The sequence below is a fragment of the Schistocerca piceifrons genome, chromosome X, assembly GCF_021461385.2.
Source record: "Schistocerca piceifrons isolate TAMUIC-IGC-003096 chromosome X, iqSchPice1.1, whole genome shotgun sequence".
Classification (NCBI taxonomy): domain Eukaryota; kingdom Metazoa; phylum Arthropoda; class Insecta; order Orthoptera; family Acrididae; genus Schistocerca; species Schistocerca piceifrons.
In genome coordinates this window covers 970370993-970443081 of record NC_060149.1, presented here as the reverse complement: position 1 = coordinate 970443081, position 72089 = coordinate 970370993, and the positions used below count along the sequence as shown (strand labels likewise).

Genomic DNA, 72089 nt, shown 5'->3' with positions numbered 1-72089 from the left:
ATTTATTAATAGTGCATAACAATGTTTGAGTCTGACAGCGTATCAATTCTGAAAATATTAGCTGTTCCAGTTTGTATTGTATTCACCTAGTTTGACAATCTCCTGACAAACGATCAGGGTATTCAAATGTTTTATATTTTTTATGTTATACTTTCTGGCATGTTACTCACCCATGAGAATCATCTCATGTTTTGGGTCTTGGAACAAAAGCTGAATCTAATCTAATCTAACCTACAAAATAATGTTTCTACAAGTCTGTTGTTATATTTGTATACCTCACTGATTCTGTTAAATTAATCTTTTTCTCTTTTTTTAGAGAATGTCTGAATTTATCTTAGCATGCCAAGCTGTTAACCTTCTTAACAATTTACAAAAATTAAACTGCATACATCTCCAATCTTTTTCCCCACTCCAACGCACACATCTTTTGCTGAAGGTATTATTTTAACTATTACATTAAATTAAGAAGCTTTCTTGAAACTGTGCTGCCATTTGTGAAACAACTTTAAAAGTGTTCTCAAGATAAAAGGTCTTCACAAAAAGAGCATTCAGTATCTGTGCAGGTGGTAACACTGACAGCCTTCATATAAACAAGCCCAAATGGTAGAACATCCTTATTTACACACACACACACAATGGTACAAAAAAGGAAAAGAGCACACCTTTCATTCAAGCATTGAATATATAAACTGATGAGACAAAACACTATGACCTCCTGTTTGATAATGTGTTTGTCCACTGTTGGAACACAATACAGCAGTGATTTTGTGTGGGACAAGTTCAACAAATTTCAGGTATGTTCCCAGCATTATGTGAGGTATGTTCCCAGCATTATGCAGCACCGCATGTCTAAGCACAGGTCATGTAATTCCCATAAATTGGAGATCAGTGGTTTCTGGGTGCAGAACTGGTATCTGATAGCATCGCAGATGTATTCCATCAGATTCAGAAGGGGTGAATTTGATTCTGGCCTCGTGACACTGAAAGTCATATTGTTGAAACATGTCACCTTCATTAGGGACAGGGTGCGGACAGTGCACAATAATGTTCACACAGAACAAAGCTGTTATGGAGCCTTCAGTTACTACCACAGGACCCACAGAAGACCAGGTGAATGTCCTCCATAGCATAATATTGCTCCCACTGGCCTACGTCTGTAGCAAAGTGCACCTTTCAAGCACCAATTCACTCTGTTGACAGTGTATCTGCACAAAACCGCCAAGCAGGTGTAATGCGAAACATGAATGATTCAACCAGATGACACATTTCTATTGATTCACTGCCCAATCTCAATGCTCCTGAGCCACAGAAATTGTAATTCAACAGTGTTGTCAACATGGGAACATACAGGGGTTGTCTGCAGCAGAGCCCTATGTTTAACAATGTGCAATGAATGGTGTGCTCTGAAATACTCGTGCTTCCACCAGCACTGTGTCATCAGACCTGCCACAGAAATTAGCTTTCTCAGCCGAATGTCATCTTTTTTAAAGGAACCATCCCAGAATTTGTCTTAAATCATTTAGGGAAATCGAGGAAAAGCCAAATTTTGGTGGCCCGATGGGACTCGGGTCCGTTGTCCTCTCAAAGGCAAGTCCACTGTCTGACCACTGTGGTGGCATGACCTAGTCTTAATTAAGCCAGAAAATCCTGGGAAATGCTGACATACTTATTGATTTAAGATATAACAATTTAAAACAATCCTTTCATGAATTTCACTACAATTTTCTGCTCTTTTGAAAAAAAATTTCTTTTGACTGTTTTGCTATTGTTTAGTATGTTTAAATAATGATGGCAGTCTCTATAAAAGGGCAGTTTGACTTTTAAGTTTAGTTATACTGTTTTAAACTACATCCTTCATCTATTTGTCCACACAGAAGTGCTATAGGATATAACTTGAAGACTATGGTGAGGTGGTGGGGGACAGTCATGTGTTGAGAAGGTGGTGCTGCCAGAAATGAAGTGTGACACTGCATACAGGAAGAATAAAAATACTCTATTCCATATTCATTTACAATCTAATTCTGGCCCCCATATGGTTTTACTTTTCTCCAATAAGAAAAAAGAAATTGTCAGTAACTGTCTTTATAAGGTCTTAAAAGGAAACAAACAATAGAAAATCTAGGCTGGAATAATGACCATATTATAAAAAAGATACATTGCTATTCACAGTATACAGGAGATGTTAGGTCACAGACAAGCACAACAAAAAGACTACTAAACACGTAAGCTTTCGATCAGAAAGTCTTCTTCCAAACTGGACAAAACACACACACACACACACACACACACACACACACACACACACACACACACACACATGACCGTTGTTTCTCCCATGATGCGCAGTTGCTCCCAGTCTGGCCCTAGCAGCCAGAGACAGTGGTCATGTATGTGTGATTTGCATTTGCGCGCATGTGTGTGTGAGTGTGTGTGTGTGTGTGTGTGTGTGTGTGTGTGTGTGTGTGTGTGTGTGTATGTGCATTACTTCTGCAAACCTTTCAGAAAGGACACGGTATGCATTTCATTCAGCAAGATGAGTAATAAACAATATTAGCAATAGTGCATCAAACTTGTTCACTTTCATCTTTGGATTAAACATTCGATTTCAGAGAGTACAGAATTTGGCAGAATCAAATTTTGGGGATATGTGGAACTGGGACAGTGGCATATTTTTCGCCCATTCAACAAACTAAGCACTGCTGATTGCTACTTTTATTGTGTCTGCTGCTGCAATGCATATATGAAACTGTAAGTGCAGCATCTATGATGGAATAAAATGTTATACAAATGAAACAAACTCTCGTTCAGAACATGTTCTCTCATACACAGTCTATTATTTGGTTCTTGTTGATCATTATCAAAGAAAGCAGCAGTGTAAGTAACAAGAAATAGTAGTCTCTTGCCATTGTTTCGCTAATGAGACGATTTCTGTCTCTTTTCTTCTTTCACAAAGAAAAAGGAGCCACAATTGCACTTTGTGTGCCAGTTACTTTCCAATACATTGGCACCAGCTGATCTTATTTAAGAATACTCAACTTTCGTAGCCATACAGCGCATCCTTTGCTTCCTGGCCTAAATCCAAGTTAACTCCCAGCCCCCCTGCCTCCCCCCCCCCCCCACACACACACACGCCACTCCCCCCCCCTCTCCCCCCCCCCCCCAAATCAGCTAGTTGTGTGCTGTTATCTCACGTCACACCCTAGTCTATGAGTGCCCAGCTGTCTGTTGCCTGACCCCTCTACCTGCACCCCTAGCTAGCCCACAGATGGCTCCCCACTCTCCCACGAGCCACTAAATGCTTCCCTCCAAACCCCTCCCATCTCTCTCCATCTCTCACATTGCCTCAACCCACCCCATCCTACCCCACTCTAAGGCCATACCTCACTCCAGAACACTCACCGTGGGCCAGTAAAGAGCTGGCAGTTGAGCGACCACAGCATAAGGAGACATGCATGCGCATGTGAGAACGTGTGTGTGTGTGTGTGTGTGTGTGTGTGAGTGTGCGCGCACGCGTGGGCGCGCGCGCATGTTTTCCCTACAGCTAAAAAAAGAAAGTGCATTCTGGAAGCTCGCCAAGCAATGTACCTTTGTTTGGAAGGTAGAAGGCGAGGTACTGGCGGAAGTAAAGCTGTGAGGACGGGTCGTGAGTCGTGCATGGATAGCTCAGATGGTAGAGCACTTGCCCACGAACGGCAAAGGTCCCAAGTTCGACTCTTGGTCCGGCACACGGTGTTTATCTGCCAGGAAGTTTCATATCAGTGCACACTCCACTGCACAGTGAAAATCTCATTCTACATATCTTTTGTTCGTGTGCCTATCGATGAGACAGTGCTTCTGCCTTTTGGTGAGCCATCTCCTTTATTCCTAAATAATTTGTAATTTTCAACAGAAACCTTCCATACGTTATTATTGCATCCTACATTACAGTATGCAATTTCCACAATATGTGGTCATCTGTGAATATAATGGGGGTAACAACTGTAGGAGACCAAAAACTGACTGCAGTAAGCAAGTTCAAGTTACTGTACGCTGCAGTAGTTATGCAGAGGTGAAGAGGGTCACACAGGATAGGCTAGCATGGGCAACTCCATGAAACCAATCTTCAGATGGAAGATCACAACAATAAAAACATTTGATTCAGCATACACCAGACTCCAAACAGCGTACACAACCTGTATGCTCAGAAACACAGAAAATCATATTGGTTCCATCAGCAGAAAACTTCAGCCAGTAATTGATATGGAACACTGTGTCGATTTTGTTCATTAATAAAACCCAAAACTGGGGAGTAATAAGAGAGTATTGTTGTAACTTCTTATCAACCTGGTTACCAAAATACATATTAAGAAGACTGATAAAGTGTTATTTTAAAGGGGTCACTCCAAAGCACCACGAAAGTATTTGAGCAATGTATAACATTAGAGAATCAGTGCGCAATATTGAAAGCCTATCTACATTATCTATATCTGCATGACTAGTCTGTAATTCACAATTAAATGCTGGCAGAGGGTTCAGAGAACCACCCTCAACCTATTTATCTACCATTCCACTCCCCTACAGCATTTGAGGAAAACCAAACACTTCAATATTTCCGTACAAGCTCTGATTTCTCTTATTTTATTACAAGATCATTTCTCTCTATATAAGAGGGCTCTAACAAAATATTTTCACATTCGGAGGAGAAAGTTGATGATTGAAATTTTAAGAACCTGCTCCAGCAAAATGATTTTGCTTTAATGACTGCCACCCCAATTCACATGCGATATCTGTGGCATGCACTTTCCTGTTTCCCAATAATACAAAATGAGCTGCCCTTCTTTGAACTTTTAAATGATGTCCTCTGTCAGTCCTATCTGGTAAGGATCCCACACCATGCAGAATGCTGCAAAAGAGGACAGACAAGTATAGTTGTAGATAGTCTCTTTAGTAATCCTAATCTTCTAAATGTTTTACTATTAAATCACAGTCTTTTGTTTGCTTTCCCACCGCATTATCTATATGAGCATTCCAATTTAAGTTATTTGTAAATGTAATTCCTAAGTATTCAGTAGACTTCACAGCCTTTAGATCTGCGTGAATTATCATGTAACCAAAATTTAGTAGATGCCTTTTACTACTCATGCGGATGACATAACAATTTTTATTATTTAAGGTCAGTTACCACTTTTTGCATCATATGGATAGATAGCCTAAATCATTTTGCAGTTCATTTTGATCATCTGATCACTTTACAAGACAGTAAATGATTTGCAGGACTGTAAATGATAGCATCATCTAAGAGGACTGCTCAGATTCTCTCTTAAATTGTTAATGTAGATCAGCAACAGCAGGTGGTCTATAACACTTCCTTGAGGAATGTCAGATATCACTTCTGTTTTACTTGACGATTTTCCATCAATTACTATGAACTGTGACCTTTCTGACAGGAAACCACACATCCAGTTGCACAACTGAGCCAATACGCCATATGATTAGAAAATGCTTGTGAGGAACTGTTTCAAAAAGTCTTCTGGAAATCTACAAATATGGAATCAATTTGAGATCCCAAGTCGACAGCACTTATTACTTTGTGTGACTAAAGAGCTAGCTGTGTTTTAAAAGGTCGATATTTCTGAATCTATCTTGGCTATTTATCAATGAATCATTATCTTTGAGATAATTCATAATATTCAAACACAATATATGTTCCAAAATCCTAATGCAAATCAACACTAGTGATATGAATCTGTTATTTAGTAGATTACTCCTCTTTTCTTTCTTGAGCATTGGTGTGACTTGAGCAACTTTTCAGTCTCTAGGTATGGATCTTTATCAAATGAGTGGCTATATATGATTTCTAATGGAGCTATTGTATCAGCATTCTCTGAAAGAAACATAACTGCTTTATGACACTGAGGAGAGCTACTACTAAGTTACTCACAGTTGCAGTTGTTCTTGATTTGAATACTGCAATATTTACTTTGTTGTCTTTGGTGAAGAAATTTCAGAAATCCGTGTTTAGTAACCCTGCTTTAGTAGCACTGTCATCAGTAACATTACCACAGCTATTGCGCAGTGAAGGTATTGGTTGCGTCTTGCCATTGGTGTACTACACATGCAACCAGAACCTCTTTGGATTTTCTTCCAGATTTCAAAACGAAGTTTCACTATGGGAACTATTAAACACATCTTGCACTGAAACCCACCCTAAGTTTCGAGCTTCAGTAAAACATCGCTAATCTTGGAGATTTTGCATTCTTTTAAACTTTTACATGCTTTTTTTCATTGCTTCTGCAGCTGAGTTTTGACATATTTTGTGCACCATCCTTTTAATTTATTTTGTATCCTTTCAATTTATTTGGTATATCTCTCTTAATTGATGTCGATACTATTTCTCTGAATTTAAACCATGTCTGGTCTACACTTACATAGTCAGACTTGAAGGAGTAGAGACTTAGTAGAGACCGTCTCCTTGGAAGGCATCAAGTTAATTTTTATCTGCTTTCTCATTAAATGCCCTATTGTGTAGGGCTGAAAATTAATAGAGATAAGGCAAACAGAATGTGCAAAGTAAGTGGAAATTACTCATCTCTTCCCCGATTACAGTGCAATAGAAGATACTACAAGATGTTGACAGATTTCCATATCTCGGTAGCTTTATATGTAATAATGAGGTCACAGATGCAGAAATCACCAGCAGAACTGGAAAATCAGTCCATATGGCAATTAGGTCTGTAATATGTCAACAAAGCTTTGACTGTACTCCTTTATCGTTTATATGTGTGAGACTTGGAAAATGACAGTAAAATCAGCACACAGTCTCCATATTTTTCACCAACAATGCTAGAGATGAATTCTGAAGATGTTAACCCAACCAAGTTACAAACGATGAAGTGCTGAGAATACAACGTCTAGACAGCCTGCACAAAATTATTGTTGAAAGAAGACTGAAGATTGCAGGTTATGTTCTACGCATGTAAGGTGGAAGAATCCCAAAATCAACACTGTTGTGGAAATCAATGGACAGATACAGATGTACAGGAAGTCCTTCTAACACCTGGAACTTTTGCAATGAATCTTCAATGCATGGACTTGGAGGAAGGTGAGAACTTGGCAGCTGATCGAGTGAACTAGTGGAAACCAGTTCCTTGTATGGTACACAGCAAATCTGAGTAGGTTAGTAAGTAAGTAATTAAGTAAAGTAAGTACAACTGGGGATTTTGCAAAATTGTTGGATGATCGATATTATTGTCTAGATTTGACACTGTTGGACTTCTACCTTTTCCTTGATGTGTATTCTTCAAATTGTGAGTTTTATGAGAAAGCTGATAGGTACTTACCAATCAACATTCCCTCACACGAACTGACATTGTCTCTTTGTAAATTCTACTGTGCTAACAATTATCTACTGAGAATCCTCGACTAGGTCTCCGCAGCTCAAATGAGCCAGTTTCTTCTAAATTTCTGTCTTTGGCTATAATTGTCTTCCAAGTATGGTGACACAACATCCTGTCATGAAACTTTTGCCTTTACACTTGTTTACTTTTCTGGAAACTGCCTCTTTCTACACTGTGCACTAAATACATTATGTGAGTAACGCCCAATCTCCAACAACCAATCGTGAACTGTAAACAGTTGTAAACTCTATCAGGGCACATAACAAACAATTAACATTTGTGTTTTAGTGTTCTAAGCTGTGAGGTCATCAGTGGACAAATAATTTTAGTACCTATTCCTGGACAGCCGGAGTGGCCGTGCGGTGATAGGTGCTACAGTCTGGAACCGAGTGACCGCTACGTTCACAGGTTCAAATCCTGCCTCCGGCATGGATGTGTGTGATGTCCTTAGGTTAGTTAGGTTTAATTAGTTCTAAGTTCTAGGCGACTGATGACCTCAGAAGTTAAGTCGCATAGTGCTCAGAGCCATTTGAACCTATTCCTGATGTGCTGTTGTTTGGAACAACAACTGACATGATCCAAAATATTACTTTCTTTTATTATAGCTTCACTTTTATTTTGTCTAATGATTACTACTTTCAGTATCAAATTCCATCATCAAGCCACTATATGATCAGAAAGCATAGTGTTTCGTTAAAATATTGTTTAATAAACAGATTACCATTATATCATCATTCCTTAAAGTAATGTCCAAAGTGGAAGGACAGATGATTAATTTTGAGTGTATACAAAAGTCAGAGTGCTGAACTGGATATGATAGAAGGAAAACCAGAAGGGCAGTGAGAGACGGGTGCCTTCTATCACCTTACTTCCATAATATGTTCATCAAGGAAGTAATAACAACAACAAAGAAAAGATGACAAGAATCAAAAGGTAATTTCTGGAATACTCCAAGGAAATGTGATAAGACCATTACATTTACAATGTATATAAATGATCCAGTAGAAAGTGTCAGAGGCTCCTTAATATTGTTCACAGATACTACACTTGTCCATCAGAAAGTAGCAACAACAGAAGACAGTATCAATTTGCACAATGACCTGCAGAGGATTGGTGAATGATGCAGGCTCTGGCAGTTGACCCCGCACATAAATAAATGTAACATATCACACACACACACACACACACACACACACACACACACACACAGGAAAAGAAATCCAATACTGTCAATACTGTACAACTACACTATTAATGACAAATTGCTGGAAACAGAATCTACCATAAAATATCTAGAAGTAACTATCCAGAGCAACCTTAAAGAGGAATGACCACATAAAACAGCAATAGAAAAGCAGATGCCAGACTAAGATTCACAGGAAGAATCTTAAGTGAATGTAAATTACCCCTGTGTCCTTACCCAGTAGGACTGACAGAAGAGAGAAAGAAGATCCAACGAAGTCTGGAGTGTTTTGTCACAGGATCATTTAGTCACTGTGAGATCATTACAGAGATGCTCAGCAACTCCAGTGGTAGATGCCATAAGAGAGCAGTTGTGCATCACGGAAAGATTTACTACCCAAATTTCGAGAGAGTAGTTTCCGAGAAGAGTCTGACAACATAATAGTTTCTCTCATATACAATTCACGAAATGATCACGAGAAGAAAATTTGAGAAGTTAAGAGCTAATACAGAAGCGTACTGACAGTCATTCTTCCCAAGCACTGTTCACAAGTGGAACAAGGCAGAGGGGATCAGTTGGTGGCATGAGACGTACCCCCTGCCACACACAGTTAAGTGGTTTTTGGAGTATGATGTCGATATGGAAACTTAATTGCATGCATATACACTGCAGATTGACAACATCGCAATAGTAAATCAGAGTAGGAACTAAATAAAATGTTTCAGGCCTTAAATCAAGAAGTGGTAAAACTAAAGCTAAAAATGAATACAAAGAAGACAAAAGTTATGGCTACAGACAAGAAAGGAGGTGGAGGTAGGACTGACACAAGAACAGGCAATGAGCAACTCAAGAAAGGGACTGAAATTCACTATCTCAGTAGCATTTTGCAAGAAAACAATCAATATTTCAAGGCATTCAAGAAAAGAAAAGCACAGGTGAAGAGTTCCTTCCAAAATAAGAAGAAGCTGCAACTGAATAAACATATCAGCTTCCACATTAAGAAAATATTTGTAAAGACTTTTGTGTGGAGTGTTCTGACACACAGATGCAAAATCTGTACATTAGAAAAGCCAAAGAAAGCTCGCCTCAAACCTGCTGAAATGTGGTTCTGGAGGAGAAGTACAAGAACTAGCTGCATTGACAGAAAAGTTAAAGGAAATAGGAGACAAGAAAGAACCACTGAAAGTTATAGGCCAGGGCAAAGCAAAATACACTGGACACTTAACTGGAGACGATAATCTTTTAAAAAACATTTCTGAAGGCAAGATCGTAGGTAAGAAAACAAGGGGATGACTGAGAACATCCTACTTAAACAATATGATCAATGAATGGGATTTTCTTCACACATGGAGATGAAGACAACTGCTGAAGAGAGAAAGCTGTGGCTGCAGAGACAAGGTTTAACCTTTTGGAAGAGTAAGGACAAACTAATACAAAATATGAGTCTGCATGGTAGCTACATATGGAATAAATGACAACTTCTTGTGTGCAGTCATCAAGTCACTTACCCCTGTAGGTGTCTTATCTACTAAAAGTAAAGGTCACTGTTGTGCTTTCAATAGATGTGAACTGCACCCTGAAAATGGTATGTCTAGTTTGCAGTTGTACAGAAGCTTTTTATTTTGCAAAATGGTTCAAATGGCTCTAAGCAGTATGGGACTTAACGTCTGAGATCATCAGTCCCCCAGACTTAGAACTACTTAAACCTAACTAACCTAAGGACATCCCTGCCTGAGACAGGATTCGAACCCGCGACCGTAGCAGCAGCACGGTTCCGGACTGAAGTGCCTAGAACCGCTTGGCCACAGTGGTCAGCTTTTATTCTGCAAAGAAATTTTTGATAATAAGATGAACTGATGCTGGTACTTGCTACTGAAACCAGTAGTACTTAGACACAACAAAAGTGTGACTACAGAATTAAGAATAATTTTTCCAAACAATCGAGTATTTTTTCAAAACAACACCACAATAGAGGAAACTTATTTTAAACTAAAGACACAAAAGAAAAAAAGAGAAACTGTAAAGATCTTGAGTCTCATAAGACTCTCTTGGGAGGAAAATATAAGATATTTAATTGGTAAACTTGCAAGGCATACTTTTTTATGTTGTATAAACTATGAAACTGTTAGCATCGTCAGCTAAAATTTACTTCTTCTGTCTTAATATACCTTCCTTCACTTACAGCTGCAGTGTGGAGACAGGGGTGAGGGTGGGAGCGGGGATGGGGGCGAGGGTGAGGGCGTACTGCTTTAAAATGGTGATTCTTGTATTGATATTCTTAACAACAGATTTATATCTTTTGCTTATGAAAGTCTGCATGCGATGACAGCTGCACTAGTAATACCTTCACAGGGTCGTATTCAAGTTGCAAGGCTAGATCTATGCCAGCCATGACACGCTCCCAGCCTTTCCTCCTCGTGATCTGGTTGTAGCGTTGGGACTGCAGGGTGTCTAAGCTGATGTTCAGACCGTCAAGCCCTGCCCTCTGCAAGGCAACCAGCTGTCTTGTCAACATGAGGCCATCGGTTGTCATTAAGACACTTTCGAGATCTTTTATTTTCTTCAAGGCACCTGTGAAACAGCAAATTATTCTAAAGAAACTGAAACAAATAATTTGTAACATTGCTGCTGCATATGAAACAAACCTCCAGTTGATAAATTGAAAATACAAATTCCTTAAAAGTTAACTGTACTTTTGCCCTAATACAAAGAGATAAGAAGGGTTAATAAACTGAATTGAAGAATGCAAGTTAAGATAGCAATGAAAAAATAATTAGAGGCATGAGATCACCTACTGCAACAGGGAAATGGGAATCAATATGAACCATTACCCAGCTACTGTCAACTGATTCCATGTCTCCATGCACACTGTATAAACCACTGTGGGTTGTACGACAAAGTACATTGTTGTACCACACATTATGGTTTTTCCCCATTCAATGCTCATGTGGAGTGTGGGAAGAATGATTCTTTAAATGGTTCTGTGCATGCTGTAATTAATCCTGCCTTCATGGTCCCTATAGGAGTGATACATATGTGGTTACTGTATAATCCCTAAATACCTCACTTAATACAGGTTCCTGAAATTTCATAAGTTGGGTTTTGTCATATATTTGGCGTCTATCTTCACTTGTCTGGCATTTCCAATTTTTAGTAGCTTCTTGATGCTCTCCCATGCATCAAATTAATCTATGATCAATCATGCTACACTATTTTGTATACATTCAATGTCTGCCATTAGCCTTATTTGTTATGGGTCATACTTAAGCAATATTCTAGAATGGGCCACACAAGTATTTTGTAAGCAATGTCCTCTATAGACTGATTACATTTTCCAGTATCTTACCAATGAATTGAAGTCTGCATTCTGCTTTGCCTACAAGTGAGTCTATGTCACCATTTCATTTCATCCAGATATTTGTATGAGTTGACCAATTAAAACTGTGATTATTTGATAATGTAGTCATACAATACTGTCTTTTATTTGTTTTGTGATGTGCTCCAATTTACATTTCTGAAAACTTAAACTCAGTTGCCTATCTTTGGACCAATTTGAAATGTTATGATCTGACTCAAATTTGTGCAGATTTTTTTCAGGCAATAATTCATTATAGACAACTCTATCATCCAGGAAAAGTATGAGGCTCCTTATAATATCGTCTTCCAGAACATTAAGGTACAACATTAATATAATGGTATAAATTGCTATAAATGTATAAATAAGTTTATAAGTGTGTAAAATACATTGAACTATTTGTTACAACAAAACATTGTACTGGTATACTCAGCAAGATGTTAAATCAGCAGATAGCTACATTTTATGTTCAACATTTTGTGTACAGCATATATGCTGGAAAGGATTTATACCCAAATTAAAGAAATCTGAAGAAATGGTAGGGTGTCTCTGGAAAAAAAATCCATAAAAACTCATACAGTCCAATTTGCTATTATGTCACTGTTACTGAAATATAATACAAAGTAACTGAATTCGATGAACATTCTCAGAGTGCAATATGCCTCAGAGTGAATGCACAGTAATGTCAACATTATTTTTCAAGGCTATGTTTGTGAAAATGGATGAAAGCAAACCACACATTTTGTTCTCAATCTGCGGAAGCATTATGCACTGTGAAACACTGTACTGCTGTTCTACATAAAAGCTGTCTCATTGCCAACATCTTTCCCCTGCTGGCTGTTCTACACTTCTCATCACTGATTTAACATGTTGTAAGATATTTTATGCTGTATGACACCACAGTCCAATCTGGTTAGGATAGCATAAAAATAATATATGAATTTCAGTATTGAAACTGGAACAGCAGAACAGCTCTCATCACACTGGATATCAAATCGAGGTTGGATTACAGCCATGGGTACATCATTTCATGCTACTCAACTGTATGACATATGTCAGAGTTCATCAACTGTAGTGGCTGGCGACTGGTGGCTGGCGACTGGTGGCATAGCCATCTCTTGGCATCCAGTGAACAGACGTTCTACACAGGTGACAGATTTGAAGAAAATGCTGGATACGGCAACAGTGGAACACTCTCTGTATCGAGGTAGCTCAGTACAGCTCAGGTGATGTGTAGTCTTGCATTATCTTGTTAAAAGATAACATCATGGAGCCCTTGAGAATAGGGCACAGCGATAGGCCTTAACAAAACACAAATGCAATGGCTGCTGTCCAAATTACTGGCTATGTGAACCAGAGGTTGTGACATGTATCCAGTTGCACCCCATACCATAACATCACATGCTGGACCCGCATGAGAATGACAGGTACAATGTGGCCAGGTCTGTTGGCATCAGAGCCTCCACACACAAGTACATCAATTGTGACGATGTTGCAGAACCGAGACTCATCTGATATGATGACACAGTGCCATTCCTGTGTCTGGCATTGTTGTCAGTTGCACCGCTGTCAGTTCACCTCTCTCTAGAGCTGCATTAAGGGCTAGACAGTCTGTGCTGCTCCAGATGCCATCACATTGTCTGTGTGGATACTTGTCTCACTGTATACAAGCCCACTTCCTGACTAAATGTACACAACTTCACTGCAGGATCACGTACGCATGAGTGAACACTTGTCTGCCCTCTCAGGTGCTAGTTGGGTGGCACTACTGAGGCCCTGCAAGGCATTTAGCATGGTCCTCCTGAACCTACCAATTCTATGTTCGCACAAAATGAGATTCTGAGCAATGCAAGCAGCAATATAGTGAAACAATAAACCAGAGCCTCAGCAGACCATGAGCCTGCCACTGCCAAATCTGGAATGCTGATAAACATTTCTCCTTCTTCCATTATGCTTAACACGGACTTCGTGTAAACAACCGACACTGAAATAGAATTTCTGAATGAGAAACCTGCTCCATAAGCTTTTTCTTGCATACAGAATATGCATGGGAGTGCTGAAAAGTAATGCCTCTGAATTTTTTATTCTGTTCTCAATATCGGTCGAGGTATGACACGTCACGCATATTACTTGGTCAACTTTCCCACTTCACTGACTCGTGGCACACCCCCCTCCCGCAAACAGATGGAGTCGCAATAGGCAGCCCACTCTGACCAGAGATTGTGAATATGTTTACGGTGCACTTCGAGGAAGAGGCGCTGATGTCATCCAAATGGAAATCCATCTTCTTCTTCTTCTTCTTCTTCTTCTTCTTCTTCTGTTATGTGGATAACACACTTGTCATCTGGCCTCATGGAAGAGACAAACTTCTTGACTTCTTTGTACATCTGAACTCCACACGCCACAAAATCAAATTCACTATGGAGACCAAAGAAGAAGGAAGACTACCATTCCTGCACATCATAGTCAGGAGAATAATGGACAGCACCCTGTGCCACAGCGTGTATCTGACTCTATAAAACACATAAACTCAGTTCTCCCTATGGCACTGTGAATAATTTCAATAACTTAAAGTGAGATGAATGTTGCAGCGTACATTTAATTTCCACTTTGGCTTTGCATTCAAGATCAGTCTTACCTGAGAGTGCAACATTACATCTTTGGTTAATTTAATTATATGTTCATTAGATTTTGGTTATAAGGCACGTTTTGCTGCCTAATGTTTCATCTCCAAATACTGGAAACAATCCATGGAGGAAGAGGAGTATGTAAGACATTGGTGGACCAGGTTGGAAGAATCTGAGAATTTCAATACTCTGTAGAAGACCTCAATCATTTGAAAATAACTTTCAGACCTTGTGGCTATTCTAACAGATGTACATAAGGCACTACATTCTAAAATATTTGCATCTTTCACTGAAAAACAAGCAACTAGAGGAAAAGTTCTCTTGCCATTTGTAAAAACAGTCACAGATCGCGACCTCCAAGTGCTATGAAGAGAAGGTATTGACGCAGTGCTTAAACCAAACTGAAGACCACAACAGCAGCCATACTCAAGTAAATTGCTATGCAGTAGTTTCAGTGAATTTGACAATGATGTGGCTGCTTTCATGGTGGCCCAGTCATATTGTGGGGTAGGGAATGCCAGTGACAGGGCTGGAATTGTAGGTGACAGATGGATTTTTGGCAAAGCCTTGTATCAATACCTCCTTAAATATTGAGCTGAAAAACTGTAAAAAACATTCATACAGCAAAATCACACAAAAAAATTTCCTATTTCTGCAGGTATTGTGCCTTCTGTTTCTTTTTCATTACAAAAACATATTGATTCAAGTTTATAAAGTCACAACTATGTCACTGTGATTTGTGTAACACACATTCTGGAACATGTTCCAGGAATGTCATGAAACAGACAGCTTTAAATACTTACTCTAGCTCATCTTTCAAGACTTGCATGCCAACAACAACACCATCTATCCAATCTGTTTTTATTTCACTTTCATGTAAAGATTTCTCCACAAAGGATATCGTCTGCCATGTAGGCAGTGCAAGAGGAAATTCCACACTCACATTTGGGTAATCAAGTGGATTCTGTGTCTTGTCAGAACCAAGTACAATCAACCCAATTTCATCTTTACCACTGGTAAATATCTGGAAACATATTAAATGGTAAAAATAAGTTTTGTTTATAACAAGTTGTATACCAATAAAAACATCACACACAGATATTCTTTATAAAATTATTTAATTGGATAGATAAAAAATCTACTCACCAAGCAGTGGCAGAACACACACATAAAAGACTGTTGTGATAGGCAAGCGTTTGGAGCCAGTGACTCCTTCTTCAGGCTGAAGGGTTGCAGGGGAAGCAAGAAGGGTGAAGGAAAAGGACTGGAGAGGTCTAAGAAAAGGGGTAGATTTTGAGAAAGTTACCCACAACCGTGGGTCATGGGTGACTTACCGTACAGGATGAGAAGGAAAGACTAATTGTTGGGGACTGCATCCGGCAAGATTCGGAAACCTGAGAGCTTAAAGGTGGAAGACAGGGTAATATGCAAGACAGAGATTACTACTAAAACTGTACATGAGTTAATAAGAGTGAGAAGCTAAGAGTATTGTATGCAGCAGCTGTGGGAGGGGGCAGTGAAAATAGACGGAAAAGACAATGAAAGATGTAGAAAGCTAAATCGGAGTGAAGCAAAGAGTAATTACAGTGAAGAAAAGCTGAGACAGGAGAAATTAACGTAAATTAAGGCAAGGTGGGTGGTGAGAACCATGGACACGTTGTAGTGCTAGTTCCCACCTGCGGAGTTCTGAGAAACTGGTGTCTGGCGGAAGAATCCAGGTGGCATGTGTGGTGAAACAAGTGCCGAGGTCACGTATGCCATGTTGTAGAGCATGCTCTGCAACAGGATATTGCGAGTTTCCAGTATATACACTATGCCTGTGCCCATTTATCCTAACTGATAATTTGGTGGTAGTCATGCAGATGTAGAAAGCTGAACAGTGTTTACATAATAGCTGGTATATGACATGTGTCGTTTCTATTTTTCGCCTGATCCGCAGTTCTGGGTGACTTTCTCAAAATCTACACCTTTTCCTGGAACTCTCCAGGCCTTTTCCTTTACCCTTCTTCCTTCCCCTTCAACACTTCTGTCTGGAGGAGCCACAGGCTCCGAAAGCTTGCCAATCACAACAGTCTTTTATGTGTATGTTCTGCTGCCGCTTGGTGAGTAGATTTTTTATCTATTCAATTAAATAATTTTATCAATAATTTATTGTTTATGTTGTTATAGTTACTCTTTATAACCTACTTAAAATACATCACGTACCCTCCTCTCCACAATTCTTCGAACACATAGTTTTGCCTTTTGTAAAAAATCACTGCATTTCTGTATAACATACTTGGAGTCAAAGTGTCCAACATCTATTACAATTATAAACAGAAGAAAGAAAGTCATTGTATTTATTGGCAGTATTACGCAATCAAATATTTTGAAAGAGTTCCAGTGGTATAAATTTACAATATCTTACAAATAAATATATACGTTTATTCTTTAAATCAATTCTTAGCAATAACATAATAGTATAAATTGCAGAATCAATATAGCCAATTTTAATGTAATGACTGCAATACAAATACAAAATAACAGCGGTAAGTTATAACAAATGAGAGAGAGAGAGAGAGAGAGAGAGAGAGAGAGGCATTTAGACAATGTTTCATTACAGTGTGAAACTTATTAGAATTAAAATGAAGCCATAGTGAATTATTACATTCCAAAAATAATAATTATTGTGTTCTTTCACCCCAAAATAATACTTTCATTAGCTAATATACACTTTTAATTTCAGAAATTTTTACAACAGCTCTGGACTTCACTGCCTCGATGAATTTATTACATGTGTCAATGAATGAGGGTTGATAACACTGCTCTAGTCATTCAATTGTTCGTCATGTGATATTCGCAATGTTCTTAATAACTTCTTATGTAAAGTTCCATCATCAAAAAGATAATCTACGTAAGTTTTAAAAGTCGCGAATCTTTAAACAACAACTTGAAAATGGGTATATCAGTATTTTGTATACTTTCTAGCATTGCTAGATTTACTTTTAAATTTTAAAGTATATGAGCAGATTGAGCGACTTTCCATCCAGAAAATTTGCTGTTGGCAAGGCCTCACTACAAAGATAAATGGTCTTTCCGGAGTCAAATGCAAAAAAATTCATAAATACCAGCATTGTAAGTGATACAAACAGGTATTAAGCAACGGGCATAAATATCGTTCTGCTTGACGAGAAAAAAAAGTAGGTAGATGAAAGAGTAAATTGGGTGCAAGGATTGAACATAAACTCACCCAAATTGCAAAGGTTTTTTTTTTTTTAAAAAAAAAAAAAAAAAAAAAAAAAAAAAAAAAAAAAAAAAAAAAACAAGAGGGTCACTGCTCAAGAATTGAGAACTGCCCCCCCCCCCCCTTTCTTTTACAGGCTTGCTTTCACTTTTCAGATGAGACCATGTCCCGCATATGTGAAGAAAATAGCCAATATGTAAAGAGAATTACAGATAAAAAGTTTTCTAGAATGAGATTTTCACTCTGCAGCATAGTGTGCACTGATATGAAACTCCCTGGCAGATTAAAACTGTGTGCTGGACCAAGACTCAAACTTGGTGATCGTAACCCCAGACCTGTGTTGCCGTTTTGGGAGGTAGATCTCGTATCTGGAAAGAGGAGATGACAGTTAGGGAACAATGGGCGAGCAGCTGCCATCAATTTTTGATGGTGCAGAACCCACAATAGTGGAACTGCTGCCTAGTCCAAAGGCACCTGTTACCAGTCTTACCCCACAATAGTGTATCGAATCCAGACGTAATGTCGAAGCTGATAAAAAGTCATATGAGAGATTCCTGTAATCTAGGTGTGACTGCACCAATGCTGCATACAGCCATATCAAAGTAGAGTGGACCACACCGCGGTCGGTGTCGCTGAGGCATAGAAGAGCATTCAGGTGCGACCTACATGTCTGCTTTAGTTGACAAAGATGGGGAAGCCATGTCATCTAGTCATCAAAGACCGGTCCTAAAAAACACAATGACAGAAATGCATAACGTAGGTCATGGCAGCCAAAAAATGGATGCTATGAGTGAAAGCCCAGGATTGTGCTTGGTGTATTGCTCCCTGCATTCTGCCTCCAGCAATAGCCGTCGCGGACGAACAAAAAAGATGGGGACACCATATGTCATGCAGCTGCCGCCAGATCATTGATAGCCACAAAAAGGAGAGCGACACTCAAAACAGAACCTTGTGCAAGCCCATTCTCCTGCAGGGGGGGATGCTACAGGAGGCACCAACCTGTACCCAAAAAGTGTGACATGGAAGAAAGTTCTGGATAAAAATCAGGAGTGGGCCATGGAGGCCCCACTCCTTTAAGGTGGCAAGGACGTTATGGCACCATGTGGTATCATAAGATATATATGCAGATCAATGAAAACTGCAACAAGGAACTGATGCTGAGCAAAAGCTGTTCAGATAGCACACTTCAAGTGGACTAAATTATCTTCAGTAGAGCGCCCTTGGCGAAAAGCACCCTGGATCGAAGCCAAAGATCCGGGGATTCAAGGACACAATACAGCCTTCGACTAACCATATGTTCAAGTAACTTGCAGGACACTGAGTAAACAATCTGGACGACAGCTGTCCGTTTGAAGAGGCAATTTATCTGATTTCAAAATTGGAATAACGGCATTTTCTCGCTACTGGGAAGAGAATTCTGCATTGCACCAGGGATGGTTAAAGAAAGGCCAGGTACATTGACAGAAAAATTTGCAACACCAAAAAATAATTAATGTAGAGTAATGAAATACCAGGAATATATTTGTTGAGACAACGTATGTAAAGTGATTAATGTTGCAAGATCAGAGATCAATGTGAGTGTGAGATAAGCCACTGCAAATGTAAATGTAAATGCTGGTACGCTGTTGTACACGTGTCATGTGTCAGTTTGTGGGATGGAGTTCCATGCCTGTTGCACTTGGTTGGCCAATATAAGGACAGTTAATGATGTTTGTGGATGGGTTGAAGCTGTCATCAGATGATGTCCAATATGTGCTCGATTGGAGGTAGAGCTGGTTATCGAGCAAGCCAAGGCAATATGTTGACACACTATAGCATGTTGGCTTACAACAGCAGTATGTGAGCAAGTGTTATCCTGTAGGAAAACACCTCCTGGAATGCTGTTTGTGAATGGCAGCACAACAGGTCAAATAACCAGACGGACATACAAATTTGCAGTCAGCGTTCGTGGGATTCAGACAGACAGTTTTGTCAGTGGAAAAGCGAAAGCCATTGTCGATGCTCCAGGAGTAAGACAATCAAGACATTGCTGAAGATGCCACTAAGTGAGACAGGTTCATAGAGAACTGCAATAGATGGCAAAATCATCAAAAAAAAGGGAGCCGGAGATGCCCAGTGGGAGACAGGCCATTATAGGGTTAATGGCGATAGCAAAGAGAATGACACTCAGAATGGAACCCTGAGACACACCATTTTCCTGGATAAAGGTGTCCGACAAGGCAGACCCTCCATGCACCTCGAAAACTCGGTCTTTTAAAAATGTCTGAAGGAAACAGGGTAGGTGGCCACGGAAGCCCCACATGTGAAGAGTATGGAGGGTACTAGCTCTCTAGCAGGTGTCATAGGCCTTCTCCAAATCGAAAAACACAGCAACAGTCTGGGATTTCTGCAGAAAACCATTCTTGACATGGGTGGGCAAAATAATGAGATGGTCAACTGCAGAATGCCGTGTTGAAAGCCACACTGTGCATCCATCAAAAATTGTGAGACTCGAGCCACCATATCATCCGGGCATGAATCATATGTCCCATCACCTTGCGAACACACTGGTAAGAGAGATGGAGTGGTAGCTAGAAGGAAGAGTGTGTGTGTGTGTGTGTGTGTGTGTGTGTGTGTGTGTGTGTGTGTGTGTTTTTGTGTGTGTGTGTGTGTGTGTGTGTGTGTGTGTGTGTGTGTGTGGGTGTCAGAGAGAGAGAGAGAGAGAGAGAGAGAGAGAGAGAGAGAGAGAGAAAGAGAGAGAGAGAGAGAGAGCTAATTTCGGCAAGAGCTGGATTTCCATCAATAAACTGAGTTGAAGTCTGCTGTTGTGGTCTTCATCCAACTACTGCTTTGGTGCATCTCACCAGCCTATTCCAGCCTTTGTAAGCCTCTTCATCTCTGCATAGTATTTCAACCTAAATCCATTTAGAATGGTGAACCACCATTCAGAGAATAACTTTTTAACAACACAGTTTGACTTCTGTAAAGGCTTCTATACTGAGAATCCAACATAATATCTCACAAATTCATTTCCAGTAGAATTAAATAGTGGAAATTATCCCCTCTGTCGTCTTGCCAAAGCCTTTGACTGTTTAGATTAAAAAATTCTGTGAGGGGGAGCTAAAATAGTATGGCATTAAAAGTCCTCCCCTTGCATGGATTGAGTTGTACTTTAACTACAGAAAATGGAAGGTCACATTAACAAATGATAAGACAGGAATAAGATTAAACTCAAAAAGGGAGAACATAAAATATGGTGTGGCACACAGTGTTTGCTGCCAAGTCCACAAAAATGATTTACTTGGGGCACTGGAGGGCTTTGGAAAAACTCTAATGTTTTGCAGTGTCACAAACTTATTGATGCAAGATCTAAACTCATCCATACCAGAAACATCCAGGAGAATAACAGAACAGGCTTGTACTGATCCACAGGTACCAGCTTAATGCCTAAAAACTTGTATTGTGCAGTTCTAAAGAAATAAAAGTGACTTACAGATACGAATATCAAAAGCAGGGATAAATGGGCAGTTAGGCTCCCGTGTTCTAAGTTCCTGGGTATGCAGATACCACTCACGTGTGAGACCAGCATGTGAGTCAGCTAACCGAGAAGCTCAGTTCCGCCCATTTTGTGCTTAGAAATCTCTTACTGTATCAAACTGGACAAAGGATTGCTAACACACTTTCACTCAGTTTACTCATATGGCATAATCTTCTGAGGTACTTCAGCTAAGCGGAAAAAAATATTTATTCTACATGTTGAAAAAGCTTCTTCAGGGACCCATGGATTCTCACACTTACATGCCTATAGAAGTTATATTCCCTAATGGTATTTGTGATTAATAACAAGAGTTAGTTTAAGATAAACTCAGCAATTCAGAACTGCAATACTAGAAGCAAAAATAATTTCCATATATAAAAACCTGAAATCAGGGTTGCCACAAGTTTCTCCAAGTGAAATTCCCTGATATTTCTCTGATTCCACAGACACGTTTTAGAATTTTTCCCCGACAAATTTTGAGGTCTCAAGGGGAGGTAAAGACATAAGTCGACAAAAGAATGTAAGGGCTTTGTATTTCTCCCCCATTTTGTTTTAGGGCGCAAAAACACCTAGGGTCATATGTGTCCATGCCAAAACTGTGAAACACAAAGATGAAGAGAGGAGTTAAAAATGACTACATGTCAACGTTTAATGACAGAAGAGAGGACAGCTACAAACAGGGACGTGGAGAAAGGTCTATGAAGTACGCAATAGGGAAATGGAGGCCCAGAACTAAAAATTAAATGGCCTTCACCATATTGCTACAACTGATAAAAAGTAAAACACAGTCGACAGCCCACGCATTGTTCACTAAAACGGACAATAACTCAGATGGCAAACCCAAACGGGAATGTAAATGGTAAAAAAAAAAAGGGCATCCCCTCAGGAAACGGCAGACAGTTAAAAGTTGGGTGCAATGTGCACAAAGTAGTAGGGGAGCACCACTTAACAAATGGTGATGACTAAAAAGGCAGTGCCCAATATGCAACCTAGTTAAAATGACCTCCTCGCCACAGGAGGACTGAGAGGTGGTTGTCCAAGCCACTGGGAGAGGCTTAATAACCCAGAGCTTATTCCTATGAATGGAGGACCAGTGGCGATGCCAAAGTGACATCACCTCCTGACAGAAAGCAACAAGAGATCATCAGAGGGAATGCAAGAATTATTGGGCTGAAGTACGAGGAATGCAGCTTTGGCAGCAGTATCAGCAACCTCTTGGACCGATATGACCTGGAACCCACATAAACATCACAGTGGCTCCATAAAAAGTGAGCAAGTGGAAGCTTTCCTGGAACCGGTGCACTAAGGGATGGACAGTCTACAGTGCACAGAGGCTTTGAAGGGTGCCAAGAGAGTCTGAGCAGTGACACAGTTGAAAAGAGTATGTCACCAGATGTACTCCATGATCTGATACAGGGTGAAGAGCTCTGCTGTAAATACTGAGCAATGTGCTGGAAGTCAGTACCAAAAAATGTTGGTTGACGTTGAAGGCACACCCGACACCATGGTCAGTCCAAGAGCCACCAGTGTACACAAAGATACTATTGCAAAATTCCATGCATAGGTCATGAAACTGAAGGCAATAGACTGAGCCTGGTGCAGTGCCTTTAGAAAGTGAATGAAGGTCAAGGTGAAGATGGGCTGCCGCACAAAGCCAAGATTGTGAAGGGTTCACACCCATCGAAAAAGCTGCAGGGAGCATGAAGTGGGAGGACCAAGATAGTTTTGTATAAAGCAGGAGCCTCAGGAATTTTGTAGTGTCAATGAATGGAAGAGCAACAGGCCCAAGATGTAAAAATGGTGGGAGAAACCAGCTGTGCTGCCAGAAATTCATACAAATGTTTTTGTCAGTAGAAAAACGAAAGATACTGTCGATGCTGCGTGAGTAAAGACGACCGAGACATTGCTGAAGACACCACTCAATGAGACAGGTTCATGGAGAACAGCAGTAGATAGCAAAATTGTCAACAAAAAGGGAGCTGGAGATGCCCGGCAGGAGACAGGCCATTGTAGGGATAATGGCGACAGCAAAGACGACGACACTCAGGACAGAACCCTGAGGTACACCATTTTCCTGGATAAAAGTGTCCGAGGAGGCAGACCCCATACGTACTTCGAAAACTCGTCTTTTAAAAATTCCTCAAGGAGATGGGGCAGTTGGCCCCATGTGTAGAGAGTACAAATGATACTAGTCCTCCAACAAATGTTGTAGGCTTTCTCCAAATTGAAAAACACAGCCAGTCTGGGACTCCCACAGAAAACCATTCATGACATGGGTAAACAAAGTGGGTGATAGCCAGAAGGAAGTTGTTTGTCCTTACCAGGCTTAGGTGTGGGTATGACAGTGGCTTCACGACAGTGGCAGGAAAACATGCCCTCTGCCCAGGTCCGGTTGTCCGTATTAAGCAAAAAGTGCTTGCCCTCAAGAGAAATGTGCTGCAACATTTGAAAGTTAACAGTGTCTGGTCCAGGGCAGAGGATTGAGATGAAGTGAGAGCGTGACCTAGCTTCCTCATAGTGAAGGCAGCACAGTAACACTCACGATTCTAAGAAATCCAGCCCTTGCCGAAATTAGCTCTCTCTCTCTCTCTCTCTCTCTCTCTCTCTCTCTCTCTCTCTGACACCCACACACACACACACACAAAAACACACACACACACACACACACACACACACACACACACACACACACTCTCTTCCTTCTAGCTACCACTCCATCTCTCTTACCAGTGTGTTCGTAAGGTGATGGGACATATGATTCATGCCCAGATGATATGGTGGCTCGAGTCTCACAATTTTTGATGGATGCACAGTGTGGCTTTCAACACGGCATTCTGCAGTTGACCGTCTCATTATTTTGCCCACCCATGTCAAGAATGGTTTTCTGCAGAAATCCCAGACTGTTGCCGTGTTTTTCGATTTGGAGAAGGCCTATGACACCTGCTAGAGAGCTAGTACCCTCCATACTCTTCACATGTGGGGCTTCCGTGGCCACCTACCCTGTTTCCTTCAGACATTTTTAAAAGACCGAGTTTTCGAGGTGCATGGAGGGTCTGCCTTGTCGGACACCTTTATCCAGGAAAATGGTGTGTCTCAGGGTTCCATTCTGAGTGTCATTCTCTTTGCTATCGCCATTAACCCTATAATGGCCTGTCTCCCACTGGGCATCTCCGGCTCCCTTTTTTTGACGATTTTGCCTTCTATTGCAGTTCTCTATGAACCTGTCTCACTTAGTGGCATCTTCAGCAATGTCTTGATTGTCTTTACTCCTGGAGCATCGACAATGGCTTTCGCTTTTCCACTGACAAAACTGTCTGTCTGAATCCCACGAATGCTGACTGCAAATTTGTATGTCCGTCTGGTTATTTGACCTGTTGTGCTGCCATTCACAAACAGCATTCCAGGAGGTGTTTTCCTACAGGATAACACTTGCTCACATACTGCTGTTGTAAGCCAACATGCTATAGTGTGTCAACATATTGCCTTGGCTTGCTCGATAACCAGCTCTACCTCCAATCGAGCACATATTGGACATCATCTGATGACAGCTTCAACCCATCCACAAACATCATTAACTGTCCTTATATTGGCCAACCAAATGCAACAGGCATGGAACTCCATCCCACAAACTGACACATGACACGTGTACAACAGCGTACCAGCATTTACATTTACATTTGCAGTGGCTTATCTCACACTCACATTGATCTCTGATCTTGCAACATTAATCACTTTACATACGTTGTCTCAACAAATATATTCCTGGTATTTCATTACTCTACATTAATTATTTTTTGGTGTTGCAAATTTTTCTGTCAATGTACCTGGCCTTTCTTTAACCATCCCTGGTGCAATGCAGAATTCTCTTCCCAGTAGCGAGAAAATGCCGTTATTCCAATTTTGAAATCAGATAAATTGCCTCTTCAAACGGACAGCTGTCGTCCAGATTGTTTACTCAGTGTCCTGCAAGTTACTTGAACATATGGTTAGTCGAAGGCTGTATTGTGTCCTTGAATCCCCGGATCTTTGGCTTCGATCCAGGGTGCTTTTCGCCAAGGGCGCTCTACTGAAGATAATTTAGTCCACTTGAAGTGTGCTATCTGAACAGCTTTTGCTCAACATCAGTTCCTTGTTGCAGTTTTCATTGATCTGCGTATATATCTTATGATACCACATGGTGCCATAACGTCCTTGCCACCTTAAAGGAGTGGGGCCTCCATGGCCCACTCCTGATTTTTATCCAGAACTTTCTTCCATGTCACACTTTTTGGGTACAGGTTGGTGCCTCCTGTAGCATCCTCCCCTGCAGGAGAAGGGGCTTGCACAAGGTTCTGTTTTGAGTGTCGCTCTCCTTTTTGTGGCTATCAGTGATCTGGCGGCAGCTGCATGACATATGGTGTCCCCATCTTTTTTGTTCGTCCGCGACGGCTATTGCTGGAGGCAGAATGCAGGGAGCAATACACCAAGCACAATCCTGGGCTTTCACTCATAGCATCCATTTTTTGGCTGCCATGACCTACATTATGCATTTCTGTCATTGTGTTTTTTAGGACCGGTCTTTGATGCCTAGTTGACATGGCTTCCCCGTCTTTGTCAACTAAAGCAGACATGTAGGTCGCACCTGAATGCTCTTCTATGCCTCAGCGACACCGACCGCGGTGTGGTCCACTCTACTTTGATATGGCTGTATGCAGCATTGGTGCAGTCACACCTAGATTACAGGAATCTCTCATATGACTTTTTATCAGCTTCGACATTACGTCTGGATTCGATACACTATTGTGGGGTAAGACTGGTAACAGGTGCCTTTTTACTAGGCAGCAGTTCCACTATTGTGGGTTCTGCACCATCAAAAATTGATGGCAGCTGCTCGCCCATTGTACACTAACTGTCATCTCCTCTTTCCAGATACGAGATCTACCTCCCAAAACGGCAACACAGGTCTGGGGTTACGATCACCAAGTTTGAGTCTTGGTCCAGCACACAGTTTTAATCTGCCAGGAAGTTTCATATCAGTGCACACTACGCTGCAGAGTGAAAATCTCATTCTAGAAAACTTTTTATCTGTAATTCTCTTTACATATTGGCTATTTTCTTCACATATGGGGGACATGATCTCAACTGAAAAGTGAACACCCAATTTACTCTTTCATCTACCTAGTTTTCTTCTCGTCAAGCAGAACGATATTTATGCCCGTTGCTTAATACCTGTTTGTATCACTTACAATGCTGGTATTTATGTATTTTTTAGCATTTGACTCCGGAAAGACCATTTTTCTTCATAGTGAGGTCTTGCCAACAGCAAATTTTCTGGATGGAAAGTCGCTCAATCTGCTCATATACTTTAAAATTTGAAAGTAAATCTAGCAATGCTAGAATCTACAAAATACTGATATACCCATTTTCAAGTTGTTGTTTAAAGATTTGTGAGTTTTAATACTTACGTAGATTATCTTTTTGATTATAGAACTTTACATAAGAAGTTATTAAGAACATTGCGAATATCACATGACGAACAATTGAATGACTGAAGCAGTGTTATCAACCCTCATTCATTGACACATGTAATAAATTCGTCGAAGCAGTGAAGTTCAGAGCTGTTGTAAAAATTTCTGAAATTAAAAGTATATATTACCTAATGAAAGTATTATTTTGGGGTGAAAGAACACAATAATTATTATTTTTGGAATGTAATAATTCACTATGGCTTCATTTTAATTCTAATAAGTTTCACACTGTAATGAAACATTGTCTAAATGCCTCTCTCTCTCTCTCTCTCTCTCTCTCTCTCTCTCTCTCTCTCTCTCTCTCTCATTTGTTATAACTTACCGCTGTTATTTTGTATTTGTATTGCAGTCATTACATTAAAATTGGCTATATTGATTCTGCAATTTATACTATTATGTTATTGCTAAGAACTGATTTAAAGAATAAATGTATATATTTATTTGTAAGATATTGTAAAATTATACCACTGGAACTCTTTCAAAATATTTGATTGCTTAATACTGCCAATAAATACAATGACTTTCTTTCTTCTGTTTATAATTGTAATAGATGTTGGACACTTTGACTCCAAGTATGTTATACAGAAACGCAGTGATTTTTTACAAAAGGCAAAACTATGTGTTCGAAGAATTGTGGAGAGGAGGGTACGTGATGTATTTTAAGTAGGTTATAAAGAGTAACTATAACAACATAAACAATAAATTATTGATAAAATTATTTAATTGAATAGATAAAAAATCTACTCACCAAGCGGCAGCAGAACATACACATAAAAGACTGTTGTGATTGGCAAGCTTTCGGAGCCTGTGGCTCCTCCAGACAGCAGTGTTGAAGGGGAAGGAAGAAGGGTAAAGGAAAAGGCCTGGAGAGTTCCAGGAAAAGGTGTAGATTTTGAGAAAGTCACCCAGAACTGCGGATCAGGCGAAAAATAGAAACGACACATGTCATATACCAGCTATTATGTAAACACTGTTCAGCTTTCTACATCTGCATGACTACCACCAAATTATCAGTTAGGATAAATGGGCACAGGCATAGTGTATATACTGGAAACTCGCAATATCCTGTTGCAGAGCATGCTCTACAACATGGCATACGTGACCTCGGCACTTGTCTCACCACACATGAAACCTGGATTCTTCCGCCAGACACCAGTTTCTCAGAACTCCGCAGGTGGGAACTAGCACTACAACGTGTCCATGGTTCTCACCACCCACCTTGCCTTAATTTACGTTAATTTCTCCTGTCTCAGCTTTTCTTCACTGTAATTACTCTTTGCTTCACTCCGTTTTAGCTTTCTACATCTTTCATTGTCTTTTCCATCTATTTTCACTGCCCCCTCCCACAGCTGTTGCATACAATACTCTTAGCTTCTCACTCTTATTTACTCATGTACAGTTTTAGTAGTAATCTCTGTCTTGCATATTACCCTGTCTTCCACCTTTAAGCTCTCAGGTTTCCGAATCTTGCCGGATGCAGTCCCCAACAATTAGTCTTTCCTTCTCATCCTGTACGGTAAGTCACCCATGACCCACGGTTGTGGGTAACTTTCTCAAAATCTACCCCTTTTCTTAGACCTCTCCAGTCCTTTTCCTTCACCCTTCTTGCTTTCCCTGCAACCCTTCAGCCTGAAGAAGGAGTCACTGGCTCCAAACGCTTGCCTATCACAACAGTCTTTTATGTGTGTGTTCTGCCACTGCTTGGTGAGTAGATTTTTTATCTATCCAATTAAATAATTTTATAAAGAGTATCTGTGTGTGATGTTTTTATTGGTATACAACTTGTTATAAGCAAAACTTATTTTTACCATTTAATATGTTTCCAGATATTTACCAGTGGTAAAGATGAAATTGGGTTGATTGTACTTGGTTCTGACAAGACACAGAATCCACTTGATTACCCAAATGTGAGTGTGGAATTTCCTCTTGCACTGCCTACATGGCAGATGATATCCTTTGTGGAGAAATCTTTACATGAAAGTGAAATAAAGGCAGATTGGATAGATGGTGTTGTTGTTGGCATGCAAGTCTTGAAAGATGAGCTAGAGTAAGTATTTAAAGCTGTCTGTTTCTTGACATTCCTGGAACATGTTCCAGAATGTGTGTTACACAAATCACAGTGACATAGTTGTGACTTTATAAACTTGAATCAATATGTTTTTGTAATGAAAAAGAAACAGAAGGCACAATACCTGCAGAAATAGGAAATTATCCACATAACAGAAGAAGAAGAAGAAGAAGAAGAAGAAGAAGATGGATTTCCATTTAGATGACATCAGGGCCTCTTCCTCAAAGTGCACCGTAGACATATTCACAATCTCTGGTCAGAGTGGGCTGCCTATTGCGACTCCATCTGTTTGCGGGAGGGGGGTGTGCCACGAGTCAGTGAAGTGGGAAAGTTGACCAAGTAATATGCGTGACGTGTCATACCTCGACCGATATTGAGAACAGAATAAATAATTCAGAGGCATTACTTTTCAGCACTCCCATGCATATTCTGTATGCAAGAAAAGCTTATGGAGCAGGTTTCTCATTCAGAAATTCTATTTCAGTGTTGGTTGTTTACACGAAGACCGTGTTAAGCATAATGGAAGAAGGAGAAATGTTTATAAGCATTCCAGATTTGGCAGTGGCAGGCTCATGGTCTGCTGAGGCTCTGGTTTATTGTTTCACTATATTGCTGCTTGCATTGCTCAGAATCTCATTTTGTGCGAACATAGAATTGGTAGGTTCAGGAGGACCATGCTAAATGCCTTGCAGGGCCTCAGTAGTGCCACCCAACTAGCACCTGAGAGGGCAGACAAGTGTTCACTCATGCGTACGTGATCCTGCAGTGAAGTTGTGTACATTTAGTCAGGAAGTGGGCTTGTATACAGTGAGACAAGTATCCACACAGACAATGTGATGGCATCTGGAGCAGCACAGACTGTCAAGCCCTTAATGCAGCTCTAGAGAGAGGTGAACCGACAGCAGTGCAACTGACAACAATGCCAGACACAGGAATGGCACTGTGTCATCGTATCAGATGAGTCTCGGTTCTGCAACATCGTCACAATTGATGTACTCGTGTGTGGAGGCTCTGATGCCAACAGACCTGGCCAGATTGTACCTGTCATTCACATGCGGGTCCAGCATGTGATGTGATGGTATGGGGTGCAACTGGATACATGTCACAACCTCTGGTTCACATAGCCAGTAATTTGGACAGCAGCCATTGCATTTGTGTTTTGTTAAGGCCTATCGCTGTGCCCTATTCTCAAGGGCTCCGTGATGTTATCTTTTAACAAGATAATGCAAGACTACACATCACCTGAGCTGTACTGAGCTACCTCGATACAGAGAGTGTTCCACTGTTGCCGTATCCAGCATTTTCTTCAAATCTGTCACCTGTGTAGAACGTCTGTTCACTGGATGCCAAGAGATGGCTATGCCACCAGTCGCCAGCCACCAGTCGCCAGCCACTACAGTTGATGAACTCTGACATATGACATACAGTTGAGTAGCATGAAATGATGTACCCATGGCTGTAATCCAACCTCGATTTGATATCCAGTGTGATGAGAGCTGTTCTGCTGTTCCAGTTTCAATACTGAAATTCATATATTATTTTTATGCTATCCTAACCAGATTGGACTGTGGTGTCATACAGCATAAAATATCTTACAACATGTTGAATCAGTGATGAGAAGTGTAGAACAGCCAGCAGGGGAAAGATGTTGGCAATGAGACAGCTTTTATGTAGAACAGCAGTACAGTGTTTCACAGTGCATAATGCTTCCGCAGATTGAGAACAAAATGTGTGGTTTGCTTTCATCCATTTTCACAAACATAGCCTTGAAAAATAATGTTGACATTACTGTGCATTTCACTCTGAGGCATATTGCACTCTGAGAATGTTCATCGAATTCAGTTACTTTGTATTATATTTCAGTAACAGTGACATAATAGCAAATTGGACTGTATGAGTTTTTATGGATTTTTTTTCCAGAAACACCCTACCATTTCTTCAGATTTCTTTAATTTGGGTATAAATCCTTTCCAGCATATATGCTGTACACAAAATGTTGAACATAAAATGTAGCTATCTGCTGATTTAACATCTTGCTGAGTATACCAGTACAATGTTTTGTTGTAACAAGTAGTTCAATGTATTTTACACACTTATAAAATTATTTATACAGTTATAGCAATTTATACCATTATATTAATGTTGTACCTTAATGTTCTGGAAGACGATATTATAAGGAGCCTCATACTTTTCCTGGATGATAGAGTTGTCTATAATGAATTATTGCCTGAAAAAAATCTGCACAAATTTGAGTCAGATCATAACATTTCAAATTGGTCCAAAGATAGGCAACTGAGTTTAAGTTTTCAGAAATGTAAATTGGAGCACATCACAAAACAAATAAAAGACAGTATTGTATGACTACATTATCAAATAATCACAGTTTTAATTGGTCAACTCATACAAATATCTGGATGAAACGAAATGGTGACATAGACTCACTTGTAGGCAAAGCAGAATGCAGACTTCAATTCATTGGTAAGATACTGGAAAATGTAATCAGTCTATAGAGGACATTGCTTACAAAATACTTGTGTGGCCCATTCTAGAATATTGCTTAAGTATGACCCATAACAAATAAGGCTAATGGCAGACATTGAATGTATACAAAATAGTGTAGCATGATTGATCATAGATTTATTTGATGCATGGGAGAGCATCAAGAAGCTACTAAAAATTGGAAATGCCAGACAAGTGAAGATAGACGCCAAATATATGACAAAACCCAACTTATGAAATTTCAGGAACCTGTATTAAGTGAGGTATTTAGGGATTATACAATAACCGCATATGTATCACTCCTATAGGGACCATGAAGGCAAGATTAATTACAGCATGCACAGAACCATTTAAAGAATCATTCTTCCCACACTCCACATGAGCATTGAATGGGGAAAAACCATAATGTGTGGTACAACAATGTACTTTGTCGTACAACCCACAGTGGTTTATACAGTGTGCATGGAGACATGGAATCAGTTGACGGTAGCTGGGTAATGGTTCATATTGATTCCCATTTCCCTGTTGCAGTAGGTGATCTCATGCCTCTAATTATTTTTTCATTGCTATCTTAACTTGCATTCTTCAATTCAGTTTATTAACCCTTCTTATCTCTTTGTATTAGGGCAAAAGTACAGTTAACTTTTAAGGAATTTGTATTTTCAATTTATCAACTGGAGGTTTGTTTCATATGCAGCAGCAATGTTACAAATTATTTGTTTCAGTTTCTTTAGAATAATTTGCTGTTTCACAGGTGCCTTGAAGAAAATAAAAGATCTCGAAAGTGTCTTAATGACAACCGATGGCCTCATGTTGACAAGACAGCTGGTTGCCTTGCAGAGGGCAGGGCTTGACGGTCTGAACATCAGCTTAGACACCCTGCAGTCCCAACGCTACAACCAGATCACGAGGAGGAAAGGCTGGGAGCGTGTCATGGCTGGCATAGATCTAGCCTTGCAACTTGAATACGACCCTGTGAAGGTATTACTAGTGCAGCTGTCATCGCATGCAGACTTTCATAAGCAAAAGATATAAATCTGTTGTTAAGAATATCAATACAAGAATCACCATTTTAAAGCAGTACGCCCTCACCCTCGCCCCCATCACCGCTCCCACCCTCACCCCTGTCTCCACACTGCAACTGTAAGTGAAGGAAGGTATATTAAGACAGAAGAAGTAAATTTTAGCTGGCGATGCTAACAGTTTCATAGTTTATACAACATAAAAAAGTATGCCTTGCAAGTTTACCAATTAAATATCTTATATTTTCCTCCCAAGAGAGTCTTATGAGACTCAAGATCTTTACAGTTTCTCTTTTTTTCTTTTGTGTCTTTAGTTTAAAATAAGTTTCCTCTATTGTGGTGTTGTTTTGAAAAAATACTCGATTGTTTGGAAAAATTATTCTTAATTCTGTAGTCACACTTTTGTTGTGTCTAAGTACTACTGGTTTCAGTAGCAAGTACCAGCATCAGTTCATCTTATTATCAAAAATTTCTTTGCAGAATAAAAGCTGACCACTGTGGCCAAGCGGTTCTAGGCACTTCAGTCCGGAACCGTGCTGCTGCTACGGTCGCGGGTTCGAATCCTGTCTCAGGCAGGGATGTCCTTAGGTTAGTTAGGTTTAAGTAGTTCTAAGTCTGGGGGACTGATGAACTCAGACGTTAAGTCCCATACTGCTTAGAGCCATTTGAACCATTTTGCAAAATAAAAAGCTTCTGTACAACTGCAAACTAGACATACCATTTTCAGGGTGCAGTTCACATCTATTGAAAGCACAACAGTGACCTTTACTTTTAGTAGATAAGACACCTACAGGGGTAAGTGACTTGATGACTGCACACAAGAAGTTGTCATTTATTCCATATGTAGCTACCATGCAGACTTATATTTTGTATTAGTTTGTCCTTACTCTTCCAAAAGGTTAAACCTTGTCTCTGCAGCCACAGCTTTCTCTCTTCAGCAGTTGTCTTCATCTCCATGTGTGAAGAAAATCCCATTCATTGATCATATTGTTTAAGTAGGATGTTCTCAGTCATCCCCTTGTTTTCTTACCTACGATCTTGCCTTCAGAAATGTTTTTTAAAAGATTATCGTCTCCAGTTAAGTGTCCAGTGTATTTTGCTTTGCCCTGGCCTATAACTTTCAGTGGTTCTTTCTTGTCTCCTATTTCCTTTAACTTTTCTGTCAATGCAGCTAGTTCTTGTACTTCTCCTCCAGAACCACATTTCAGCAGGTTTGAGGCGAGCTTTCTTTGGCTTTTCTAATGTACAGATTTTGCATCTGTGTGTCAGAACACTCCACACAAAAGTCTTTACAAATATTTTCTTAATGTGGAAGCTGATATGTTTATTCAGTTGCAGCTTCTTCTTATTTTGGAAGGAACTCTTCACCTGTGCTTTTCTTTTCTTGAATGCCTTGAAATATTGATTGTTTTCTTGCAAAATGCTACTGAGATAGTGAATTTCAGTCCCTTTCTTGAGTTGCTCATTGCCTGTTCTTGTGTCAGTCCTACCTCCACCTCCTTTCTTGTCTGTAGCCATAACTTTTGTCTTCTTTGTATTCATTTTTAGCTTTAGTTTTACCACTTCTTGATTTAAGGCCTGAAACATTTTATTTAGTTCCTACTCTGATTTACTATTGCGATGTTGTCAATCTGCAGTGTATATGCATGCAATTAAGTTTCCATATCGACATCATACTCCAAAAACCACTTAACTGTGTGTGGCAGGGGGTACGTCTCATGCCACCAACTGATCCCCTCCGCCTTGTTCCACTTGTGAACAGTGCTTGGGAAGAATGACTGTCAGTACGCTTCTGTATTAGCTCTTAACTTCTCAAATTTTCTTCTCGTGATCATTTCGTGAATTGTATATGAGAGAAACTATTATGTTGTCAGACTCTTCTCGGAAACTACTCTCTCGAAATTTGGGTAGTAAATCTTTCCGTGATGCACAACTGCTCTCTTATGGCATCTACCACTAGAGTTGCTGAGCATATCTGTAATGATGTCACAGCAAATAAATGATCCTGTGACAAAACACTCCGCACTTCATTGGATCTTCTTTCTCTCTTCTGTCAGTCCTACTGGGTAAGGACACAGAGGTAATTTACATTCACTTAAGATTCTTCCTGTGAATCTTAGTCTGGCATCTGCTTTTCTATTGCTGTTTTATGTGGTCATTCCTCTTTAAGGTTGCTCTGGATAGTTACTTCTAGATATTTTATGGTAGATTCTGTTTCCAGCAATTTGTCATTAATAGTGTAGTTGTACAGTATTGACAGTATTGGATTTCTTTTCCTGTGTGTGTGTGTGTGTGTGTGTGTGTGTGTGTGTGTGTGTGATATGTTACATTTATTTATGTGCAGGGTCAACTGCCAGAGCCTGCATCATTCACCAATCCTCTGCAGGTCATTGTGCAAATTGATACTGTCTTCTGTTGTTGCTACTTTCTGATGGACAAGTGTAGTACCTGTGAACAATATTAAGGAGCCTCTGACACTTTCTACTGGATCATTTATATACATTGTAAATGTAATGGTCCTATCGCATTTCCTTGGAGTATTCCAGAAATTACCTTTTGATTCTTGTCATCTTTTCTTTGTTGTTGTTATTACTTCCTTGATGAACATATTAAGGAAGTAAGGTGATAGAAGGCACCCGTCTCTCACTGCCCTTCTGGTTTTCCTTCTTTCATATCCGGTTCAGTACTCTGACTTTTGTATATACTCAAAATTAATCATCTGCCCTTCCACTTTGGACATTACTTTAAGGAATGATGATATAATGGTAATCTGTTTATTAAACAATATTTTAACGATACACTATGCTTTCTGATCATATAGTGGCTTGATGATGGAATTTGATACTGAAATTAGTAATCATTAGACAAAATAAAAGTGAAGCTATAATAAAAGAAAGTAATATTTTGGATCATGTCAGTTGTTGTTCCAAACAACAGCACGTCAGGAATAGGTTCAAATGGCTCTGAGCACTATGCGACTTAACTTCTGAGGTCATCAGTCGCCTAGAACTTAGAACTAATTAAACCTAACTAACCTAAGGACATCACACACATCCATGCCTGAGGCAGGATTCGAACCTGTGAACGTAGCGGTCATTCGGTTCCAGACTGTAGCGCCTAGAACCGCACGGCCACTCCGGCTGTCCAGGAATAGGTACTAAATTATTTGTCCGCTGATGACCTCACAGCTTAGAACACTAAAACACAAATGTTAATAGTTTGTTATGTGCCCTGGTAGAGTTTACAACTGTTTACAGTTCACGATTGGCTGTTGGAGATTGGGCGTTAATCACATAGTGTATTTAGTGCACAGTGCAGAAAAAGGCAGAGTCCAGAAAAGTAAACAAATGTAAAGGCAAAAGTTTCATGACAGGATGTTGTGTCACCATACTTGGAAGACAATTATAGCCAAAGACAGAAATTTAGAAGAAACTGGCTCATTTGAGCTGCGGAGACCTAGTCGAGGATTCTCAGTAGATAATTGTTAGCACAGTAGAATTTACAAAGAGACAATGTCAGTTCGTGTGAGGGAATGCTGATTGGTAAGTACCTATCACCTTTCTCATAAAACTCACAATTTGAAGAATACACATCAAGGAAAAGGTTGAAGTCCAAGAGTGTCAAATATAGACAATAATATGGATCATCCAACAGTTTTGCAAAATCCCCAGTTGTACTTACTTTACTTACTTACTTACTTACTTACTAACTTACTCAGATTTGCTGTGTACCATACAAGGAACTGGTTTCCACTAGTTCACTCGATCAGCTGCCAAGTTCTCACCTTCCTCCAAGTTTGTGTCCATGTATTGAAGATTCATTGCAAAAGTTCCAAGTGTTAAAAGGTCTTCCTGTACATCTGTATCTGTCCATTGATTTCCACAACAGTGTTGATTTTGGGATTCTTCCACCTTACATGTGTAGAACATAACCTGCAATCTTCAGTCTTCTTTCAACAATAATTTTGTGCAGGCTGTCTAGACGTCGTATTCTCAGCACTTCATCGTTTGTAACTTGGTTGGGTTAACATCTTCAGAATTCATCTCTAGCATTGTTGGTGAAAAATATGGAGACTGTGTGCTGATTTTACTGACATTTCCCAAGTCTCACACATATAAACGATAAAGGAGTACAGTCAAAGATTTGTTGACATATTACAGACCTAATTGCCATATGGACTGATTTTCCAGTTCTGCTGGTGATTTCTGCATCTGTGACCTCATTATTACATATAAAGCTACCGAGATATGGAAATCTGTCAACATCTTGTAGTATCTTCTATTGCACTGTAATCAGGGAAGAGACGAGTAATTTCCACTTACTTTGCACATTCTGTTTGCCTTATCTCTATTAATTTTCAGCCCTACACAATAGGGCATTTAATGAGAAAGCAGATAAAAATTAACTTGATGCCTTCCAAGGAGACGGTCTCTACTAAGTCTCTACTCCTTCAAGTCTGACTATGTAAGTGTAGACCAGACATGGTTTAAATTCAGAGAAATAGTATCGACATCAATTAAGAGATATATACCAAATAAATTGGAAGGATACCAAATAAATTAAAAGGGTGGTGCACAAAATATGTCAAAACTCAGCTGCAGAAGCAATGAAAAAAAGCATGTCAAAGTTTAAAAGAATGCAAAATCTCCAAGATTAGCGATGTTTTACTGAAGCTCGAAACTTAGGGTGGGTTTCAGTGCAAGATGTGTTTAATAGTTCCCATAGTGAAACATCGTTTTGAAATCTGGAAGAAAATCCAAAGAGGTTCTGGTTGCATGTGTAGTACACCAATGGCAAGACACAACCAATACCTTCACTGCGCAATAGCTGTGGTAATGTTACTGATGACAGTGCTACTAAAGCAGGGTTACTAAACACGGATTTCTGAAATTTCTTCACCAAAGACAACAAAGTAAATATTGCAGTATTCAAATCAAGAACAACTGCAACTGTGAGTAACTTAGTAGTAGCTCTCCTCAGTGTCATAAAGCAGTTATGTTTCTTTCAGAGAATGCTGATACAATAGCTCCATTAGAAATCATATATAGCCACTCATTTGATAAAGATCCATACCTAGAGACTGAAAAGTTGCTCAGGTCACACCAATGCTCAAGAAAGAAAAGAGGAGTAATCTACTAAATAACAGACTCATATCACTAATGTTGATTTGCATTAGGATTTTGGAACATATATTGTGTTTGAATATTATGAATTATCTCAAAGATAATGATTCATTGATAAATAGCCAAGATAGATTCAGAAATATCGACCTTTTAAAACACAGCTAGCTCTTTAGTCACACAAAGTAATAAGTGCTGTCGACTGAGGATCTCAAATTGATTCCATATTTGTAGATTTCCAGAAGACTTTTTGAAACAGTTCCTCACAAGCATTTTCTAATCATATTGTGTGCCTAGGGAGTATTGTCTCAGTTGTGCAACTGGATGTGTGGTTTCCTGTCAGAAAAATTGATGGAAAATCATCAAGTAAAACAGAAGTGATATCTGACATTCCTCAAGGAAGTGTTACAGACCACCTGCTGTTGCCGATCTACATTAACAATTTAAGAGAGAATCTGAGCAGTCCTCTTAGATGATGCTATCATTTACAGTCTTGCAAATCATTTACTGTCTTGTAAAGTGATCAGATGATCAAAATGAACTGCAAAATGATTTAGGCTATCTATCCATATGATGCAAAAAGTGGTAACTGACCTTAAATAATAAAAATTGTTATGTCATCCGCTTGAGTAGTAAAAGGCATCTACTAAATTTTGGTTACATGATAATTCACGCAGATCTAAAGGCTGTGAAGTCTACTGAATACTTAGGAATTACATTTACAAATAACTTAAATTGGAATGCTCACATAGATAATGCGGTGGGAAAGCAAACAAAAGACTGTGATTTAATAGTAAAACATTTAGAAGATTATGATTACTAAAGAGACTATCTACAACTATACTTGTCTGTCCTCTTTTGGAGTATTCTGCATGGTGTGGGATCCTTACCAGATAGGACTGACAGAGGACATCATTTAAAAGTTCAAAGAAGGGCAGCTCATTTTGTTTTATTGGGAAACAGGAAAGTGCATGCCACAGATATCGCATGTGAATTGGGGTGGCAGTCATTAAAGCAAAATCATTTTGCTGGAGCAGGTTCTTAAAATTTCAATCATCAACTTTCTCCTCCGAATGTGAAAATATTTTGTTAGAGCCCTCTTACATAGGGAGAAATGATCATTGTAATAAAATAAGAGGAATCAGAGCTTGTACGGAAATATTGAAGTGTTTGGTTTTCCTCAAATGCTGTAGGGAGGTGGAATGGTAGATAAATAGGTTGAGGGTGGTTCTCTGAACCCTCTGCCAGCATTTAATTGTGAATTACAGACTAGTCATGCAGATATAGATAGTGTATATAGGCTTTCAATATGTGCACTGATTCTCTAATTTTATACATTGCTCAAATACTTTCGTGGCGCTTTGGAGTGATCCCTTTAAAATAACACTTTACCAGTCTTCTTAATATGTATTTTGGTAACCAGGTTGATAAGAAGTTACAACAATACTCTCTTATTACTCCCCAGTTTTGGGTTATATTAATGAACAAGATCGCCGCAGTGTTCCATAACAATTACGGGCTGAAGTTTGCTGCTGATGGAACCAATATGATTTTCTGTGTTTCCGAGCATACAGGTTGTGTATGCTGTTTGGAGTCTGGTGTATGCTGAATCAAATGTTTTTATTGTTGTGATCTTCCATCTGAAGATTGGTTTCATGGAGTTGCCCATGCTAGCTTATCCTGTGTGAACCTCTTCACCTCTGCGTAACTACTGCAGTGTACAATAACTTGAACTTGCCTACTGCAGTCAGTTTTTGGTCTCCTACAGTTGTTACCCCCATTATATTCACAGATGACCACATATTGTGGAAATTGCATATTGTAATGTAGGATGCAATAATAACGTACGGAAAGTTTCTGTTGAAAATTACGAATTATTTAGGAATAAAGGAGATGGCTCACCAAAAGGCAGAAGCACTGTCTCATCGATAGGCACAAGAACAAAAGGTATGTAGAATGAGATTTTCACCGTGCAGTGGAGTGTGCACTGATATGAAACTTCCTGGCAGATTAAAACTGTGTGCCGGACCAAGAGTCAAACTTGGGACCTTTGCCTTTTGTGGGCAAGTGCTCTACCATCTGAGCTATCCATGCACGACTCACGACCCGTCCTCACAGCTTTACTTCCACCAGTACCTCGCCTTCTACCTTCCAAACTAAAAGGTACGTTGCTTGGCGAGCTTCCAGAATGCACTTTCTTTTTCTAGCTGTAGGGAAAACATGCGCACGCGCGCGCACACACACACACACACACACACACACACACACACACACTCACATGCGCATGTCTCCTTATGCTGTGGTCGCTCAACTGCCAGCTCTTTACTGGCCCACGGTGAGTGTTCTGGAGTGAGGTGGGGCTTTAGAGTAGGGTAGGATGGGGTGGGTTGAGGCAATGTGAGAGATGGAGAGAGATGGGAGGGGTTTGGAGGGAAGCATTTAGTGGCTCGTGGGAGAGTGGGGAGCCATCTGTGGGCTAGCTAGGGGTACAGGTAGAGGGGTCAGGCGACAGACAGCTGGGCACTCATAGACTAGGGTGTGACGTGAGATAACAGCACACAACTAGCTGATTTGGGTGGTGGCGAGAGGGGGGGGAGCGGCGTGTGTGTGTGTGTGTGTGGGGGGGGGGGGGGGGGCAGGGGCGCTGGGAGTTAACTTGGATTTAGGCCAGGAAGCAAAGGATGTGCTGTATGGCTACGAAAGTTGAGTATTCTTAAATAAGATCAGCTGGTGCCAATGTATTGGAAAGTAACTGGCACACAAAGTGCAATTGTGGCTTCTTTTTCTTTATGAATTTTGAGTAGTCTGCAGGGCAAATTGAATTAGGAGGATCGGGCATTTGTGTGGGTCTAGGAAAGTAAATTGTAGAGCCAGATAAAAGGCGCGCAAGACAGGAGGGGTACTACTACTCATCACTGCTGTATCGTGCTACTAGTACGTGTCAGCGTGAGTGCACCGAGAGTGGTGTTGCCGTACATGCGTCTTTAAATTGGTCACCGACTGATCATTGCAGGCTGGCTGCTGGATTCCGTCTCTGGGAGCCAAGCGTGCGGCGCGGTCCCTGCCGTGCCATCTGCTGATGACTCGCACATATATAAGTGTGGAACAGTGCTGACTGACTCTCTGTGTGATTCTAGTTTGTAATGTGCACATCAGTGTTCTGTGTCTTGTTGAGTCCTTAGAGGCATATTGTTTGGAGGTTATTATTAAAGCCATATTTGTGCGACTTGGATCACACTTCAGTATTTATTTATTTATTTAATTATTTATTTATTTCTTGTTCCATAGATCCAGTTAGTGAGTCAATCACAAGGATATAGAACGTGTCAAATTGTACAGGTTTCAATTTAAACTTACAATAAATACAAGGGCAATTCAATGGCAAATTGTACATAGTTTAAGTAAGACATACTATAAATACAGTAACAGATACACTGTCAGCTAGACAACATAACAACCGTTTGACAGAAAAAGGAGTTTCAAATAAAGGTTAAAGATAAGAGCACAAAGTTAAATCAGATATTAGGCCTACAAGAGTAAATACATGTACAGCCAATCTGCTGTTGCAAAAAGTGTGCTAATGCCCAAATGCACAATAAAATCAATTGAACTACTTCTAGACACAATAAGTTTAGTGATGGTATACATTTTATTTCAGGTATTCATCCACAGTATAATAAGATTTCTCTGTCAGGTAATCTTTGAGAACTAGTTTAAATTTTGGCAGTTCTGTATGAACACATTTGATATGTAGTGGTAGAGCATTGAACAACTTAATGCTGGAGTAGTAAACTCCTTTTTGTACCAGAGTGAGACGTTTCATTTCTAAATGTAGATTGTTTTTGTTTCTGGTGTTATAACCATGGAATTTACTGTTGTCTTGGTAGATGGAATAATTTTTGCACACAAAGGTCAGCAAGGAAAAAATAAACTGTGAGGCAGTTGTTAGGATACCTATCTTCCGAAACAAGTGCCTGCAAGAGTGTCTTTGATGGACCCCACACATTATTCTGATTGCTTTTTTTTGGATGGTGAAAACTTTTTTTGCAAGTGGTTGGTTCCCCCAGAATATGATAGCATATGACATCAATGAGTGGAAGTTGCCAAAGTAGGCAACCTTAAAAGAGTCAACTTCAGCCACTGAAGAAATTACCCGTAATGAAAATGTTGCCGAGCTAAGTCTTTTACATAGATGAAGAATGTGAACTGACCAATTACATTTACTGTCTATGTAAGCACCCAGAATTTTGTGTCTTCAACTTTCTGTATTGGTTGATCTCTACATTTTATGTCAATTTCATCGGGATTACTATGTGATGTATGGAACCTCATATAATGAGTTTTATCTGCATTGAGTGAGAGACCATTTGAGGAGAACCAATTTATGATGTCATTAAAAACAGTATTTGTAGTTTTTTCAAGATCATCATCAATCAAATCGTCAATTAGAATTGTGGTATCATCGGCAAACAGGGTAAATTTGCTGTTTGTCTCAGAACAAAGAGGAAGATCATTAATAAAGATGAGGAAAAGCAGTGGGCGCAAAACGGAGCCTTGAGGCACACCACACGTTATCGTGCCCCATTCAGACGAGGCAGGTTCTCCAGAAGAGCCATTTAGCATTACAGTCTGCTTCCGATCCTGTAGATATGATTGTAGCCGCAAGCCAACAGTACCACCTAAACCATAGTATTCTGCCTTTTTCCAAAGAATTTGGTGGTTTACACAGTCAAAAGCTTTCATAAGATCGCAAAAAATACCCACTGGAGACATTTTTTTGTTAATGGCTTCCAGAACTTGGTTGCTGAAAGAGAATATTGCCTGTTCACTACAAAGACCGGCACGAAAACCAAACTGATTTTTGCTTAAGATACTATGGTAGTTGAGATGGTCTACAATCCTCCTGTGCACGAGTTTTTCTAGAATTTTCGAGAAGGTAGTTAATAGGGATATTGGGCGATAGTTTGTAACAATGCTTTTATCCCCTTTTTTAAAGAGAGGAATCACTACAGCCAACTTAAGTCTGTCAGGGACAATCCCATCTTGTAGGGATGCATTGTATATGTTGCATAAGACGGGACTAACAAATTTATAACAGTGTTTCAGAATTTTACTAGAAATATTGTCCACACCAGCAGAATTTTTATTTTTTAATGATCTAATTACTCTTATGACTTCGCTTACAGTAACTGGAGATAAGGATAACTGTGGGATTCTGTTGCTAATAGCTTTCTGTAGGAGGGACAATGATTCTTCCATGGAACCATTACAGCCTGTCTTCTCTGCTGCTCTCAAAAAGTGGTTATTAAATATTTCTGCAACCAACTCAGGTTTCTTAATGATACTGTCCCCTGTTTTAATCTCTACCTGAGACATGTTCCCTGTTGTCCTGCCAGTTTCCCTCTTTATTACATTCCATATAGTTTTAATTTTATTTTCTGAGCTTTCAATTTCTGATTTTATGCACATATTTTTAGATTTATTTATAACCTTCTTGAGAATGCTACAGTAAAGTTTGTAGTGTTGTCGTTTCTTTGGATCATTACAAGTCCTGAGAGAACTTTATAACATTCTCTTTGTTCTACAAGATGTTGTTATCCCTGTAGTGATCCAAGACTTCTTGGCATTGCCTATATGACTATTTCTAACTACTTTTTTGGGAAAGATGGACTCAAATACAGACATGAATTCATTTAAAAATGAATTGTACTTTTTGTTTACATCTGTTTCCCTATAAACTCGGCTCCAGTCTATCTATTTTAGGCTATCATTGAATTTTTTAAGGCCCTGTTCATTTATTATCCTAAAAGATTTCCAAGAATGCTCGGAACTGTTGCACACACTGATGTAATTGAGCCTAAGCAATTGACCACCATGATCAGAAACGCCAAGGATTGGATGTACAGTGATCTCATTCCATGTAGACTTATCTATAAATATATTATCTATCAGACTTTTACTGTTAACAGTAACCCGAGTTGGGAAATCTACTATTGCCATCAGATTATAAGACTCCATTAAATGTACTAAATCAGCTTTACTATTGCTCTCATTTAGGAAATCAACATTAAAGTCACCAGAAATTATCAAGTTCTTGGACTTTGAGTACAGTATGGATAATGAAGAATCTAAGTGCTCAAGAAATACATTCAAATTCCCTGAGGGAGTTCTATACAGTGCTAACACTACAGCCGTGAAGTCATTTACAGTAATCTCAACACCACATACTTCAATTTGTTGCTCTATACAATGGCTCTTTAAATCTAATGCATTGTAAGATATGTTGTTTTTTACATAAATTACCACTCCACATTCTTCCATGATGGTTCTTGAGTAATGCGCTGCCTGACACACAGTATTACTTGGTTAGTACATCACCACAAACATATGCACCGGGAATGTACATCCTTTGACAGTTTGCTATGTCTCTCTCTTCTAGGACTGACATGGTAGCTGCCTTGCATTTCTTAATGACTCTGACCTTGTCAACCACAAACCGAATCTTAGTACAGTCACGATTTCCCTGAAGAGATTACATGACAGCAGAGACTTGTAAAATTGTGTTACCCATTTCTCTAGCCAGTGAAGATTCATTCTATACCTTCAGATACAGTGTCATGTAGGAGTAGAACAGCAAGAAATACGGAGCTCCTCTAACAGTAATGACAGTTTATCACCTCCCAACACTACATGTGCCAATGTTTCAGTGCATTTTTGAATATGTTTGTTAACAGATTCATCAACACAACAAAAATTTACGATCTCAGTAGCATCTTATTTCTTAACTCATACTTTACTATTCATCAGAATCTTCATTGCTGCTCTTTGATTCGTCAGAGCTCCCTGCTGTACTTTGTTTTATTTCATAGTTAGAATTAGTTGAAATACCACCTACCGTATTTACTCAAATCTAAGCCGCACTCAAACCTGAAAAATGAGACTCGAAATAAAGGAAGGAAAAAAAAAATTCCTGAATCTAAGCTGCACCTGAAATTTGAGACTCGAAGTTCAAGGGGAGAGAAAAGTTTTAGGCCGCACCTCCAAATCGAAACAAAGTCGGTCCATTGTAATATGAGACACAACTTAGGTCGAATGATTGACGATACAGCTACAGTAGTTTGGTTCGAGTCATAAGCTTAGCAGTTAAGCTTTACCAGGTAGCCTTTGCTATGCGTTGGGCGCTCCGTCCGTATTTATACTGGTACCCTTCCTTTTTCACATGCATCGTCTGGTTTGAATCGATTGCTTATTTTGCTTTGATCTGATAAGTGCCGTTTTCCTTGTTATAGGCGTTTATGTCACTCTAAGCTGAAAATGCATTACTGTACTGTGTCATGCATTGTTTGTCGCATTCTGATAGTGCGTGTTTGCGGACTGTCGTCGCTCGCGGCATGGCTTGCTTTTGTGCACGCTACCGCCGCCTACAATTAAAAAAAAAAAAAAGAGAGAGAGAGAGAGAAAGAAATCATCTCATTAGCGGAACAATGGCAAGAGACTACTATTTCTTGTTACTTACACTGCTGCTTTCTTTGATAATGATCAACAAGAACCAAATAATAGACTGCGTATGATAGAACATGTTCTGAACGAGAGTTAGGCGAAAACTTTTCCTCCATTTGAAAATCTTTGCGGCCGCTTCTTTAGTACATCAAATTCTGCACAGAAATTAGAGTCATCTTAGATTTAAAAATCTAGTCAGTTGCCGTGCTTCATTTCTGACTGTATCACTATTAGGCATAAGAATAATATGAATATAAACATGACACGATATGTATATCCTTCCGCGTTTGCTGTTGTCTCACTCTAGTTTCGTAGTTTATTAGGCAGACAGGATTTAAATAAGATAGCAGCAAACATGAAAGAATACGTGGCAAAATGTTTATATTCGTATTACTCTTATGATGAAGAGAATACTGCATGTGATTCACATTTCATCAGGTTCCTATTAGCAACCATCTCTTCTCACAGGTAGGAATAAATTCAGAACGTAGAGTTGGCCATATTGACAAACATCCCAAACAGTCTTGCCAGTCGGATTTTCGTAATACATTGAAGTTCTGCTACATTCGAAGATGAACAATACGGAATTTGTATTTACTTCATTGGATAATGTGTGAAAATTGTCTTCCACCTTTTTTCTTAATTTATTTACTGACACAGAGGTTTTGGCGCCAGTATTTATCTTTGTGCCTACGAAGCATGCCTGTGTAGCGCTACATATATTCGACGGCAGAAGTTAGTTGTGGCAGCACCTACCGACATTTTTCAGAACTTCCACTTGCTTTGCACTCGAATCTAAGCCGCAGGTGGTTTTTTGGATTACAAAAACCGGAAAAAAAGTGCGGCTTAGATTTGAGTAAATACGGTACATCCTCTCCTTTGGATTCAACTTCTTAAGTATTATCTTTCAAGTCAACACCTGCTAATCTGTGAGACCGAAATGATGAGCCATACTACTCTATTTCACTGTGCCTGTTTGTTTCATTTGTATAACATTTTATTCCATCATAGATGCTGCACTTACAGTTTCATATATGCATTTCAGCAGCAGACACAATAAAAGTAGCAATCAGCAGTGCTTAGTTTGTTGAATGGGTAAAAAATATGCCATTGTCCCAGTTCCACATATCCCCAAAATTTGATTCTGCCAAATTCTGTACTCTCTGAAATCGAATGTTTAATCCAAAGATGAAAGTGAACAAGTTTGATGCAGTATTGCTAATATTGTTTATTACTCATCTTGCTGAATGAAATGCATACCATGTCCTTTCTGAAAGGTTTGCAGAATTAATGCACATACCAGTTTTCTAAAAACTTACATTGAGATTGTGCTCTCCTCCCTCTTGTACAAATTAGTAGAGCCCTTCGGATTACTCCACAATATGCCTCTTGGCAAGGTGGTAACGACAGTATTATCAAATGATAGATTGGCACTCACTGTATAGTGTAGATGTTGTGTTGCAGGCAGGGGAAAAAAAAAAAAAAAATACACCACCTATTAAACACGTAAGCTTTTGGTGCAACCCCCCCCCCCCCCCCCTTCCCACACACACACACACACACACACACACACACACACACACACACACACACACACACACACGACCGTTGTTTCTCCCATGATGATGCGCAACGGTCGTGTGTGTGTGTGTGTGTGTGTGTGTTTTGTCCACTTTGGAAGAAGACTTTCTGATCGAAAGCTTATGTGTTTAGTAGTCTTTTTTGTTGTGCTTGTCTGTGACCTAACATCTCCTGTATACAGTGAATAGCAATGTATCTTTTTTATAATATGGTCATTATTCCAGCCCAGATTTTCTATTGTTTGTTTCCTTTTAAGACCTTATAAAGACAGTTACTGACAATTTCTTTTTTCTTATTGGAGAAAAGTAAAACCATATGGGGGCCAGACGAAGATTGTAAATGAATATGGAATAGAGTATTTTTATTTTCCCTGTATGCAGTGTCAATAACGTCACCTCACACACTTAATTTCTGGCAGCACCTCCTTCTCAACACATGACTGTCCCCCACCACCTCACCATAGTCTTCAAGTTATATCCTATAGCACTTCTGGGTGGACAAATAGATGAAGGATGTAGTTTAAAACAGTATAACTAAACTTAAAAGTCAAACTGCCCTTTTATAGAGACTGCCATCATTATTTAAACATAATAAACAACATCAAAACAGTCAAAAGAATTTTTTTTTCAAAAGAGCAGAAAATTGTAGTGAAATTCATGAAAGGATTGTTTTAAATTGTTATATCTTAAATCAATAAGTATGTCAGCATTTCCCAGGATTTTCTGGCTTAATTAAGACTAGGTCATGCCACCACAGTGGTCAGACAGTGGACTTGCCTTCGAGAGGACAACGGACCCGAGTCCCATCGGGCCATCAAAATTTGGGTTTTCCTTGATTTCCCTAAAGGATTTAAGACAAATGCTGGGATGGTTCCTTTGAAAAAGATGACATTCGGCTGAGGAAGCTAATTTCTGTGGCATGTCTGATGACACAGTGCTGGTGGAAGCACGAGTATTTCAGAGCACACCATTCATTGCACATTGTTAAACATAGGGCTCTGCTGCAGACAACCCCCGTATGTTCCCATGTTGACAACACTGCTGAATTACAATTTCTGTGGCTCAGGAGCATTGAGACTGGGCAGTGAATCAATAGAAATGTGTCATCTGGTTGAATCATTCGTGTTTCGCATTACACCTGCTTGACGGTTTTGTGCACATACACCGTCAACAGAGTGAATTGGTGCTTGAAAGGTGCACTTTGCTACAGACTTAGGCCAGTGGGAGCAATATTATGCTATGGAGGACATTCACCTGGTCTTCTGTGGGTCCTGTGGTAGTAACTGAAGGCTCCATAACAGCTTTGTTCTGTGTGAACATTATTGTGCACTGTCCACACCCTGTCTCTAATGAAGGTGACATGTTTCAACAATATGACTTTCAGTGTCACGAGGCCAGAATCAAATTCACCCCTTCTGAATCTGATGGAATACATCTGTGATGCTATCAGATACCAGTTCTGCACCCAGAAACCACTGATCTCCAATTTATGGGAATTACATGACCTGTGCTTACACATGCGGTGCTGCATAATGCTGGGAACATACCTCACATAATGCTGGGAACATACCTGAAATTTGTTGAACTTGTCCCACACAAAATCACTGCTGTATTGTGTTCCAACAGTGGACAAACACATTATCAAACAGGAGGTCATAGTGTTTTGTCTCATCAGTTTATATATTCAATGCTTGAATGAAAGGTGTGCTCTTTTCCTTTTTTCTGCCATTGCGTGTATGTGTAAAGCAGGATGTTCTACCATTTGGGTTTGTTTATATGAAGGCTGTCAGTATTACCACCTGCACAGATACTAAATGCTCCTTTTGTGAAGACCTTTTATCTTGAGAACACTTTTAACTTTGTTTCACAAATGGCAGCACAGTTTCAAGAAAGCTTCTTAATTTAATGTAATAGTTAAAATAATACCTTCAGCAAAAGATGTGTGCGTTGGAGTGGGGAAAAAGATTGGAGATGTATGTAGCTTAATTTTCGTAAATTGTTAAGAAGGTTAACAGCTTGGCATGCTAAGATAAATTCAGACATTCTCCAAAAGGAGAGAAAAAGATTAATTTAACAGAATCAGTGAGGTATACAAATATAACAACAGACTTGTAGAACCATTATTTTGTAGGTTAGATTAGATTAGATTCAGCTTTTGTTCCAAGACCCAAAACATGAGATGATTCTCATGGGTGAGTAACATGCCAGAAAGTATAACATAAAAAATATAAAACATTTGAATACCCTGATCATTTGTCAGGAGATTGTCAAACTAGGTGAATACAATACAAACTGGAACAGCTTTTTTTTTCAGAATTGATACGCTGTCAGACTGAAATATTGTTATGCACTATTAATAAATTTATCAAACAAAAATACATAATCTTGACTGTTATGACAAAGTGCTCTCAGAACTGAAATCTAACAGACATTCTTATTTAAGCTGGCCTAACAGCCACTGTTAAGATATTCATCTATAGAGTAGGATGAGTTGTCTATCAAAAAGTCTTTCAAACCCTGATTAAACCATGCTTTATCTGATACCAAGTTTTTAATGGTGTCTTTCTTCCACAGATAAATTGTGTTGTAATGCGAGGTTTTAATGAAGATGAAGTGTGCAGTTTTGTGGAGTTAACAAAAGAGGAAAATGTTGATGTAAGATTTATTGAGTACATGCCTTTCAGCGGCAACAAATGGAATGATGGGAAGATGGTCTCATTTAATGAAATGCTCCAAATAATTAGAAAGCAGTGGCCTAATTTTGATCCTCTTCCCAATGGGCCCAATGATACCTCAAAGGTACATGCAGTATTACATATGAACATACATTGAAAATAATTTAATATTTATGACTTACTACCAATCACAAGAATACTTCACATCTGCTGGTGGTATGAGAGATGGACTGGTTTAGTTACATATTTCTCATCCCATTCAGTAAGTCTGTCCTGGCCTGGGTTTCTCTGCAGCTTTTCTGCAACTCTCCCCATTTCCTAAACCTTGACAAGCCTTTTCTTTCTTCCCTTTTCCTTCCCCTTCATTGTTTCTGCCAGAAGAAGAAGCCACTGGCTCCGAAAGCTTGCACATTTCCATAACTTTAAGAGGAGTTAGAAGGGGAAAACATTCTTTTTCACTTTTTTGGGTTTTTATCTGATTATAAAATTTGCAATTTTCCAAATAAAATGATATGTATATTACTTATAAACTTGCGTGGGAAGTATTTTATTTTATTTTCTAAAATATAATCTACACCAGTTGAAAATGTTAAAATTTTTACATGCATTACTTCAAGACCTAATAAAATCGGTAATTTTTTATATACAGGGTAGACCATTGATCGTGACCAGGCCAAATTTCTCATGAAATAAGTGTCAAACGAAAAAACTACAAAGAACGAAATTTGTCTAGCTCGAAGGGGGAAACCAGCTGGCGCAATGGTTGGCCTGCTATAAGGCACTGCCATAGCTCAAACTGATATCAACTGTGTTTTTTAAAATAGGAACCCCATTTTTTATTACATATTCGTGTAATACGTAATATCTTAGAAGAAAGATTGAGAAAAGGCAAACCTACGTTTCTAGCATTTGTAGACTTAGAGAAAGCTTTTGACAATGTTGACTGGAATACTTTCTTTCAAATTCTAAAGGTGGCAGGGGTAAAATACAGGGAGCGAAAGGCTATTTACAATTTGTACAGAAACCAGATAGCAGTTATAAGAGTCGAGGGACATGAAAGGGAAGCAGTGGTTGGGAAGGGAGTAAGACAGGGTTGTAGCCTCTCCCCGATGTTGTTCAATCTGTATATTGAGCAAGCAGTAAAGGAAACAAAAGAAAAATTCGGAGTAGGTATTAAAATTCATGGAGAAGAAATAAAAACTTTGAGGTTCGTCGATGACATTGTAATTCTGTCAGAGACAGCAAAGGACTTGGAAGAGCAGTTGAATGGAATGGGCAGTGTCTTGAAAGGAGGATATAAGATGAACATCAACAAAGGCAAAACAAGGATAATGGAATGTAGTCTAATTAAGTCGGGTGATGCTGAGGGAATTAGATTAGGAAATGAGGCACTTAAAGTAGTAAAGGAGTTTTGCTATTTGGGAGCAAAATAACTGATGATGGTCGAAGTAGAGAGGATATAAAATGTAGGCTGGCAATGGCAAGGAAAGCGTTTCTGAAGAAGAGAAATTTGTTAACATCCAGTATTGATTTAAGTGTCAGGAAGTCATTTCTGAAAGTATTCGTATGGAGTGTAGCCATGTATGGAAGTGAAACATGGACGATAAATAGTTTGGACAAGAAGAGAATAGAAGCTTTCGAAATGTGGTGCTACAGAAGAATGCAGAAGATTAGATGGGTAGATCACATAACTAATGAGGAAGTATTGAATAGGATTGGGGAGAAAAGACGTTTGTGGCACAACTTGACCAGAAGAAGGGATCGGTTGGTAGGACATGTTCTGAGGCATCAAGGGATCACCAATTTAGTATTGGAGGGCAGCGTGGAGGGTAAAAATCATAGAGGGAGACCAAGAGATGAATACACTAAGCAGATTCAGAAGGATGTAGGTTGCAGTAGGTACTGGGAGATGAAAAAGCTTGCACAGGATTGAGTAGCATGGAGAGCTGCATCAAACCAGTCTCAGGACTGAAGACCACAACAACAACAACGTAAAGAAATATGAATGTTTTAGTTGGACCACTTTTTTCGCTTTGTGATAGATGGCGCTGTAATAGTCACAAACATATGTCTCATAATTTTAGACGAACAGTTGGTAACAGGTAGGTTTTTTAAATTAAAATACAGAACGTAGGTACATTTGAACATTTTATTTCGGTTGTTCCAATGTGATACATGTACCTTTGTGAACTTATCATTTCTGAGAATGCATGTTGTTACGGCATGATTACCTGTGAATACCACATTAATGCAATAAATGCTCAAAATGATGTCTGTCAACCTCAATGCCTTTGGCAATACGTGTAACAACATTCCTCTCAACAGTGAGTAGTTCGCCTTCCGTAATGTTCGCACATGCATTGACAATGCACTGACGCATGTTGTCAGGCATTGTCGGTGGATCACGATAGCAAATATCCTTCAACTTTCCCCACAGAAAGAAATCCAGGTACGTCAGATCCGGTGAACGTGCGGGCCATGGTATGGTGCTTTGACGACCAATCCACCTGTCATGAAATATGCTATTCAATACTGCTTCAACCGCACACAAACTATGTGCCGGACATCCATCATTTTGGAGGTACATCGCCATTCTGTCATGCAGTGAAACATCTAGTAGTAACATTGGTAGAACATTACGCAGGAAATCAGCATACATTGCACCATTTAAATTTCCATCGATAAAATGGGGGCCAATTATCCTTCCTCCCTTAATGCCACACCATACATTAACCTGCCAAGGTCGCTGCTGTTCCACTTGTCACTGCCATCGTAGATTTTCCGTTGCCCAATAGTGAATATTATGGCGGTTTAGGTTACCGCTGTTGGTGAATGATGCTTCATCGCTAAATAGAAAGCACGCAAAAAATCTTTCATCGTCCCGTAATTTCTCTTATGCCCAGTGGCAGAACTGTACATGACATCCAAAGTCATCGCCATGCAATTCCTGGTGCATAGAAATATGGTACGGGTGCAATCGATGTTGATGTAGCATTCTCAACACCGACGTTTTTGAGATTCCCAATTCTCGCGCAATTTTTCTGCTACTGATGTGTGGATAAGCTGCCCCAGCAGCTAAAACACCTACTAGGGCATCATCATTTGTTGCAGGTCATGGTTGATGTTTCACATGTGGCTGGACACTTCCTGTTTCCTTAAATAATGTAACTATCCAGCAAATGGTCCGGACACTTCGATGATGTCGTCCAGGATACCGAGCAGCATACATAGCACACGCCCCTTGGGCATTTTGATCACAACAGCCATACATCAACACGATATCAACCTTTTCCGCAATTGGTAAACGGTACATTTTAACACGGGTAATGTATCACGAAGCAAATACCGTCCGCACTGGCGGAATGTTATGTGATACCACATACTTATATGTTTGTGACTATTACAGCAGCTGGCCGGAGTGGCCGAGCGGTGCTAGGCGCTACAGTCTGGAAATGCGCGACCGCTACGGTCGCAGGTTCGAATCCTGCCTCGGGCATGGATGTGTGTGATGTCCTTAGGTTAGTTAGGTTTAAGTAGTTCTAAGTTCTAGGGGACTGATGACCTCAGAAGTTAAGTCCCATAGTGCTCAGAGCCATTTGAACCATTTTTGACTATTACAGCCCCATCTATCACAAAGCGAAAAAAAGTGGTCCAGCTAAAACATTCATATTTCTTTACGTACTACATGAATATGTAATAAAAAATGGGAATTCCTATTTTTAAAAAATGCAGTTGATATGAGTTTGACCTATGGCAGCGCCATCTAGCAGGCCAACCATAGTGCTATCTGGTTTCTCCCTTCAAGCTAGACGAATTTCGTTCTTTGTAGTTTTTTCATTTGATGCTTATTTCGTGAGATATTTGACCCGGTCACTATCAATGGACCACCCTGTAGAAAGCTGTGGATTGCTGTTTTATAAAGGTTAAATTATGTGTTTGTATTGGTAGCACTGTCAAAAATAGTATCGTATCTTTTCATAGTATAAACATGCTTTGTATATCGAAGTGCTAACGTTTTTCCGAGGAAAAGTGACGAATAGACTGGTAAATCCCTCAAAAAGTATGACTCCAAAATGAAGTGTTTTTAAGAAATGTGGGTTTCATGGTAATAAATTTTTGAATAAAGAGAAACATTGTGTTCAGCATGTGGTGTGTGAAGTTACAGACAATGAAATACTGGCAAACTCATGAGTATCTAGAGAAACGCCCATTAGTGCTTCGAAGATTAAAATGAAACATAGTGATAACACAGTTATCTCAAAACAAAACTCATGTAAACGGTAGGTTAGGTTATATTCTGCTACATTTACATATCCTAACAGGGGTGTTATGTGAATGTGTGTGCTGTATGTATGTGGAGGGCCAGTTAGTTTACATGAAGACATTGAGGTATCAAATGGACTAGCCAGGAAACTTATCATTAATTCTGCCAGTTGTAAATATACTCATTCACTTTGGAGTTCTGATAAGTGTAAAGATAATTATTTTAAAATAAATATTAGGTGGTTTTATGGATTGAGAGCTATTGGCAAAGGACACACTGCAGCAGAAACAATGTGTGTCGTGATGTATATGCCACGCCCACTTTGTAAAATGGACAAGTATGCAGGATTTATTGGAGCTGCTGTGAAATCTGCTGCATGTGAGTCAATTAAGGGTGCTGCAAATGAAGCTGCTGAAATAAACGATGGTATGATTGACATATCAGTAGCTTTTGGGGCACTTGGTAGAAGCGCAGATGCAGTTCTAAGAATTCTGTTGCTACAGTGACCAGTGTGGATACTGGAAAGCTAATAGATTTCCAGATTTTAACCAAACATTGTTATAAGTATAAATCAGGGAATGAAGATGGGCATATTTGTGAAAGAAATTATGAAGGACAACTAGTCGTACGGAGGCCCGTGCAGCTGTTGAAATTTATAATCGATCTGTAAACTAAAGGGGAGTGTGTTACACTAAGTTCTTAAGTTATGCAGACTCAAATGCATATAACAGTGTAGTAGCCACTCAGCCTTATGGTGAGAAGCTTGTCACAGAAATGGAATGTGTTGGTCATGCCCAGAAGAGGATGGGTACCAGATATAGGAAGTTGAAACAAAGTTTGAGAGACAAGACACTTTCAGGTGGTAAGACCATATGAAGCAGGCTGACAGACAACATGATTGATGAACTACAACAGTATTATGAGATTGCCATTAGAAATAATACTGAGGATTTGTTGAAAATGAAGCAGGCAGTATGGGCTACCTTCTTCCAGAGACTGTCAGCTGATGATAAACCAGTACACCATCTTTGCCCTCCTGGATCTGGTTCATGGTGCAATTACCGCAATGCCCAGTACTCAAACAGGTCATACAGCCATAAACATTCTATCCCAGCAGCAGTTGTGGATATCATAAAACCTGTTTACAGAGACCTGGCAATCCTGAATTATTGAAGAAGTGTCTGCATTGTCAGACTCAAAATCCCAATGAGTCGTTCAATAATCTTATAGTGTCAATGTCATCGTAACTGCCGTCTGCGTCACGTCTGCTGTGCAGCAAGCTACGCTAGTTTAAGTATTAACTCTATTTTTCTTACTTGTCACTTCTTCTTCCGTGTGTTTTTGCTTTTAGGAAGCTTTAATTGTCGAGTGCTAGTAATAGTGTTCCATAGATTTTGTGTTTGTTTTGAATACAGTCAGAGAGAGTCCGTTTAGTCAGCCATAGTGCCAGTAGTGCTAGTGTTTGTTTTGAATACAGTCCAGAGACAGGTAGTGCTATTTTCATTGTTTTCTACAGGAAGTATCTAGTAACCACAATTTAGTCAACTATCAGCCGCCTTTAGTGAATTAGCAGTCTAGTTATAAGTTGATTAACTCTCTACAGTAAATTGATTTCTTAGGATGGATAGGATGTGAGACTGCTGTGTACGGACACAGGAGGAGCTGGCCACTGTTCGCGAACAGCTGAACGTGTTGATGGCCGTGGTTAGCCGTCTTCTGGCTGCTGCCTCGGAGTGTAGTGGCAGTGGGGAGTCTGGTGCATTGCATGGTACACCCCAGGTGTTACATGCTTCACCCACTGACCCTGCTGTTGACACATCTTTGCGGGTACCTCTTCCCAAGGGGAGTGGCGGGTTCAGCGGCGTTCGCGGCGCACGAGGCGGAGGGTCAGTGTGGAGGCTGGCCGTGTGGCATCGCCCGTTCTGCCTGTGAGTGGACATGTGGCCACTCCTTCAGCAAGGTCCGAGCAGGCACATGGGGGGAGGGGTTTATTAGTTATTGGGAGCTCCAACGTTAGGCGGGTGATGGAGCCCCTTAGGGAAATAGCGAAAAGGTCGGGGAAGAAGGTCAGTGTTCACTCTGTCTGCTTGCCGGGGGTCTCATCTGAGATGTGGAGGAGGCCGTGCCGGCAGTGATAGAGAACACTGGGTGCACCCGACTGCAAATTGTTGCTCATGTCGGCACCAATGACTCCTGCCGTCTGGGTTCAGAGGTCATCCTCAGTTCGTACAGGCGGTTAGCGGAGTTGTTGAAGGCGGAAAGCCTCGCGGGGTGGAATCTGAGCTAGCTATTTGTAGTATCATTCCCAGAACCAATAGTGGTGGTCCTCTGGTTTGGAGCCGAGTGGAAGGCTTGAACCAGGGACTCAGACGATTCTGCGGAGATCTGGGGTGCAAATTTCTCGACCTCCGCTATCGGGTGGCGAAATGTAGGGTCCCCCTGAATAGGTCACGCGTGCACTACATGCAGGAAGTGGCTACAAGGGTAGCAGAGTATATGTGGAGTGCACATGTGGGTTTTTAGGTTAGAGAATTCCCTCCCTAGGCCCGACAAGACACCTCCTGAGATGCAGCAAGGTAGGAGTAGACAAAATGCAACAGGGAATAACAATACTAATATGCTAATAGTAAACTGCAGGAGCATCTATAGAAAGGTCCCAGAACTGCTCTCATTAATAAGCGGTCACAATGCCCACGTAGTACTAGGGACAGAAAGTTGGCTGAAACCAGATGTAAACAGTATGAAATTCTAAACTCAGATTGGAATGTATACCGGAGAGACAGGCTGGACAGTGAAGGGGGAGGCATGTTTAAAGTGATAAGAAGTGCAATAGTATCGAAGGAAATTGACGGAGATCCAAAATGTGAAATAATTTGGGTGAAGGTCACGGTTAAAGCAGGCTCAGACATGGTAATTGGATGTCTCTATAGGCCCCCTGGCTCAGCAGCTGTTGTGGCTGAGCACCTGAAGGATAATTTGGAAAATATTTTGAGTAGATTTTCCCAACATGTTATAGTTCTGGGTGGAAATTTTAATTTGCCGGATATAGACTGGGAGACTCAAACTTTCATAACGGGTGGCAGGGACAAAGAATCCAGTGAAATTTTTTAAGAGCTTTATCTGAAAACTACCTTGAGCAGTTAAACAGAGAACCGACTCGTGGTGATAACATATTAGACCTTCTAGTGACAAACAGACCCGAACTATTTGAAACAGTTAACGCAGAACAGGGAATCAGTGATCATAAAGCGGTTACTGCATCGATGATTTCAGCCGTAAATAGAAATATTAAAAAAGGTACGAAGATTTTTCTGGTTAGCAAAAGTGACAAAAATCAGATTTCAGAGTACCTGATGGCTCAACACAAAAGTTTTGTTTTAAGTACAGATGGTGTAGAGGATCAGTGGACAAAGATCAAAACCATCGTACAATATGCGTTAGATGAGTATGTGCCAAGCAAGATCGTAAGAGATGGAAAGACGCCAGCGTGGTACAACAACCGAGTTAGAAAACTGCTGCGGAAGCAAAGGGAACTTCACAGCAAACATAAACATAGCCAACACCTTGCAGACAAACAAAAATTACGCGAAGCGAAATGTAATGTGAGGAGGGCCATGCGAGAGGCGTTAAATGAATTCGAAAGTAAAGTTCTATGTACTGACTTGGCAGAAAATCCTAAGAAATTTTGCTCTTATGTGAAAGCGGTAGGTGGATCAAAACAAAATGTCCAGACACTCTGTGACCAAAAAGGTACTGAAACAGAGGATGATGGACTAAAGGCCGAAATACTAAATGTCTTTTTCCAAAGCTGTTTCACAGAGGAAGACTGCACTGTAGTTCCTTCTCTAGATTGTCGCACAGATGACAAAATGGTAGATATTGAAATAGATGACCGAGGGATAGATAAACAATTAAAATCACTCAAAAGAGGAAAGGCCGCTGGACCTGATGGGATACCAGTTCAATTTTACACAGAGTATGTGAAGGAACTTGCCCCCATTCTTGCAGCAGTGTACCGTAGGTCTCTACAAGAGTGTAGCGTTCCAAAGAATTGGAAAAGGGCACAGGTCATCCCTGTTTTCAAGAAGGGACGTCGAACAGATGTGCAGAACTATAGACCTATATCTCTAACGTCAATCAGTAGTAGAATTTTAGAACATGTATTATGTTCGAGTATTATGACTTTTCTGTAAACTAGAAATCTACTCTGTAGGAATCAGCATGGGTTTCGAAAAAGACGATTGTGTGAAACCCAGCTCGCGTTATTCGTCCACGAGACTCAGAGGGCCATAGACACGGGTTCCCACGTAGATGCTGTGTTTCTTGACTTCCGCAAGGCGTTCGATACAGTTCCCCGCAATCGTTTAATGAACAAAGTAAGAGCATATGGACTATCAGACCAATTACGTGATTGGATTGAAGAGTTGCTAGATAACAGAACGCAGCATGTCATTCTCAATGGAGAGAAGTCTTCCGAAGTAAGAGTGATTTCAGGTGTGCTGCAGGGGAGTGTCGTAGGACCGTTGCTATTCACAATATACACAAATGACCTTGTGAATGACATCGGAAGTTCACTGAAGCTTTTTGCGGATGATGTTGTGGTATATCGAGAGGTTGCAACAATGGAAAATTGTACTGATATGCAGGATGATCTGCACCGAATTGATGCATGGTGCAGGGAATGGCAATTGAATCTCAATGTAGACAAGTGTAATGTGCTGCGAATACATAGAAAGAAAGATCCCATATCATTTAGCTACAATATAGCAGGTCAGCAATTGGAAGCAGTTAATTCCATAAATTATCTGGGAGTATGCATTAGGAGTGATTTAAAATGGAATGATCATATAAAGTTGATCGTCGGTAAATCAGATGTCAGACTGAGATTCATTGAAAGAATCCTAAGGAAATGCAATCCGAAAACAAAGGAATTAGGTTACAGTACACTTGTTCGCCCACTGTTTGAATACTGCTCAGCAGTGTGGGGTCCGTATCAGATAGGGTTGATAGAAGAGATAGAGAAGATCAAACAGAGAGCAGCATGCTTCGTTATAGGATCATTTAGTAATCATGAAAGCATTACGGAGATGTTAGATAAACTCCAGTGGAAGACTCTGCGGGAGAGACGCTCAGTAGCTCGGTACGGGCTTTTGTTGAAGTTTCGAGAACATACCTACACCGAGGAGTCAAGCAGTATATTGCTCCCTCCTACGTATATCTCGCGAAGAGACCATGAGGATAAAATGAGAGAGATTAGAGCCCGCACAGAGGCATACCGACAATTCTTCTTTCCACGAACAATACGAGACTGGAATAGAAGGGAGAACCAATAGAGGTACTCAAGGTACCCTACACCGTCAGGTGGCTTGAGGAGTATGGATGTAGATGTAGATGTAGACCAAAAAATGATTTTCTTGTAATGAAGACACTAAAGTGGGGGTCAGTCATGCTGTTATTGCTTTTAATGATGGCAACATTGGTAGCGTGAAAGTGCTACAACATATGGGAATTAATTCTGGAGCAAACTGCATCAGAGAATTTGAATGGATGGACAAGGTTTGCACTGGTAAAGCAGAGTATGCAGCACAGTTGGCCACTATGGAGTCCAGAAAGAAGAAAACAAGAAAAAACTTAAAAAAAGATCAAGAGGATGATATACAGTATGGTGCAGGGTGCTTCTGAGTGACTAAAAATAAAATGTTAAGCATATATTGAGTTACAGTGTATTAAAACTTTAAAAACTCTTCCTGAAAATTTACATTTTCTCTTGCACTTTTCCCTAAATCTCAGAAACTACTTCGAGTAGCGAATTCAAATTTTCAGGGAGTAATAACATATGTATCCTGAGTCTTCTGAACTAAAAGAAGAACATAATGTTATGTATAAATAAAATGATTTAGAATAACATACAAAAAAGTACACAAAATTTTAACTGTGTAATTAAAAAATTGTATTTCCAAAAGCAGTGGCTGAAATTCAATTATTGTAAGACTCAGAACATATAGTTTAATGTCCTGTAAAAGTTTCTTGTCAATGGCTACAGTTGTTCCTGAAATACGGGGAAGTTAAGTCACTAAATTTAACATTGTCAGGATTGGGTGTTCAAACTCCCCTTAATGCACGTTTTCTCCTTCCTCCACTTGGTGGGCAACACATTTATAGTATTTTCACAACAGCAGTAGCTATTTTCTTACAATTTCTTTTTGCAGGCATACCATGTCCCGGGCTTCAAGGGATGCGTGGGATTTATTACCTCAATGAGTGAACACTTCTGTGGCACATGCAACCATTTACGGATAACAGCTGATGGCAATTTGGAGGTGTGTCTCTTTGGGAATTCAGAGATATCTCTCAGGTGAGTGATGAAACATAGAATAATCATGTCCAAGTGAAAATTCATGCGAGGAAACCATAAAATTACTAGAAGACTGACAGACTGATCAGTATTTTACCTTCAGGAGGTGAAATTCTAAAACTTCTTATAGACACATGCGTTCCTCTTGTCCTCACATTAGTCGTGGAGTCCGAGTGACCTTTCAGACCTTCAGGAACTTATCCCTCTTTCCTCTCTCATGAAGGAACTGATAGTTCCAAATGCTGAGTATAGAATAATACTTTCAAACTGTTTGCCATGCACATTAGGTATGTGGTTGGTATATGGAAGAGATAAACTGCAGTTAAATCCAGCAGGTATGAAATGAGTTATCTTTTCTTGAAGTTTTCAGCTTGCACCCTCCTCCCTCCCAGACATACAAACCAGATACCTCTAGCTAAATAATTTGTGAGTATATATAATTTGCCTCTGTCAACATCATGTTACACTAACCTATTTGTGAGATTAAATTAAAGGAAAGTAATCAGAACTGGAAATTATGTAAAGACATTTTTAGCTATGTCCCTAGGTTTTAATAAAGTTAACACAGTATTTCTGTCCATGTGATGGTAACTATGATTTGCCAGCCACTGTTGCCGAGCGGTTCTAGGCACTTCAGTCCAGAACCGCGCGACTGCTACGGTCGCAGGTTTGAATCCTGCCTTGGCTCAGATGTTAAGTCCCATAGTGCCCAGAGCCATTTGAACTGTGATTCATGATTATCAGAGTCTATATGTTCCAAATAAAAATTGGAACTTCATGTGTATAAATGTACAAATTATTAGACAATGGGACCAACAACTGACACTTTTAAATTGATGACTAGACTAAGAGATTAATAATAGGTAAAATACTGCAAGATACTTGGCGATAAGTTTGTTTCAGGACAAGGTAAGGGGGGTGGGGGGCGGGAAGAATCAGCTCTCTCTTTGTGAGCATACCAGGAATCCTTTATCAACCCAAGGTAAAATAAGATATAAAAATACAGGGTCAAACAACTAATTTAAGTATCTTAAAAACCAAATGACTAATAAAAGTGGAAGCTAAGAAAAGTAAGTTCGTAGTAAGTAGGGTGAAACACAGGGGGCTGCAACATATTGCCATTGTTGTTTGACTTGTCTATCAAAGAAAAAAGAAATGGATCAAAACAAAATAAAAATGAGAATGGAAATGTATCAGAAGCAGATAGGAATAAGCAAGGAACATATTCTTTAATAAATAATTAAAAAAAAGAGACTGACATGTGAGGCAGATGTTCCTACAATTTTATGTTCAAAGCACAGCAGTCTGTGAAAGCAAAATATTTATGACATTGAAAAAAGAAAATCAGTGAGTGAAAAGTGTGTGTAGGTGAACTGTGGTGAAAGACTGGATATTGGAACTTCTGTTAGGCTGCCCAGTATTAGTTAACTTGGTAGTAAAGGAGCAAGTTTGCAAGGGCAGATAACTGTTTGGCTACGTAAAAGAGAGTGGGAGTATGGAAAAGCTAGTCCAAGATAGGATGAAAAAGATAACAGCAACTTAAAAAATGAATTGATAAGTTACCATGAACCCCATTCCAATCTAGTGAATGCAGTGGTTGACAATATCTTGTGACATTCGCCTATAAGGCTCAAACAATAATTGCTAAATAAAAATACAAAATGTTGACAAGACTGTATCTAAGCTGTCACTCTCTTTTGAAACAAGGGTGTTTAAACCAACAAACACGCAGGAAAGCAGAGACAACTCGCACACTAGAGAAGGATGGGCAGTATCATTGAAGCAGTGAGCATAAACCATGTGGAATATGTGTGGTACAAGAAATGATAGTAAGAAAAAAAAAGAAGAAGAAGAAGAAGAGGAAAAATGTTGATCTGGAAACAAGGGAATAAAAATTTGCCACGTGAAGAGACAAAATGGTACTGTGCTGATGAGTGTGTACAAGTGGTGATATACAATATACATTGATAAAGGAACTCTGCATTGGGCCCAGAAGACCACGCAATGCTCTTCGAGAGATGTCCTCTACTATATATCTATGGAGAGTTAGGGGATCAGTACACAACTCTCCAGGCTGTTATCAACTTCCAGAAGTTGAAGACACTACTTCTCACTTGAGTAGCTCCTCAGCTGGAACTACAAGCAGAGTGTACCCTATTCCAGTCTGTCCACCGAGCAGAATTTCCCAGCTCTACAAGGAATTGAACCTGATCCCTTTCTATGGCACGCCTGTGGCATACTGACTGCATAGCTGTGGCAAGAGTCATAATATACACTTGTGAACAATTGAGTTATAACTATTCTGTTTATTGGGGAGAGAGTATGTATATTTCCAACGTGAATGAAATAGTTTAGTGTATCGTAACTGGAATGTATTCAGACCTCGTACTTGTTGTGTGAGAGCGCAGTGTCTTAGACACTTGTAGTGTTTGTCTTAGCATGAACTAACCGGTGAGCCTTACTTTCTAGTATTTTTAATTATATATCATTACTGGTGCCTCTGGCACTTATGTGTTGCAATAGCAATAGCTTGCAATAGCAAACATTGAGTCAACCATGGTTTTTGGATTAGAAGTAGAGGTCAGCTGGGTTGACAGTGGGAATAGAGTGATGGGAAGTGGACAATAAGCAGTTATATTGAAGAGTGCATTATTTGATATGTTAAGGTTAATTACAAAACGTGGATTGGAGAATTTTTCACGTTGAGCAGAAGTAAGTTTACAGGACCAGATGTCAAATTACACATGATCAGTGTGAATCCCTATAGTCAGCATGAACACTGGCACACAGAATAATTTATAGGTAGTCTTGCTCTATATAAAAAATCAGATTTGTGCTGAACTGTCATGAACAAACTGTCACTTCTCTGGAATAAATAGACTCTGATTTGTTAATTACATCTGTGTAAATGAAAAATATAGGAAAACATAGATTGCTGCTTACTGTAAAGGAGACATGTTACATTGTAGACAAGCACAATTATAGAGGCACTTACATAAAGCTTTCGGCCACAGCCTTCATCAGCAAAAGAGATACAGAGAAACACACACATTCATACACACAGGCAAGCACATGTCACACACATATGACTGTCAACTCCAGCAGCTTGCCCCTAGCTGCTGGACTTGGCAGTTTTTTTTTTTTTTTCTCTGTGTGTGTGTGCGTGCATGCGTGCGCGTGCGGTAGGCTTGCTTGTGTGTTGTGCCTGTGTGCAACTTTGTTTTCTTTACGGTAAATAGTGATCTATCTTTCCCTGCACTGTTGATATTCCTACCTGGAATTTCCATTGTTTAATATGTAAATATTTAAAGAAGGACACAGTTACATATATTCTGTCACTTGAAGACTAATACATGAAGTCAGTGGACATTATTTTTTATTGCAGAGGATCTTTGTCACCACTAATTATTAATTTTGTGTTCCAGTTAATTAGACATGCTTTCATCCTTTCCTGGATGTGCTCTTTTTGTTAAATCTTCCTTCAAAAATCTGATTTACTTCAAATTAATAAACCTGAGTATTCTGAAAAAGGAGGTGCAGCTTACAGCTGCAGTGTGACAGTTGAACACAGGGTGATTTTATCACTGCCATATCGTGGGTACCCATGGCTCGAGACACTTATTCTATAAGGGTGTGTAGTCATTGGGCTTTCTTGTACCACAGTGTCAAAGGTGTACTGTAAGCAGATTTATTCAAGGAAAATACTACCACAGTCAGCAGAGTGAACTGCTATGGGCAACAGGATATCATTGACAGGGGTTACCACTGACTAGCATGGCTTTAGCAGCGAACAGGTGGGCCACAATGTAGCAAATGACTCACCAACTCAGTGACAGTCAATAAACAGTAACCATTCATGCCACTGGGAACTGTCACCTCTTTGTGGGATACAAACATGCAATCTGCACACTGCTCGTCACACTTACAAAGATTAGCATTGGTTCGGAACAGCACCAGGGGATGCTCGAAGCATGCAGGAAGGTCGTCTGTCTGATGATTTGCGGTACATATTGCCAAGGTGGCAGGGAGCAAAATAAAGAATGATCAAAAAAACTTCCATTTGAAGGCTGCATAGTTCAGATCAGTATGCCACACACACACACACACACACACACACACACACACACACACACAAAACAGACACACACACACACACACACACACACACACACACACACACATACACACATATCCATCCGCACATATACCCTGCTTGTGTCTGTATATGTGCGGATGGATATATGTGTGTGTGTGTGTGTGTGTGTGGGTGCGAGTGTATACCTGTCCTTTTTCCCCCCTAAGGTAAATCTTTCCACTCCCAGGATTGGAATGACTCCTTACCCTCTCCCTTAAAACCCACATCCTTTCGTCTTTCCCTCTCCTTCCCTCTTTCCTGATGAAGCAACTGTGGGTTGCGAAAGCTTGAATTTTGTGTGTGTGTTTGTTTGTGTATCTATCAACATACCAACGCTTTCGTTTGGTAAGTTACATCATCTTTGTTTTTAGATATATTTTTCCCATTTGGAATGTTTCCCTGTATTATATTATATATCAGTGCTTTCCTCTCCCACTACTATCCTGCAGACCTTGTCCACAAACAGATCTCCCAAGCAATACATTCCTCCCCACCCAACAACAATGTTACTACCCCCAGACCACACAGAAGCATCCCCCTTGTCACCCAATATTATCCTGGCCTCGAATACATCAACTAATTACTCCGCCACGGATATGAATTTCTCAAGTCAAGCCCTGAAATGAGATCATCCCTTGACAATATTCTCCCCACACCACCCAGAGTTGCCTTTTGCCGACCCCCTAACCTCCGTAACATCCTTGTCAAACCCTACAATATTCCCAGACCACCTTCTCTACCCAGCGGTTCCTACCCCTGTAACCAACCACGATGCAAAACCTGCCCCATGCATCCCCCCACAACCAACTACTCCAGCCCCGCTACTGGTAAAACATACACAACTCAAGGCAGGGCCACATGTGAGACAACACGTCATTTATCAACTGACATACCTGCACTGCACAGCCTTTTTCATTGGTATGACGACAACTAAACTGGCTGAGCGCATGAATGGGCACAGACGAACTGTCCGCCTAGGAGATGTCCAATACCCAGTAGCGGAGCATGCTCTCCAGCATAATTCTAGGGACCTAGGAACCTGCTACACCATATGTGCCATTTGGCTTCTCCCGCCCAACACCAGTACCTTGGAACTGCGGAGATGGGAACTTGCACTCCAACACATCCTTTCATCCCGCCATCCCCCTGGACTGAACCTACGTTAACCAACCTCACTCCCATTTACTCTTTAGTCTTCTCCTCTTTCCCTTTCCTTTTTAGCCATTCATGCATCTTTTCATCCTACATAGTTGTGTTTATCTTTATACTATGTGCCTCTTTACTTCTGTATTCATCCTCCTTGGTTTGAAGCTGGCACAGTAATTACAGCCACCTTGGCTTCCCTCTGACATCCATGCCTCCATCTTTGCTACCCTTCCTGTTTACCTTTCCCCTGTTGCTTCATAACCTGGGTTGTGAATAACTGAATCCACTTTCCCTTCTTCCCCTTTTTTCCCCTCTCTCCTCCCTGATGAAGGAACGAAGTTCCGAAAGCTAGGATACGTCAATTTTCTGTTCTGTTTTGTGTATCTATCGGCTGTACTGAGCTGAGGTAAGTACTGGTCAGGCCCTCTATCTCTTTGTTAGTATTTGTTTCGTATATATAAACACACACACACACAGACAGGATGATGCGTATTAACATTTAAAAACCTCCAAAGCACTGTAGATGACCCTGAGACAAGTAATTTAATACAAGACACATGGGATCATAAATGTTGGATACGATACAAATGTTGGGAAATGTGTCAAAAGCGAATGACAAATGTCACCAGATGATGTACCTTGCCATGCTTGCAGTGGTTGAGCCTCTCGGTCTTTCACACTTGATCATCCCAACCCAAGTCAAGTATTCATATCATTGTGGCTACCGACACACATGTGCGACTTTAGTGATGGTGTTCAGGATTTGAGTCTTGCATCTGGCAGGCAGTATTTTTTCATTGTGTTAAACAATTATGTATTTATATTGAAGTTTATTATTTTATTTACCGGTCTTGCAGTTTCCTTGATTTCTTGCAAAGTACAGTACAATGAAAACCTACCATATTGCATAACAAGTAGATGAGTATAAACTTCAGAATAGCATCATCGCCATTAAATGACCTATGTTTTCTTTACTAACTAATGTCTGTAAACAAAAAGAGAAGGGACAGAAGCAAAAAACACAAAATCAGAACTGCTTTTGCCTGATTACAGCAGGGACAATAATTTTGTAACATCTACATTTACAACAGATCATATTTACAAAATGTTTTCGAAATTTGCTCAAATGAAAGTATTGCACTGCTCAATCATTCCTTTACACTCAACCCCAACTGCTGCACATGCTGTGGGGTATGTCATCTGGTTACGTCATATGTTCAGTGTTTCTCACCAATTTTTGGGGTATTTTGAAATGTACAAAAAGGCAAATGCAGAAAGTTATGACATTTTGCTGCACATTACCTCCGTCACAGAAAAATAAAGTATACAAATCTTCTCAGATTTGCCACTGAATAATTTTGTGCAAGCCTCACAATATTTCACCAACACAACTGTTCATCATCTTCAGGTAGTGGTGGGTCCTGTCATCACTGCTGCAAGATGTGGCTGGTGATATTCGCACAGCAGAATTGAAATTTGTCAGGCTAGAAGCAGGAGTACGAATGTGTGGACAGGCACTCCCAGTTGGATGGAAATTCCATTCATAGTAGCCTTCTGCTTATGTGTTGTGGGCAATGACTGCAATGCTGGACACTCGTGTGGTTAAAAGCTGAATTAACTCTCTGCAAGGTGCTTAATCAAAATTCCATATTCCTGTTGGTAAGATTGCCCATCGTATGGATACATGCCTCATTCTTAAAAACACAATCCTAGAGTGATGATGCTGAGGATAAAATGTCAGTCCTCTTGGGAAACGTGTGGTGCCCTGTATTCAGGCAGTGCTCTGCTACCACTAATTTACTGGGTGGCATTTTTGTCAGCGCTGTTGAACGCAGTGTTCTTGCACAATGTGAGGTGTCTGCCCTATATAAGATTTCCCATAATGGCATCAGATCTTATATATGATCTGTGTTTTCTAAGGTCAAGATTGTCTTTAACTGAACACAAACAATTCCTTAGTTTTGCTGGTAGACGAAAAACACACTTGATTCTGTTTCTCTTAGCGATTCTTCCTATTTTTGAAAACATGCCACTGAAATATGGCAAAAAAGCCATTTGCAGTGCTTGTCTAAGTATCTTCATTTACATCCCTACACTGAACTTGCTTTGCTCAGAACACATTTCAAATCTGTTTACAAGAATAAACATTCTGCTGGAACACTGTTCTTAGGTGTTACAGTTCACCAGGCAGACTGTCGGTATCTGAGATCACGTGTGCTCTATGTGCCAGGGAGTGTAAGACACTACCACATTGTGCAGGGTGACGGCAACTTTTGGACCGCAAATATAACTCTGCGTGTATCAGTTTTCAGTAGAGACTATGCCCCAGTGTTCTGTCAGATTTTCTTCTAACCGTGACATCCAGGAATGGTAAGCTGCTATCTTTTTGTACTTCCACAGTGAACTGAATATTCAGATGGAGCGAGTGCAAATGCTGCAGGAACATAGGTAGTGTCTGTATTATGTGGGCCACACCACAAATGTCTCTTCAGCATTCTGCCAGAAGGAGGAATGTTGGATATTTACTAAGGGAAATAGAGGATCTCCCATGGGAACACTGTCCACTTGATCAAAGTAGTTGGTGTTACATAAGAAATAGGATGAGGTATGCACATGTTTAAACAGCACCACAATTTCTTTCTCAAACTTGCTGCTAATAACCTCTAATGAGGGCTGCAGGGGCACTTTTGTAAGTAATGATACAACATTTGAGCTAACTAAAAGATCTGAAAGTTCTAGTTTAAGCATCTTCAGGTATTCTATGAAATCCTCTGAATTCTAAATATGATGGTCATAGTCATCCACATGATAAATTTCAAAGCTGTCACGTGGAAATTGCCAGTTGCATCTTGCAGCAGTGATAGTGGAAATCACCACCACCTGAAGATGCCAAAACGTTGTGTCACTGAAATATTGAGGGAGGGACTTGCATAATGTTATCTGGTGGGGAACCCAAAGTGTTTTAGCAACAGATCTATCAGGCAAGCCTGAAAATTCACATATACTCCAAGCAGTAAGTACCTGTTGTAAAATGGTCACATTAGTGAGCTTGGCAATTAATTAACAGTTTATCAATAAATTTGGCTTCATTTTGCAAGAAATTGTGCTGTGTTCCACTACTCCCTCTTCAACAAAACTAATGTCACTTTCTGCTCCACCTCTTCAGCCCGAGATCTTACGTATACTCTTGAGCATTTGTGTAAGATACTTGTTTATTTATAAAAATAAAAGTAACTTCTATCATGACTTTCCCATTTTGTCCAGTGGGTTTGTTATCCTGCTGTTGCCTACTGCAGACTACAGGATTACTGTTGAAGATATCTGCAAAGTTTTTCTTCCTTTTTAGTGTACCAACATTTCACTGTGTGGTAATTGCCTGGTACTGTTTAACGGGTGTTTTAACTGTTGTTTCAGAGATGCAATACGAAGCAAATGCAGTGAGGATGACTTGCTTGCCATGATTGGGGCAGCAGTGAGAAGAAAGAAGAAACAACATGCAGGTAAGATACATTACAGCAAATGTAACTCTATAGATAGAAAGAAAATTTCTGCTTAACAAGTCATAGCAAACATAAGAGCAAAATAGAATGAAAAACAACAGTGATAGAACCTGTGTTTTTTGTGTAAAATTGGATTTAATTTTTTATTTAGTATTCATTCTGATTAATGCCCATTGGTCAACAGTACATTTCAGCCCTAGAATTTGGTTCTGCAAGGTCCACCAGATAACCATATATGGCTGTTGTAACTCCTTTATTGGACTTCAGAAGTTTTCCAGCAACAAATCTTTTTTTCTTTCTTTCTTTCTTTCTTTTTTTTTTTCTTTTTTAAAAAAAAGCTAAAATGCAGAAAACATCATAAAGGAAACACTCACAGAAAAGCATCAGTGTCCTTGAAACAATGGAAACTCCAGTAGGAATATCAACAATGTTGGAAAAGACAGATTACTACTTACTGATGAAGGCTGTGGCTGAAAGCTTTATGTAAGTGTCTTTTAATTCTGCCCATCTGCAGCCTAAGGTATCTTCTTTATGGTAAGTAACAGGCTGTCTTTTCCTTCATTATTCATTAGTGTTCTTTGTTTTTATTGCTGTTTAGCAAGCATTGTGTGGTATATAAGGGATGCGAATAGCGTCAGATGTTGAATCATCACTCTGGAGGATATGAAGGTGCTGCATATTGGTGTGAGACAGCATTATCTGATGAGAGTTTGAAAGAAACCTCATTGTGGATGTCCATTTGGTCGCCTGGTTAAACCTTGCAACATCTGTATTTTTGGAGTATTTGGATCTGACAGTGGCCTGATGTTGGAAAGTAAGGGCATACTCATCATCAATGTTCCAGTTGACTACATCAGACCACTACAAGGGAGCATCACTGTGTAGTGTACTGAGTACATTGTAACCTGTTCACGTCTGTGACTGCCATCTGAGAACAAGTACAGTAAACTCTCGTGCAGCTACACTTTTGGCTAGCTAGATTGACACTTGACAAGTTTTAATTTGCGTGCACCTGGAGCCAAGTATTTGCTGGTGTTTTTTGGCAATCTACTGCTAATCAGTGCACTGGTGCATGTCAAAAGTCCAAGTATCGTCAATTCGTGCGTGTGTTGGTTGAAGCTCTAGTGTGTTTCTTATTTGTATTGCATGGTTTCATGCCTCTGCCATCTATTGGAACTCCTTGTAAGTACAGTACATACAGTATTGTTCTATGCAACGCAACATAGCCCTGTCGAAACCGACAATTAGAGTGCGCCGCCTAACACTTTCCACTTGTTGTCGGTACATCAAAGCTGAGTGTTTAACAGTGAACGTACAACACCCTGTTGTGTTGCCACATGGGCTTGGGTAGAACAGAGGAAATGGCATAGATGTATTGAATGCTTTCATTTGATGGCTGCCACAGCCTTGTTTCAAAAGTCAAAAGTTTGTCTAGTGCATCTCGAGTGTTGTCAAGTTGTGCATCTGTGTGTTTCTGATTTGAGGTTTTGTGCTCCCACTATGTGCCTTAAAGTGTCCAGAGATAAAAGGGGCCAAAAACCATAAAGGACTCAGTCGAGTGTCTGTAAAAAGAACACTGAACGTGACTATGGGCATGAAACATAAAACGAATGTGATCTTGTTGGAAAAAGAGCTTCACTCTTTGCAGAGAATTGATGCTGGTGAGCCACCCACAGAAGTGGCTGCAGAGTAGGAGTACAATTACTGATCGGAAGACAAATCGATCAGGAATTGAAAAATTTTGTTCCATCCAAACATTGGGCAGCGCAGTGAAATCTTGAAAAACAATGAGAAAAGGTGCACATCCTCAGTTAGAAGAGGCATTATTTTTGTGGCACGAATAAATAAGAGCCAAAGGTGTGTCAGTTTCAGGTCCTCTACTTTGTCAAAATGAGCTGATGAGCTGATTGAAGGAAAGGAGCAAGAATTCCTCGGAAGTAATGGCCGGCAGGATCGTTTCAAGAAGCGGCATGGCATCCATGAAATTGCCATCAGTGCCAAATCATTATCTGGGGATGAAGCTGCTATGCTGATTTTAAGAAGAAACTGCACACAATCATTGACAAAGGAGGTTATACTGGCAATCAACTTTACAAATGTGATGAAATTGGGTTGAATTACAAAATCCTGCTAACGAAAACCCTTGCCTCTAAAGAAGAAGAAATGGCTTCCGGATCCAAAAAAATCAAAGATATATTTATTGTCCTTGCTTGCGGTAATGCCACTGGCAATCATAAACTGTGTTTTACTTTAATTGGCAAATCCAAAACACCAAGAGCATTTAGACACCAACCAACCAGCTTTGCCACTGAGGTACACGAATCAGTCTTAAGGCATGTATGAACAGTGCCATCTTCAGAGAGTGGTTCCAGGCAGAGTTTGTTCCAGCTGTAGTAAATTACATGGCAGGAAATGGACTTCCTTGAAAAGCGCTACTTCTTGTGGACAATGCTCCTTCTCACCCAGGTGATCTGCAAGATGGGGATATCAAAGTTGTATTTCTCCCACAAAATGTCACATCTCTATGTCAACCGATGGACCAAGGCATTCTTGAGGCGATGGAAAAACATTACAGACGCAAGATGCTGGAATACTTAATAGATGTGATTGATGCTGCAGATGATTTTGTGGAAGCTCTTAAAAAATCGATGTTTTAAGTGTCATTCATTGATTGCTGAAGCTTGGAGTCTAATTCCTCCACTTCCTCTTGTTAGGTCTTGGAAAAAACTCTTAGATCGTAAGGCAACCTAAGTGGTGGGAAGGAGGAGGCAACACCGAAACTCAAGCTGACATAATTTTGGTGAATTTACTGGAGAAGCTGGTTGTAAAGACACACACTTCAGAGACATTGAAGAGTGGATGGAAAATGGCATTTTTTCATGTGACTGAGCATGAAATCGTCCAAAATGTGACTGATCATAAAGCGTCAGAAGACTATGTTTCGGATGATGAATCAGAGAAAAATATTCCTCACACATTCTGTTACAAAGTGATCCAAACTGCCCTGGAGTACATCAGCCAACAGGAGGAGACGATTTATCCTGAAATAGTTTGATTTCAACATTGGAGATGTATTGTTGCAGCAATAGTTTCTCAAGCAAAAAAACAAAAAAAAAAAAAAAAAAACATTTGTGACTTCGTTACCAAAAAATAAACTCTAATGAAGCATCCTAGAACTTCTATGTCCATAACTTAAAAAGTTTTTTTTTTTTACTTTTCTTGAGAGTTCCTCTAGACAGACTTTTCGTTCCTTTGAGTAATCTCTAGATTTGTTTCATAATTTTGTTCAGTAGTTTATTTTTTATTAAAAAGAGTAGGTAATAAAATTAAAACTCCTGTTTTTTTCCTGCTGCCAAATAAGGGAGATTTTTTCTGTAAGAATGCAAAATAAATGAGCTTTGTTATACAGCATTTAAAAACTTTGAGTTTTCAATCAC

General features: G+C 39.8%; 1 protein-coding gene across 1 annotated transcript; it reads left to right on the top strand.

Moving 5' to 3' along the window:
• The first annotated feature begins 27304 nt into the window (after positions 1 to 27304).
• LOC124722821 (molybdenum cofactor biosynthesis protein 1-like) lies at positions 27305 to 70768 on the top strand. The gene is made up of 7 exons (XM_047247946.1): positions 27305 to 27433; positions 28615 to 28835; positions 36096 to 36171; positions 49152 to 49376; positions 59726 to 59871; positions 68567 to 68652; positions 70566 to 70768. The coding sequence occupies exons 1-7, from the start codon at positions 27305 to 27307 to the stop codon at positions 70766 to 70768; spliced, it is 1086 nt and encodes a 361-aa protein (XP_047103902.1).
• Positions 70769 to 72089: the final 1321 nt, after the last annotated feature.

Coding starts and splice junctions, on each gene's coding strand:
- LOC124722821 (XM_047247946.1), top strand. CDS start 27,305: ATGACTTTCTTTCTTCTGTTTATAATTGTAATAGATGTTGGACACTTT. Junction 27,434..28,614: donor GAAGAATTGTGGAGAGGAGG/GTACGTGATGTA, acceptor ATATGTTTCCAG/ATATTTACCAGTGGTAAAGA. Junction 49,377..59,725: donor GGCCCAATGATACCTCAAAG/GTACATGCAGTA, acceptor TTCTTTTTGCAG/GCATACCATGTCCCGGGCTT.